General features: G+C 38.9%; 2 protein-coding genes across 2 annotated transcripts; one reads left to right on the top strand and one right to left on the bottom strand.

The window, feature by feature from the left end:
- The first annotated feature begins 28,251 nt into the window (after positions 1 to 28,251).
- On the top strand, positions 28,252 to 46,537 carry LOC104218984 (uncharacterized). Its single transcript, XM_009769612.2, has 7 exons — positions 28,252 to 28,678; positions 31,866 to 31,951; positions 32,808 to 32,954; positions 33,063 to 33,171; positions 45,092 to 45,215; positions 45,718 to 45,991; positions 46,202 to 46,537. The coding sequence occupies exons 1-7, from the start codon at positions 28,549 to 28,551 to the stop codon at positions 46,307 to 46,309; spliced, it is 978 nt and encodes a 325-aa protein (XP_009767914.1). The 5' UTR covers positions 28,252 to 28,548; the 3' UTR covers positions 46,310 to 46,537.
- A 7,010-nt stretch (positions 46,538 to 53,547) lies between these two features.
- Positions 53,548 to 60,097, bottom strand: LOC138869335 (uncharacterized). The gene is made up of 10 exons (XM_070146946.1): positions 59,136 to 60,097; positions 58,456 to 58,816; positions 57,727 to 57,936; positions 57,487 to 57,645; positions 56,980 to 57,276; positions 56,362 to 56,843; positions 55,859 to 56,139; positions 55,354 to 55,405; positions 53,667 to 53,769; positions 53,548 to 53,562 (listed from the first exon to the last, which is right to left on the bottom strand). The coding sequence occupies exons 1-10, from the start codon at positions 60,095 to 60,097 to the stop codon at positions 53,548 to 53,550; spliced, it is 2,922 nt and encodes a 973-aa protein (XP_070003047.1).
- Positions 60,098 to 72,089: the final 11,992 nt, after the last annotated feature.

Genomic DNA, 72,089 nt, shown 5'->3' with positions numbered 1-72,089 from the left:
GATCTCACCGGAGATAACAACACATCGACTAAGCCTCGACCCCATGTTCAAACCGGTGAAGCAAAAGAGAAGGCCCTACTTCGAGGTGAAGCACACATTCATAAAGGATGAGGTAACTAAACTTCTTAAAATAGGGTCCATTCGGGAGGTAAAATACCCCCAAATGGTTAGCCAATGTAGTCGTAGTCCCTAAAAAAGGGAACAAACTTAGAATGTGCGTAGATTACAAGGATTTAAACAAGGCATGCCCTAAAGACTCTTTTCCACTATCTAATATCGATCGCATGATTGATACCACGGCTGGCCACAAGATCCTTACCTTTATCGATACCTATTTCGGGAACAATCAAATTCAGATGAACCCGGAAGACCAGGAGAAGACCTCGTTTATCACCAAGTATGGAACATACTGTTACAATGTAATGCCGTTTGGGCTAAAAACACAGGAGCTACTTACCAACGCCTAGTAAATAAGTTGTTTGAAGGACAAATAGGTAAGTCAATGGAAGTTTATATTGATGACATGCTGGTTAAGTCCCTATGCGCAAAGGACCATTTGACTCATTTGCAGGAAATATTCGAAATCTTGATGAAGTACAACATGAAACTTAACCCCGAAAAATTTGCCTTCGAGGTCGACTCGGGCAAATTCCTCGGCTTCCTAGTATCAAATCGGGGAATCGAAATTAACCCCGATAAGATTAAAGCCATCGAGGATATCACCATCATAGACAATGTGAAAGCCATACAAAGGCTAACCGGACGTATAACTTCCTTGGGCCGATTCATTTCGAGGTCATCAGACCGGAGCCACAGGTTCTTTTCCTTACTCAAAAAGAAAAATGATTTCGCATGGACCCCGAAATGTCAGCAAGCATTGGAGGAATTAAAGTGATAATTATCAAGCCCATCTCTGCTCTACACTCCGAAGGCAAAAAAGAAGTTGTACTTATACTTGGCAGTGTCTAAAATAACAGTAAGTGGTGTACTAGTTTGAGAAGAGCAAAAGGTACGCAGTTTCCTATTTATTACGTAAGTCGGACCTTAGAAGATGCTGAAACTAGGTATCCACACTTAGAGAAATTAGCACTTGCATTAATAAGCGCATCTAGAAAATTAAAGCCATGGTTCGAGTGTGTTACGCCCCACAATATTACGTCGATACTATGTCCCGCAGCATTACATTACGATGATGTTACGTCTTGCGGTATTACATTACGATAATGTTACGCCTTGCAGTATTACATTATGATGATGTTATGCTTTGCAGTATTAAATCACAACGATGTTGTACCTTATAGTATTGTACGTTGAATTTGTCGTAAGGTAATTGACATCAGTCCAAGGAAAATATTATTTGGAGATCATAAGGATTATGTCATTTCAAACAAGTAGTGAGTAAATTCATGAAGGTGAGAGGGGAGTCAAGTCAAAGAAAATAAATTTTCGTCGAAGTTTGATATTTTGGGATAAAATACGGCCCGAGTTAAAATACCCGGTATTTATGGACTAGTACTACACAAGGTACTCCATGACCATGATTGTAGGGTACATAAAGTTTATTAAAAGTGAGTAGTATTTTAAGTAATTTGAGATAATTGGTTAATTATTGGGTAATTAATTAAAAAGTGAGATAAGATTTAACCCTCATCCAACGTGGCAAGCACCCCTATCAATTTAGTGACTAAGTACTAAATAATGCAAAGTGTCACACTTTGAAAGAAATGTGACACCAAGCATTAATTAGGTAAGGACACCGAATGAGTAAGGATAACTTTCCTAATTAAAAACTATCTTCAAAGTCACTTGAGAAAGCAAGATAATAACGTTTCTACTGAGGATTCCAATCAAGATTCCTTACCTTCCTTCTATTGTTATTTAAGCAAAAGTAACATTTGATTCTAAGGTTATTTCTTATCTCTTAAGGAAAGAGTTTCAACAACGATTATTTTTCCAAATTGCAACGTTATTGTTTCGGGTATTTCATACAGATTGTTCCCTATTTCGATCTCGTTGTTACGTATTTTGTCGCAATTGGCGTATGTTAGAAGGATTGTCTAGAGGATCGGCTCAGGTATGTTAAGGCTATCCCTTCTTTCTTTTTGGCATGATCTATACAATACGAACGAAACGAGCAAATGCACAAATTTAATAAATAACTCTATTCATAGAAGTATTAGAGATGTCTATGTTCTTGAATTCCCATATGTGTTATTACTCTATCGTCTGTTCAGGGGTCTCCAAAAATATGTAAGTTGATAAAATTTGTTTCATGATATAAATCAGAGGTATAATGGTCTTATAACGTTCGGAAAGATTTTATTGACGTACTTATCATGCATTGCATTGCATTCATTTACATTGACCTATGACCAGACAACGTTATATACGTGTATATATGTATATGGGATGTGGGAAAATATTACGGCATTATATACGCATCACCACCTTGTTAGCTAGTATACATTGATGATTTTGCCCACAATGGCCGAGATGATATGATGAGATGCCCTCAGAGGCCTGATGATGTTATGAAACATGTATCTATACACGACATGACATTCATACGCATATGCATAACACTATAATTATTTTATGATTTACAGAGTTATCCAGGCTTACAGCTTGAGTCATTTACTCTATATTTCTTCTATGTCTGTTATGTACTTATTTATGTGTGCCTTACATACTCGGTAAATTATTCGTACTGACGTCCCTTTTGGCTGGGGACGCTGCATTTCATGCTTTCAGGTCCCGATAGACAGGTCGAGAGACCTCCAAGTAGGCTATCGGCTCAGTGGAAGATGTTGGTGCGCTCCATTTGCTTCGGGGTTGCTTGTTTGGTTAGTACGATTTAGACGTGTATTGTTTGGTATGGCGGAACTCTGTCCCAACCTTTATAAAAATGATGTATTCTTATTCTTAGAGGCTTGTAGACATATGTCATGTACGTAAAAAAATGTATGGCCTTATCGTCCTATGTTCAGTATACGAGTGGTTACTTTGGTCTTATTGGCTCGTATGTCTTATGTATAAGTTGGTATTACATGTTGTATTCTACTCATCTCATAGTAGCCTTCCAGCTCAGTTATCTATGATAATATGACATGAAAAGATACGTTATATTGGTACTCGGTTGAGTAAGGTACCAGGTGCCCATCGCGACCCATTATTTTGGGTCATGACAGTAGTGCTATCAGAGCAGTTTTGTCCTAGGGAGTCTACAAGTCATGTCTATTAGAGTCTTGTTTACGGGTGTGTCGTGCACCACACTTATAAACAGGAGGCTACAAGGCATTTAGGATTGTCACTCTTTCTTCTTACTCTAGATTGTGTCATAAAGCTCAATTGTAAGAACTCAATTTCCTAACTCTATCTTATTCATAATACGAGGATGCCTACATCCAGAAAGACGGTTGGTAAGAGATACAGCTGTGGAAGAGTTGAGTTAGAGGAACTCGATTCTTGCATCATGCTTATGATGGATAAATTTGAGGTATTCAGCAGATCATGTGTGTACTAAGGCGTGTAGTTTCTTGATGAGGATCCCTAAGGCAAAACTGTCTATCCACTCTTACGGTAAAAAGGAATAAGAGAATCAGAAGGTAGACACAAGTTTCAGCAAGTAAAAGAAGCAAGGTGAAGTAACGTACGAGGTACCCTATTAATTAACAGTATTTACAATTCAAACATAGAAATATAAGCATTTTGAGATACCTTCAATTGTAACAGAGGTTTGTACAATTAGTCATACCCATGTCAATTATCCTCCATAGGAGCTAACAGAAATAGTTTAGAGAAGGACAAATATCAGGAATCGACTGGGGTTAGAGTAACCTAAAATGATGGTTGGATTGCTTGTGTTAGTTGACATTTCCGAAGGATATTGTAAGTGTGCTAACAAAATCTCCTTGTGAGACACCCAGATGGTACACTCTAAAGTAGTACAACTAGATATGAGTGCTATAAAGATAGGCACTGGAAGCCTTGAAGGGATAAATATTATCTTAGTATGGCTCTCGTCCCTAGTAGAGAGAAAATGCTAGGCAACCTGAAGAGCCAGTGGATGGAGCAAAAGAGAGATAAAAGCAAAAGAATATCTTGTTGAAGTTTTCAGAATAAAGTGATAGACAGAGATGTTAGCAGAAAATAAGAAAAGAGCTAATGGAGGTATTAAGAGTAAGATGTGATACATGGATGACAACGGTAGGTCAAGAGATGACAATATTACTACGTCTATAGTCAAGTGAAGGAAAAGAGGATAGGTGACAGGCCTTGAGGCAACACAAGAGTTACGTCATAAAGTCATATTCTCATTTCGAGAAATAAGTTCGTGATTCCAACGCGACTACCAGAAGGAAAAGCTAGACCTCTAGGGTAATAGAAATCAATATGGGCTGATAAACTAAACATGGATTAGGGACTGAGTGATTTGATAATGGCCGACATCAAAAACACCAATAGGAGGTCGTCATAGCTCCAACTCTTAGTACTCCCCTAAAGGGAGGGGGGATATGGAATGGTATGGTATTAAGTCGGAATTAAGTGAATCTAGTAACTATGGAATGATAATGGAAGAATGCGATAAGTATGAGAAAGGGATGAGATTGCACTTATTTAAATGTTATAGATATGCTATGATTCCAGAACATTATGTAAGAACGACGCCAAGGAAAGGAAGTAAGGGTTCCTGCCCAGGATGTTTTTGATAAATAAGAAGCTAGTGCAAGAGGTAAGTTAAGACAAAGGAAATAACCCAAGAAAGATTACGCGAAATATGGATATGAGAATGGGCCAACGAGTAGTTAGTAGTTGATTCAGAAAAAGCCTAGTCATGACTAGACAAGAGGTCACAGACAAATCAACAAATCATGCAAGATAAATATAGTGAACCCCAACATGGAGAATTCAGCCTTGCAATAATGTCATTATAAATACTTGAGATATATTCAAATAGGAGTCGGGGTAGTTAAAGGTACCGTATGAATGTTATGGGAATAAAACAGAGTGCCACTGGGAAGACAGTCAAAATAGCAGTTCAGAAGCAACCTTACAAGCACAAGGGCATGGAGGTAAGCTGTCACGTCCCAAACTACCCCCTAGATGTGTCTGGCATCCAGCTAACACCACCCGCCAAACGAACCATAATTTCATACCTTAGCTATTACTTTGCAGCATTTGATTAGCTAAATAAGTATCTAAATAATCTGATAACCATTGCAAATAATTAATATCTTAAAATATTCAATAAATATATTGAATATTTAAAAAATAGAAAGCTCCCATCGGACCATAAAGAGTCGAGGGCCCTACGAACCAAGGATGATCGGTTCACATTGGATGAAGATGGAATATTATACAGAAGGAAGTTCGATGGACCATTGGCGGTATGTTTAGGGTCAGGGGACACCGATTATGTTTTACGAGAGATTCACGAAGGAACTTGTGGAAACCACTCCGGCACTAAGTCTTTGATTCATAAAATTGTTAAAGCAGGGTATTACTGGGATAGCATGGAAAAAGACACTAAGGAGTTTGTTAGAAAATATGATAAATGTCAAAGGTTTGCACCGACGATTCATCAACCCGGAGAGCATCATCATTCAGTCCTGCCTCCATGTCCATTCATGAAATGGGGAATGGACATCATCGGCCCTCTACCAACGGCCCTAGGTAAAGCTAAATTCATTTTTTTATGACTGACTACTTTTCAAAATGGGTGGAAGCACAGGCCTTCGAGAAGGTCAGAGAAAATGAAGTTATAGATTTCATCTGGGATCAGATCGTGTGTCGATTCAGGATACCTGCCGAAATCATATGCGACAACGGAAAACAGTTCATCGGTAGCAAGGTAACGGAGTTCCTCTAAGAACACAAAGTAAAAGGGATCTTATCAATTCCATATCACCCGAGTAGGAATGGACAAGCCGAATCGACAAACAAGACTATCATTCAAAACTTAAAGAAAAGGTTGAACGACGCCAGGGGAAATAGAGAGAAGTTATACCGAAGTTCTTTGGGCCTATCGAATGACATCAAAGTCCAGCACAAGGGAAACTCCGTTCTCCTTAGTATATGGCTCCGAGGCTTAATTCCCGTTAAGGTCGGGGAACCCAACGCCAGATTTTGACATGCAACGAAGGAATCAAATTATGAGTCTATGAATACTAGCCTTGAATTATTAGATGAAAAACGAGAAGCTGCACTTGTTCGGATGGCTGCACAGAAGCAAAGAATCGAGAGATATTACAATAGAAGAACCAACCTTTGCCACTTCAGAATCGGGGACTTAGTTCTAAGGAAAGTCACTTTCAATACTCGGGACCCAAACAAAGGGAAACTAGGCCTAAATTAGGAAGGACCATATTGAGTTATCGGCGTCATCGGAAATGGATCTTACAAACTCGACATAATGGAGGGTGGACAATTGCCAAACAATTGGAATGTATCACTACATAAACGATATTTTTGCTGAGGAATGACTTTATCCCTTTTTCCATTTGTATTTGATACTAACTCATTGCAGGTGTTCGATCGAAGACATCGAGAGAACCCTTCTACACGAAGACATTGGATTTTAAAGCATGCATTGCACTCTTTTCCCCTTAGATCGGGTTTTATCCCAAGTGGGTTTTTTAGGCGAGGTTTTTAACGAGTCAACAACTATGTGCTACCTAAGGAAAATTCAACAGTATTCAAGGCTTCTTTTCAATCAACCTCGAATACTGGGGGGCATCACCCTCGGAGGTTATATTTTCTAGAAAAATACTTCAAGCCAAAAAGGGTCTCGATAGGAAAACCTTGTAATGGGCCAAACGGTCGGATGAACCGTGTCCATATAGAATAGTCGAGTCCCGATGTTAAAACATGTACGCATGTATGAATTATTCAAAGAAGCATTCTTTCTATATCAAACACTTTGTGTCTCAAAGATATTTGCTGCTATACAAGCTCCATACTTGTGATTCTGTGAGAAATGGCTCAAGGGCCAAAACGCAAATACACCTCGAATACTCGGGGACTGTCATCGACAGTCGGATTCATAAGACCTCAAAGAGGCATCCCTCGACATAAAGTCCAAGGCCATCATACTCGGGAACTGACATTTCGGACAAGTTCAAAATATTATCGGGAAATAAGTCCAAGAGGCATACCCGAAGGCTACGACCATCCTAAAGGATATGGCTGAAATAAAGGCTACAGCTGAAATAACGCGGCTCGGAGACGTCCTAATTCTGCAATAAACAACAGGCCTCAAAATACTTCGAAAAAACCGATTAAAAGGTTATCCCCGGCAAAATCACTAAAGAGGGTTTCAATAAAATCAGCCATCGAAAAACCTTAAGAGGTATCAAATTATTCTAACACAAACGTGCTAAGGCACAAAAAGGCAAAGGGGTTCCAATCGACATTGGAACCCCCAAAAAACCCAATGGATAAAAAATACATGCTAAGGCATAAAGAAATTTTTACTAAGTCTTTTAAGACAAAAGGGGGAAATAATAGCCATCTTTCAATGGCCGTATCGGCCCACCCTAAAAGAACCTAAGGGCCAAAACATTTAGAGTTCGAGACCTTGTTCTCACTCAACTCGGACCTAAGGGTCCCACCATCCTGAGCTCGCATAAAATCGACTTATATATAGCTCGAGGATTCATCAAAAAACCTTAAGAGGTATTATATTGTAAGTTCAAAGCTTGCCCATTGATTGCTAAAAAATCTAAGGTTTTATTTTACTCTGAGTCTGAGCCAGTGCTCACTCGATTATTGAAGTTATAACATCAAAAAATTTCACAAGACAAAAACAAAGCAGACTTTACAACAAATTGGAAATGGAGCAGAAAGAAAAGGAATTTTTTATACATAGAAGGTATTTACAATTCCCACAAGGGGCCTTATACAAAAAACAAATCCTAAGGGCCTAGTCTACTTTGGGAGCCGCATCCTTAGGAGCCACATCTTCGAGAACCTTCTCCTCGGGGACTTTATCCTCATCTCCTCCGCTTTTGGAACCACTAGCAGAGTCTTCATCATCGAAGAGTAAAGTTGTAGCCTCGTACTCCAAAGCTTTTGCATTTTCAATATCGGCTGAGAGGTCGAAGCCACGAGCGTGCACTTCCTCGAGAATCTCTCTCCGGGATTGTCGCCTAGCGTGATCGATAGTGCACAAAAATTTGACTTCAGCAGCAATAGAGATCTCTTGTGCCCGAATGTTGGCAGCATCGGCGTCAGCTCGATAAGAGGCCACAAATGCCTCCGCCTCAGATTTTGCCTTTGCAAGTTCGGCGGCTGACTTAGCTTCGATGTCCTCAATCTTTCGGCTCTGGGCCAAGCTTTCCCCCTTCACATTTTAAAGTTGGCATTCGATAGAAGTTAGTTGGGCCCGAAGTGTGTCTTTCTCCGAGGCAAGAAGATCCATATGCTGCTTCCACCCAAGGTTCTCGGCCTCTTTCTCTTTGACCTCATCTCGAAGCTGCTCCACCAGCTCACCCTTTGGCTAGGCCTGCAAAGTCGAAATGTTAATCGCTAAGTCAAATGAACAAGTAACAAACTCCCAAAAAGTTACATTACCTGCTCAATGAGCTCAGTCTATTCTCGATGAGCCTTCATCAGTTCGGCTCGAAGGTCCTTGATCTCCTCCTCTTTTTGATCGTAGAGGAGTTTGAGGTTGGCCCTCTCTTCCACGAGCTTCTTTGAGTTCGGCCTTGCATCGAGCAAGCTCGGATCAAGATTTGGAAAACGCTTCTCAATGGAGCGTCATGGCCTTCACACAAAGGATAAATGCCAGACTTGGAAAAATGAGAATAAAACACAAGCATAATTATGGAGGCAGAAACTTACTTCTTTAAGAAGCCGCTAGGCCTCGTCAAAAATAAACGAAGTATCCGGGGCGGGACCATCTTCGACCCCCGCAAAGCACCCCTGGAAAATATCATTCCCTTCGTGGGTTGTCCCCACATCGGGAGTATTCATATCCCGGGCATCTCGGAATCACCCTTCAGAGAAAATAGGGCCAGACGACGATCCATCTATGTTAATTATCCCAAGTGAGTCACTTGGGACATTCTCTTCTCTTTGAGGGGCCTCAAAATTAGGCCCTTCGGGCTTACCCACCAGACGTTCTTCATGGCGAGGTGCGCTTTTATCACCCGATGGCTCGGGGACTCTGCTCGAGCTCCCCTCTGAGATTTCTTCGGTTCGAGATTGACCGTATCAGCCACCGCCGGTTTAACAGCCTTTGAAGCTTCAGTGCTTCCCCTCTTCCGAGCTATCATCAACCAGTCGGAGTCCTCTCCTTCTTCCTCATCATCCTAAAGTTGTTGGACCACATCAGCAGACAAGGCTGTAGGTTCGGCCCTAGGCTTTCGAGCCCTATTTTTCCTGGTCTTTGGGGTACTTAATGGCGAAGCCCTTTTCCTTTTCTTCTCTTTGGTTGGCTTCGGGATCTCTCCTCTTCACCGGGCGGAGGCGGCCTCATAACAACATTGTCTCTGTGGCCTATATAACCAAAAATAAGTATTTTACAGAGAAACATCAATATATGAACAAAGGAACTCATCATAGTTTTTAGCTTTCCACCGACCCCTAATCGCGCCAACATCGTTCAGCATGTAAAGAGGTGGAGGCCTTTGTCGAACCCAACCTGCGATGTCCGGAATTGCACCAGGAAGCCAAGGGAAGCTGCACCATAAAAAATAAATAAGATCGAAGAAGAGTAAAGAAAGCAAAATACTGAGTATCATCGATGGAGTTGTACTTACGTTTCATGGTCCATTCCTCGGGGAGTGGCATTCTTTCGACATGAATTAGGTCAGAGGTCTTGATTCGGACGAACCGGCCATCTACCCTTGGTCTTTATCCTAATCAATATTCGAGAACAATGCCTTTGTGGACCAATGCTGGAGCTTTATCAACCAATTTCGATAGAGGTGAGTGTTGTATAACCTGATCAGATGGTCGAGTAAAAGATATCCCTTGACCTTGCTCGAAAAATACCTGAGCAAAATGACAATGCGCTAGAAAGAAGGGTAGATCTGGCCAATGGTCACCCGATATTGATGACAGAAATCGAGTATGATCGGGTCTACGGGACCCTATGTGAAAGGATAGGTATACACACTTAAGTACCCTTCCACATGGATAGTGATGTCTTCCTCAAGGGAAGGAATCACCACCTCTTTATCCTCCCAATTGCAGTCATTTTTCACCTGCTCGAGATCGTTTTCCGATATAGAGTAGATGTATCGGGACATGGGATCACATCGGCCTGTAACCGATGTAGGCCTATCGACTTTGAAATCGAAAGATAGCTCGCATGGCCTAGGAGTGCACTCCTTGATACGAGTTTCCACCGGCGTTCTACAACCGTTCGATTGTGATGATGAGGAGGCTTTTTCTTTCTGAGGGACAGTTTTAGATGTTTTAGCCATCACTGATGTAGAGTTCAAGAAAGGAGAAGAAGTTGATGTTGTGACAATTACAAATTGAAGAGAAGGATGGACTCAAAGAAAATGGAGAAGCTTGTAAAGATTTGAGAAAGTGTTTGTAAAGATTGAGAAATTGGCCGATTTATAGTGGTCGCTTCAACGATTTGAGGAAGCTAATGGCCAACCATCAGCCGCCCTCAATTAATGGCCTTGGTAACTATACAGATACGACCCTTCAATTACTTCTGTCGCTGGCGTCATGGGATTGACATCATGATCGAGGAATCGGAGGATCGAGGATTAAATCATTTCTTATCATGATAGCTACGATTTTATAACAGAAAGAGCGAGATTCCCGCAGCGGCCCTAAGATCACGGCGTAAATTCCGGAACGGATTTGTACTAGGTGGTTAGACAGCTTTCCAATAAGATTCCCTACTAGAAATGAAAATGTACCTTATTTAAGACTCTCCTATTATATAAAGTGGAGCCCATTCATTTGTAACGGAATCAATCATTGACAAAAGAATATACATACATTACTTTCTTGCTTACTGTTCATCTGAATTGCCTTATAATTTATTATTCTCGCTGACCCACCTCGAGGCTGCCTTAGCTCGAGGTCGAGACTTGCTTGCACACTGATTTGACTTACTTTACTGTTTAATTTATACATTTGATTCCTTGTTTATCAATATGTATTTGATTAAATCACATATTTTTAAAATCAAAACACAAGTTTAATTGTTAGTCGGATTTTAGGGTAAACAAACATTGCAGTAAATTTGGACATTTGTTGCTAGAATTCGTTGTATCAATTATTGTGATTATTATCCCCTATTCTTGTAATGGAATGATCCATAGAGAACTACGAAGGATAGTAGGATATGAAAGAGTGATTTTTTTAATACTTTTCTGTAATTGATTTTAAAACGAGTAAAATATTATTCCTCTTTTTTCCTCTCTCTGTAATGGAACATTTTGAGATAGAAAAAGACTAATTACCAAACTTTTCTGCCCCTAGTTTAAGAATTCAGAAAGAAACAAAGGATTATTTCTCAAATGGGTGAAAATCATTTTGATCCCCCAACTTTACCTGAAAAATTAAACACCTCCTCCAGCATTAAACAATAAACATTACTCTTCATAGAGAAAGACTGATAAGCTAGGGGTAAAATAGGTAATTTAAAAATACAATTGAGTTTAGAGGAACATAATATTTATTGTTTAGTGTTAGAGGAGGAGTTTGATTTGTAAGGTAAACTTGAAGAACGAAAATAATTTTTACCCTTTCTCAAATCGAACAATACTCTAAGTTGAAGTGCCATTCCTTTCCCCTTTTAAGGGAAAACTCATAGTATTATCTTCATATTCTAATCCAGATAGCTCTAAGTGCTCAGTCAAGGGTGTGAGAGAGAGGGAAACGCAGGAAAAAGAGAAAAAATATTGTACCTAACAACTGGTCAAGAAAATACTACTCCTCTTAAGTTGACTAAACAAACTTGACATGCATACTTGTAGAAATTTTCAAATTTACCCATTTTTAAAAGGGGAAAGTTCTTACACAATTTTTGTTTCATGTTTTCAACCCCATATATATAAAGTTTACACTAGACAAAATAGTCATTTAATTAGTTTCCTAATATTTAGGAATATTTATTTAGTTAATGTCTTACTATTTAGGAATAGTCATTTAATTATTTTCCTAATTGGGGTAGTTAATGCCACCCCAATTTTGAATTTTAAACGTGTGTAGTTAACATTATGACTCAAGGTAGTAGTCGCCTTTTTATTTTGACATTTTACTTAAACATATTGAGGGACTTAGATTTTTACGCTCTAATAAAGTGGTTATATAATTAAATTTTAGAATTTATTGAAATCATATGTTGGTCAACATTTTTACCCGCTAGAGATAGATTTTACATTGAAAAAACTTTATAGTAATTCTCTAGGTGAAATGTCAGATCAATACTTTTAGCCTTTGAACATAGAATTTGAGGACTTCTATATTGTCATTATTTTTCCATTTATTGAATTGCTAAATAAAATCAAAATCATCATTTTTAGGAACTCATATTTTTTCTTAAACTTATTTTATAACTCAGGTGTAGTTAGTTATCATAGTATTTATGTAATTTTAAAAAAATATATATTTAGTAAAACGGGGTACACGCGCAACACGTATCATAAGGCTAGTTATAAAAAATATACTCACACCAAATATTTATGCGAATAACATAACATATTATAGTAAAGTGACAAATTGAGGTAAATGTCTATATTTTTGTCACGACCCGAACTTAGGGGCGAGACCGGCACCCAGTGCCCGACCTACCCTTACGTACCAACTTGCAACGAAGGGACTCTGAACATATGATGTCATACTTTGTCCATGGGCCACATTGCAAGACGACTGCGAATGCTGATTAAATGTCAACATAAAATTGGGCCGACAACGCCGCAAATTATTACAGCTGACAAACCAACCAAAAATACATACAAGGCCTGAAAGTCCGACATACTACACTAACTGACATGATAGGTCTACAAGCCTCTACTAATGGATATACTGTGATCGGAACGACTATCCGACCTACTCATGACATATATACGTATATATACAAGATATACATAAGGCTCTAGACCCGGAAACTCCGAAAGGCATGGAGCTTACCGATCAAGCTGAGCTCGGGCAACACTTATTGAAGAGGCATACTCGTCTGTCTGTCTGACCTGCACGCATGAAATGCAGCGCCCCCAAAAAAGGGACGTCAGTACGAAATAATGTACTGAGTATGTAAGACAATATAATGAAAGCTAAAACTGATCTGATAATATAATAACTACAAGTAGCTGGAAGTCAAAGAATATCTAAAGATATGCTTACTTGCTGATACTGACTCAATTCTCTCAATATAGTAAGTAAAATAGTTGTCCGGCCCTATAAGGCTCGGTATACATATATATCTGCTCTGCTGTAGTAGGCTCGCTCATAAGCGCTCGACCATACTAGGCTCTGTATCTCGACCAACTGGGCTCGCTCATAAGCGCTCGGCCATAGTAGGATCGGTATATATATAACTACTCTACCGTAGTAGGCTCGCTCATAAGCGCTCGGCCATACTAGGCTCTGTATCTCGACCAACTAGGCTCGCTCATAAGCGCTCGGCCACAGTAAGCTCAGTATATATATAACTGCTTTGCCGTAGTAGGCTCGCTCATAAGCGCTCGACCATACTAGGCTCTGTATCTCGACAACTGGGCTCGCTCATAAGCACTCGGCCACAGTAGGCTCGGTATATAACTTACCATCTGATCAGAGGTTGCCCAATAGGGCCTGCCCATCGATTATAGCTCGATGGTAATGAAAATACTTTTTTAATACTGTATATATATATATATATATATATATATATATATATATATATCAACTTCTTTGCTCTCTTGACTGGAAGAAGAAAATACTCAACTGAATATGAAATCCCGATAAGGAGGATATTATAACTTACAACACTAGAAAAATATACACAATTTGCGAGACTAGCAAAATATACGTAAATTCCGGGATATGAATGTAATGATGAGATCATGCCAAATGAAAGAAGAGCTTAGCCTTAACATACTTGAGCCGGTTCTCTTGACAATTCCTCTAACACACATCTTTTGCGAAGAACATGTAACGCCGGATAAAAGTAGCGAATAATCCTTATGATATTCTTGAGAAAGATTGCAATGTACTCCCTTAGAACTGCAAATACTGTTGCTATTTTATTATGATCAGACCATCAATCATCACTCACCAACAATCACTGCAAGAGCAAGATCCCTCTCTGAAAGAATGAAATCGACTTCTATCCTTAACCACAATATCCAATTCGTAGACTTTAGATATCGACTTCATAAAACTGTGACAATCTTTGCACACTCTTAAATTATTTACAATTCATATGGTGCTTCCCTTATATAACCTTGTCATTCCAAAAGCAACAACAAGTTTATCGTTATTCTTAGATAGGCTATCCTCCTTTTCGTTCTTGCAAACCCCTTTCTATAACTTCCCCAAAAATGAACTATGATATGAATTGAAGGCAAAGTTACAGATGACTAACAAATGTAGTCCATGTGTTATCAAATTTTGGTTGCCTAAAATGAAGAATCATCACTTGAGTAAAGGGTGGCTTCCACGTGGTGACTTCAAAATGTTTATTACGTTATGGTTCTCAAAGTATATACATTTTCATCTATCAATTGCCATCTACTGTAAATCAAGTCACTGTTGATATATAAAGTGATGTTTATCTTATAAAAATTTGGTCATCTCATCTCTAAAGATACAAATGTTATTCAAGATGATACTAATATCATAGTATATATGATGTGTACATTTATCAATCAAATACTTTGTAGTATTTCCAAAATAAACTTTCATACGAAATGTTGCTTTACTAAGGCTTATCAAAACTTATCAATCCCCCACTAATCCAATAATTAACCAATTACCAAATAATTAAGAATTATCTCAAATTACTTTAAAATACTACTCACTTTTAACACATTTTACATACCTTACTATCATGGTCATGTGGTATCTTGCATGGTACTAGTCCATAAATACCGGGTATTAATGCTCGGTTTGTATTTTATCCCAACATGCCAAACTTGGACGAAAATTCATTTTCTTTGACTTGCTTTCCCTCTCACCTTTACGAATTTACTTATTACTTGTTTGAAATAGCATAATCCTTATAATCTCCAAATAATCTTTTCCTTGGACTGATGTCAATTAACTTATGACAAATTCAACGTACAATACTACATGGTGCAATATCGTCGTAACTTAATACCGCGAAGCGTAACTTCACTGCGATATATTACTGCAGGGCATAACATCGACGTAATACTGTGGAGCGTAATATTATTCTCCCCTTTGGAACATTCGTCCTCGAATGTTGACTGATGCACTTATCATTTTCATAACTTATATCTTTCGAATACTTTAGAAATTCTCTTGCCATCTAGGTGACTGTCATGTGAATGAGTCCAAAGTCTAGGGCATTCCCCCCTTAGGCCTCCTTCTTACACCATAACTTGTAGTCGGATTCATTCCAATCTCGTAACTATTACTACCTTTCATCATGCAGCTTATATGACCCTGGCTTTGTAAGTGCACTTATGTGATTCATCTTTCTTTTTTCCTTTTATCTTTTAGTCAATCAATAGGCCTTACTTTGTATATACAAGGCTTAATAGGATGCCTCTTTGGGCTTCTATAGGTATGCTGAAGCCCTTTGATCGATACTTTGTTGAATTCACGAATATTGTTATGTCTCATCGCATAGGTCCGTTTAGCCATTCGTATAAATTTACTGTCATAACTCTTACTTTAATTTATCGTTGTTGAGGTCTATTACCAAATCTCAGCTTACTCTCGTTGCTTATTCCAGCTTGGGCGACCTATACATATCTATTTTTAAACTTTTCTTCAACTTGCTTGTACCATAGATTCCCTTATGTTATTCTGGAACGTCAAGCGAGACATCACATCGTCTCAAAATTTTCTCTACTCTCTTAACTAGACCTCTCAGTACTTAGAAACCATAAGCTGGAAGACATGTCGCCGACGATGCCGCTATCATTCTCGGTTATAGGATCCCCATGCTTATAGCCTTCTATCTAAAGTATGGACTATTCACGATCTTCTGCCTTTGAGTATCTCGTACGTTGTTCACTTTTACCTCACTTACCTTAAAATCTTGCATCGTATCTTCTATCTCTTTCGTGACCTCCCTTCCACCTAGATTTAATTCACGTCCATAACTTGAATCTCTATTATAATACTCGCACCTCTGGTATATACCCAATCCGATGGGAGCTTCGTACTGACTTCTTATGAGGCTGGTACTTCTTCTAACTGACTTCCTTGTAGAGCCATTATAGACTATGGTGGTTGTGTTATTTCTCTTGAAATCTGATATTAAGAGTGATTCTGTCATGTTCTCAAGCACAACTTCTATAATTTTGCTAGGTCCAATAATCAGACTCCTGATTTACTTAGGTGATGTAATTCTTTAGTTTCCTCTTCCTTCTGATCAGCCTTTACGTAGGCTTAAGCTATCTTTCTTATCTCCTCAGCTAGTCTTTCGTTGTAGTACTTAGGGAGAACCCTTGACACTCGTAAAGATGTGAGGTTATTACGGACCTTTTCGATGTCCTTACTTGCCAATAATCATTCGTAATTGCTTACTTCCATGCCCTTGTGCTTGTATGGTTGCTTCTGAACTGATATTTTGACTGCCTTCCCAGTGACACTTTCTTTTATCCCCGTAATATTCATACAGTACCTTTAACTACCCCGACTCATGTTTGAATAGATCTCAAGTATTATAATGATATTCTTTGAGGTTGAATTCTCCATGTTGGGTTCTACTATATTTATCTTTCACGATCTGATGACTCGTCTGTAACTTCCTGTTTAGCCATAACTGGGATCTTCCTAACCAATTACTAACTACTCGTTGACCCATTCTCATATTAGTATTCCTCATAATCTTTCTTGGGTTATTTCCTTTGTCGTAACTTATGTCTCGCACTAGCTCTTTATTTATTAATAATAGCTCGGGCAGGAACCTTTACTTCCTCTCCTTGATGCCGTGCTTGCACAATATTCTTGAATCGTAGCATATCTGTAAGATTTGGATAAGTGTCATCTCATTCCTCTTTCATTTATCACATTCTTCCTTTATCGTTCCATAGTCACTAGAACCACTTAATTCTGACTTAATGCCACATCACTCTATATTCCCCCCTTTAGGGGTGTACTAATAGCTGAAGCCACAAGGATCTACCTATAGATGTTTTACCTCTTCATTTTTGGCGTCGTTTCTCAAACATCAATGATACTTACTCGCCTTGCGGCAATCCTTCTATACCAAGGATGACAAATTCCCTTACTCTTGAGAGTGACACTTAATGTAACTGGTACATACAATCCCTTAAGCTTAACTTTGCTAGCATTGCTTGCTTTAGGGAAGCGTCTTCCTGAATGACCATTTTCTGAATTTCTCATGAATCTTCTTTTGTTGTTTATTCTATCATTGCCGGATGCAAATCTGAAATTCTCATGTTGCTGACTATTATCAAATCATTCAGTACCTTATTCATGTTTAGTTTATCTTATTCACCAGTCCATACTGATTTCTATTACACTAGGTCTAACTTTTCCTTCTGTTAATCATGTTAGAGTCGCGAACTTATTTCTCGAAATGAGGATGTGATTGTATGGCCTATACTCTTTTGTTGTCTTAAGGCCCATCACCTTTCGTCTCTTTCTTCATTTGACTATAGGTTTTGTAATATTGTCATCTTTTGATCTATCATTGTCATCCATGTACCACATCTTACTCATAATGCTCCATTAACTCTTTTCTTATTTTCCACCAACATTTATGCCTAGCACTTTATTCTGAAAACTAGAACAAGACATTATTTTGCTTTTAGCTTCCCTTTGCTCCCTCCCGTGGCTCTTCAAGTTGCTTAACGTTCTCGCTTTACTAGGGACGCGAGCCACACTAAGGTAATCTGTATCCCGTCAAGGATTATAGTACATGTCTTTGTAGTACTCATATCTGGCTGTATTATTTTAAAGTGTACCATCTGAGTGTCTCACAAAGAGATCTATTAGCACATTTGCAATATCCTTGGGAAATGTCAACTGTCACAAATAATTCATCCATCATATTTTTTTATACTACTTCTATTAACCCCCATAGGGCATATATGGAATGGGTGCGACCGATTGTATATACCTCTGTTACTATTGAATATAACTCAAAAAGCTTATGTGCTTCTTCTTGAATTATAAACACTATTAACCTTTGTTAATTGGGCGCCTCGTACCATTCTTTATCTTGCTTCTTTTGCTTGTTGAAACTTGTATTTATCTTCTTAATCTCTCATTTTCTTTCACCATAAAGGCTGTTAGGCATTCTTGCCTTAAGGTTTCTTAGCAAGAGGCGTACACCTTTCAATACATACATGATCTGCTGAAGATCTCACATTTACTTATCATAAGCATGATACAAAGTCGAATTCCTCTAATTCAACACTTCCACAGTTATATCTCTTATCGATCATCTTTCTGAACGTAGGCATTGTCTTATTATGAATAAAAATAGAAGTTCAGGACTTGAATTCTTATAAGTGAGCTCTACCACACGATCTAGAATAAGAAGAAAGAGTGACAATCTTAAATGCCCTGTCGCCTCCTGCTTATAAGTGTGGTGCACGACACACCCATAAACAAGACTCTACTAGACACGGCTTGTAGACTCCCTAGGACAGAACTGCTCTGATACCACTTTTATCACGACCCGAACTTGGGGGCGAGACCGGCACCCAATGCCTGACCTACCATTGCGTACCAACTTGCAACGAAGGGACTCTGAACATATGATGTCATACTTTGGCCATGAGCCACATTGCAAGACGACTGCGAATGCTGATTAAATGTCAACATAAAACTGGGCCGACAAGGCCGTCATAATTATTACAGCTGACAAACCAACCAAAAATACATACAAGGCCTGAAAGCCCGACATATTGTACTAACTGACATGATATGTCTACAAGCCTCTACTAATGGATATACTGTGATCGGAACAGCTATCCGACCTACTCATGACATATATACGTATATATACAAGATATACATAAGGCTCTAGACCCGGAAACTCCGAAAGGCATGGAGCTTACCGATCAAGCTGAGCTCGGGCAATACTTATTAAAAAGGCCTACTCGTCTGTCTGTCTGACCTGCACGCATGAAATGCAGCGCCCCCAGAAAAGGGACGTTAGTACGAAATAATGTACTGAGTATGTAAGGCAATATAATGAAAGCTGAAACTGATCTTATAATATAATAACTACAAGTAGCTGGAAGTCAAAGATAATCTGAAGATATGCTTACCTGCTGATACTGACTCAATTCTCTCAATATAGTAAGTAAAATAGTTGTCCGGCCCTATAAGGCTCGGTATACATATATATATCTGCTCTACTGTAGTAGGCTCGCTCATAAGCGCTCGGCCATACTAGGCTCTGTATCTCGACCAACTGGGCTCGCTCATAAGCGCTCGGCCATAGTAGGCTCGATATATATATAACTACTCTGCCGTAGTAGGCTCGCTCATAAGCGCTCGGCCATACTAGGCTCTGTATCTCGACCAACTGGGTTCGCTCATAAGCGCTCGGCCACAGTAAGCTCGGTATATAACTTACCATCTGATCAGAGGTTGCCCAATAGGGCCTGCCCATCGATTATAGCTCGATGGTAATGAAAATACTTTTTTAATATATATATATATATATCAACTTCTCTGCTCTCTTGACTGGAAGAAGAAAATACTCAACTGAATATGAAATCCCGATAAGGAGGATATTATAACTTACAACACTAGAAAAATATACACAATTTGCGAGACTAGCAAAATATACGTAAAAGAAGAGCTTAGCCTTAACATACCTGAGCCGGTTCTCTTGACAATTCCTCTAACACACATCTTTTACAAAGAACATGTAACGCCGGATAAAAGTAGCGAATAATCCTTATGATATTCTTGAGAAAGATTGCACTGTACTCCCTTAGAACTGCAAATACTGTTGCTATTTTATTATGATCAGACCATCAATCATCACTCACCAACAATCACTGCAAGAGCAAGATCCCTCTCTGAAAGAATGAAATCGACTTCTATCCTTAACCACAATATCCAATTCGTAGACTTTAGATATCGACTTCATAAAACTGTGACAATCTTTGCACACTCTTGAATTATTTACAATTCATATGGTGCTTCCCTTATATAACCTTGTCATTCCAAAAGCAACAACAAGTTTCTCGTTATTCTTAGACAGGTTATCCTCCTTTTCCATTCTTGCAAACCCCTTTCTATAACTTCCCCAAAAATGAACTATGATATGAATTGAAGGCAAAGTTACAGATGACTAACAAATGTAGTCCATGTGTTATCAAATTTTGGTTGCCTAAAATGAAGAATCATCACTTGAGTAAAGGGTGGCTTCCACGTGGTGACTTCAAAATGTTTATTACGTTATGGTTCTCAAAGTATATACATTTTCATCTATCAATTGCCATCTACTGTAAATCAAGTCACTGTTGATATATAAAGTGATGTTTATCTTATAAAAATTTGGTCTTCTCATCTCTAAAGATACAAATGCTATTCAAGATGATACTAATATCGTAGTATATATGATGTGTACATTTATCAATCAAATACTTTGTAGTATTTCCAAAATAAACTTTCATACGAAATGTTGCTTTACTAAGGCATATCAAAACTTATCAATCCCCCACTAATCCAATAATTAACCAATTACCAAATAATTAAGAATTATCTCAAATTACTTTAAAATACTACTCACTTTTAACACATTTTACATACCTTACTATCATGGTCATGTGGTACCTTGCATGGTACTAGTCCATAAATATCGGGTATTAATGCTCGTTTGTATTTTATCCCAACATGCCAAATTTGGACGAAAATTCATTTTCTTTGACTTGCTTTCCCTCTCACCTTTACGAATTTACTTATTACTTGTTTGAAATAGCATAATCCTTATAATCTCCAAATAATCTTTTCCTTGGACTGATGTCAATTAACTTATGACAAATTCAACGTACAATACTACATGGTGCAATATCGTCGTAACTTAATACCGCGAAGCGTAACTTCACTGCGATATATTACTGCAGGGCATAACATCGACGTAATACTGTTGAGCGTAATATTATTCTCCCCTTTGGAACATTCGTCCTCGAATGTTGACTGATGCACTTATCATTTTCATAACTTATATCTTTCGAATACTTTAGAAATTCTCTTGCCATCTAGGTGACTGTCATGTGAATGAGTCCAAAGTCTAGGGCATTCCCCCCTTAGGCCTCCTTCTTACACCATAACTTGTAGTCGGATTCATTCCAATCTCGTAACTATTACTACCTTTCATCATGCAGCTTATATGACCTTGGCTTTGTAAGTGCACTTATGTGATTCATCTTTCTTTTTTCCTTTTATCTTTTAGTCAATCTATAGGCCTTACTTTGTATATACAAGGCTTAATAGGATGCCTCTTTGGGCTTCTATAGGTATGCTGAAGCCCTTTGATCGATACTTTGTTGAATTCACGAATATTGTTATATCTCATCGCATAGGTCCGTTTAGCCATTCGTATAAATTTACTGTCATAACTCTTACTTTAATTTATCGTTGTTGAGGTCTATTACCAAATCCCAGCTTACTCTCGTTGCTTATTCCAGCTTGGGCGACCTATACATATCCATTTTTAAACTTTTCTTCAACTTGCTTGTACCATAGATTCCTTTATGTTATTCTGGAACGTCAAGCGAGACATCACATCGTCTCAAAATTTTCTCTACTCTCTTAACTAGACCTCTCAGTACTTAGAAACCATAGGCTGGAAGACATGCCGCCGACGATGCCGCTATCATTCTCGGTTATAGGATCCCCGTGCTTATAGCCTTCTATCTAAAGTATGGACTATTCACGATCTTCTGCCTTTGAGTATCTCGTACGTTGTTCACTTTTACCTCACTTACCTTAAAATCTTGCATCGTATCTTCTATTTCTTTCGTGACCTCCCTTCCACCTAGATTTAATTCACGTCCATAACTTGAATCTTTATTATAATACTCGCACCTCTGGTATATACCTAATCCGATGGGAGCTTCGTACTGACTTCTTATGAGGCTGGTACTTCTTCTAACTGACTTCCTTGTAGAGCCATTATAGACTATGGTGGTTGTGTTATTTCTCTTGAAATCTGATATTAAGAGTGATTCTGTCATGTTCTCAAGCACAACTTCTATAATTTTGCTAGGTCCAATAATCAGACTCTTGATTTACTTAGGTGATGTAATTCTTTAGTTTCCTCTTCCTTCTGATCAGCCTTTATGTAGGCTTAAGCTATCTTTCTTATCTCCTCAGCTAGTCTTTCGTTGTAGTACTTAGGGAGAACCCTTGACACTCGTAAAGATGTGAGGTTATTACGGACCTTTTCGATGTCCTTACTTGCCAATAATCATCCGTAATTGCTTACTTCCATGCCCTTGTGCTTGTATGGTTGCTTCTGAACTGATATTTTGACTGCCTTCCCAGTGGCACTTTCTTTTATCCCCGTAATATTCATACAGTACCTTTAACTACCCCGACTCATGTTTGAATAGATCTCAAGTATTATAATGATATTCTTTGAGGTTGAATTCTCCATGTTGGGTTCTACTATATTTATCTTTCACGATCTGATGACTCGTCTGTAACCTCCTGTTTATCCATAACTGGGATCTTCCTAACCAATTACTAACTACTCGTTGACCCATTCTCATATTAATATTCCTCATAATCTTTCTTGGTTTATTTCCTTTGTCTTAACTTATGTCTCGCACTAGCTCTTTATTTATTAATAATAGCTCGGGCAGGAACCTTTACTTCCTCTCCTTGACGCCGTGCTTGCACAATATTCTTGAATCGTAGCATATCTGTAAGATTTGGATAAGTGTCATCTCATTCCTCTTTCATTTATCACATTCTTCCTTTATCATTCCATAGTCACTAGAACCACTTAATTCTGACTTAATGCCACATCACTCTATATTCCCCCCTTTAGGGGTGTACTAATAGCTGAAGCCACAAGGATCTACCTATAGATGTTTTACCTCTTCATCTTTGGCGTCGTTTCTCAAACATCAATGATACTTACTTGCCTTGCGGCAATCCTTCTATACCAAGGATGACAAATTCCCTTACTCGCGAGAGTGACACTTAGTGTAAGGGGTACATACAATCCCTTAAGCTTAACTTTGCTAGCATTGCTTGCTTTAGGGAAGCGTCTTCCTGAATGACCATTTTCTGAATTTCTCATGAATCTTCTTTTGTTGTTTATTCTATCATTGCCGGACGCAAATCTGAAATTCTCATGATGATGACTATTATCAAATCATTCAGTACCTTATTCATGTTTAGTTTATCTTATTCACCAGTCCATACTGATTTCTATTACACTAGGGTCTAACTTTTCCTTCTGTTAATCATGTTAGAGTCGCGAACTTATTTCTCGAAATGAGGATGTGATTGTATGGCCTATACTCTTTTGTTGTCTTAAGGCCCATCACCTTTCGTCTCTTTCTTCATTTGACTATAGGTTTTGTAATATTGTCATCTTTTGATCTATCATTGTCATCCATGTACCACATCTTACTCATAATGCTCCATTAAATCTTTTCTTATTTCCCACCAACATTTATGCCTAGCACTTTATTCTGAAAACTAGAACAAGACATTATTTTGCTTTTAGCTTCCCTTTGCTCCCTCCCGTGGCTCTTCAAGTTGCTTAACGTTCTCGCTTTACTAGGGACGCGAGCCACACTAAGGTAATCTGTATCCCGTCAAGGATTATAGTACATGTCTTTGTAGTACTCATATCTGGCTGTATTATTTTAAAGTGTACCATCTGGGTGTCTCACAAGGAGATCTATTAGCACATTTGCAATATCCTTGGGAAATGTCAACTGTCACAAATAATTCATCCATCATATTTTTTTATACTACTTCTATTAACCCCCATAGGGCATATCTGGAATGGGTGCGACCGATTGTATATACCTCTGTTACTATTGAATATAACTCAAAAAGCTTATGTGCTTCTTCTTGAATTATAAACACTATTAACCTTTGTTAATTGGGCGCCTCGTACCATTCTTTATCTTGCTTCTTTTGCTTGTTGAAACTTGTATTTATCTTCTTAATCTCTCATTTTCTTTCACCATAAAGGCTGTTAGGCATTCTTGCCTTAAGGTTTCTTAGCAAGAGGCGTACACCTTTCAATACACACATGATCTGCTGAAGATCTCACATTTACTTATCATAAGTATGATACAAAGTCGAGTTCCTCTAATTCAACACTTCCACAGTTATATCTCTTATCGATCATCTTTCTGAACGTAGGCATTGTCTTATTACGAATAAAAATAGAAGTTCAGGACTTGAATTCTTATAAGTGAGCTCTACCACACGATCTAGAATAAGAAGAAAGAGTGACAATCTTAAATGCCCTGTCGCCTCCTGCTTATAAGTGTGGTGCACGACACACCCATAAACAAGACTCTACTAGACACGGCTTGTAGACTCCCTAGGACAGAACTGCTCTGATACCACTTTTATCACGACCCGAACTTGGGGGCGAGACCGGCACCCAATGCCTGACCTACCATTGCGTACCAACTTGCAACGAAGGGACTCTGAACATATGATGTCATACTTTGGCCATGGGCCACATTGCAAGACGATTGCGAATGCTGATTAAATGTCAACATAAAACTGGGCCGACAAGGCCGTCATAATTATTACAGCTGACAAACCAACCAAAAATACATACAAGGCCTGAAAGCCCGACATATTGTACTAACTGACATGATATGTCTACAAGCCTCTACTAATGGATATACTGTGATCGGAACGGCTATCCGACCTACTCATGACATATATACGTATATATACAAGATATACATAAGGCTCTAGACCCGGAAACTCCGAAAGGCATGGAGCTTACCGATCAAGCTGAGCTCGGGCAATACTTATTGAAAAGGCCTACTCGTCTGTCTGTCTGACCTGCACGCATGAAATGCAGCGCCCCCAGAAAAGGGACGTCAGTACGAAATAATGTACTGAGTATGTAAGGCAATATGATGAAAGCTGAAACTGATCTGATAATATAATAACTACAAGTAGCTGGAAGTCAAAGATAATCTGAAGATATGCTTACCTGCTGATACTGACTCAATTCTCTCAATATAGTAAGTAAAATAGTTGTCCGGCCCTATAAGGCTCGGTATACATATATATCTGCTCTGCTGTAGTAGCCTCGCTCATAAGCGCTCGGCCATACTAGGCTCTGTATCTCGACCAACTGGGCTCGCTCAGAAGCTCTCGGCCATAGTAGGCTCGGTATATATATAACTACTCTGCCGTAGTAGGCTCGCTCATAAGCGCTCGGCCATACTAGGCTCTGTATCTCGACCAACTAGGCTCGCTCATAAGCGCTCGGCCACAGTAAGCTCGGTATATATATAACTGCTTTGCCGTAGTAGGCTCGCTCATAAGCGCTCGGCCATACTAGGCTCTGTATCTCGACAACTGGGCTCACTCATAAGCACTCGGCCACAGTAGGCTCGGTATATAACTTACCATCTGATCAGAGGTTGCCCAATAGGGACTGCCCATCGATTATAGCTCGATGGTAATGAAATACTTTTTAATACTGTATATATATATATATTAACTTCTCTTCTCTCTTGACTGGAAGAAGAAAATACTCAACTGAATATGAAATCCCGATAAGGAGGATATTATAACTTACAACACTAGAAAAATATACACAATTTGCGAGACTAGCAAAATATACATAAATTTCGGGATATGAATGTAATGACGAGATCATGCCAAATGAAAGAAGAGCTTAGCCTTAACATACCTGAGCCGGTTCTCTTGATAATTCCTCTAACACACATCTTTTGCGAAGAACACGTAACGCCGGATAAAAGTAGCGAAGAATCCTTATGATATTCTTGAGAAAGATTGCACTGTACTCCCTTAGAACTACAAATACCGTTGCTATTTTATTATGATCAGACCATCAATCATCACTCACCAATAATCACTGCAAGAGCAAGATCCCTCTCTGAAAGAATGAAATCGACTTCTATCCTTAACCACAATATCCAATTCGTAGACTTTAGATATCGACTTCATAAAACTGTGACAATCTTTGCACACTCTTAAATTATTTATAATTCGTATGGTGCTTCCCTTATATAACCTTGTCATTCCAAAAGCAACAACAAGTTTCTCGTTATTCTTAGATAAGCTATCCTCCTTTTTCGTTCTTGCAAACCCCTTTCTATAACTTCCCCAAAAATGAACTATGATATGAATTGAAGGCAAAGTTACAGATGACTAACAGATGTAGTCCATGTGTTATCAAATTTTGGTTGCTTAAAATGAAGAGTCATCACTTAAGTAAAGGGTGGCTTCCACGTGGTGACTTCAAAATATTTATTACGTTATGGTTCTCAAAGTATATACGTTTTCATCTATCAATTGCCATCTATGTAAATCAAGTCGCTGTTGATATATAAAGTGATGTTTATCTTATAAAAATTTGGTCTTCTCATCTCTAAAGATACAAATGTTATTCAAGATGATACTAATATCGTAGTATATATGATGTGTACATTTATCAATCAAATACTTTGTAGTATTTCCAAAATAAATTTTCATACAAAATGTTGCTTTACTAAGGCTTATCAAAACTTATCAATCCCCCACTAATCCAATAATTAACCAATTACCAAATAATTAAGAATTATCTCAAATTACTTTAAAATACTACTCCCTTTTAACACACTTTACATACCTTACTATCATGGTCATGTGGTACCTTGCATGGTACTAGTCCATAAATATCGGGTATTAATGCTCGTTTGTATTTTATCCCAACATGCCAAATTTGGACGAAAATTCATTTTCTTTGACTTGCTTTCCCTCTCACCTTTACGAATTTACTTATTACTTGTTTGAAATAGCATAATCCTTATAATCTCCAAATAATCTTTTCCTTGGACTGATGTCAATTAACTTATGACAATTCAACGTACAACACTACAGGGTGCAACATCGTTGTAACTTAATACCGCGAAGCGTAACTTCACTGCTATATATTACTGCAGAGCATAACATCGATGTAATACTGCGGAGCATAATAATTTTAATTAATAGTAGTTAAATAATAAAACTATATATAAAAACATATACACGTAACAATTCATGTATAACATCAAATACATATATGTTTTCTTGGGACCAATTATTTCTGGGTGATGTTAATTTTAAGATAACAATATAAGAGGATGAAATTGCACCTCCTCTATATGCTCTTAATCACCAACTGAATCTAAATATTTTCCATATATTTTCTTATGTTTAAACCAACAAAAAAGTACTAGAATAAGGTTATTGGTGACTGAATATGATTCTCCCATTTTATTATAAACATTTCAATTTCTTTTACTAAACATTCCTACATGTGGTAGCTTAATTTTTGCATGGTTTTCTCTTCTCTTTCCCTCATCGTCCGTCCATCTTATTTACCAACAACAAGAAACAAAAATAAATAAATATAATGAGACACTAATCACTCTATATTTGATAAAGAAAGAATGTACTCATCTCATAATTATATTAAACTAATAAATATACGACATTTATCTTGACATAAACTTTAATAATGTTTAATTAAAATATTTATTGGCAAGCTAATTGAAAATTATTTTTTCCAAACGAAGACTCTTTTTTTAGGAAGATGATTCTTGGCCATTTTTTGAAGCTGATTTGAAACTTAAATATTCATTTTCATGCTTAAAACTTTAAATTTTATTATATTATCGCTTAATCATGATACATTATATCATTTAGTTTAAACGCCAAATATTGACAAGTATTTTTAAGCATATCCCTCCAACTCTGATTTTCTTCTTGGGGGTCTACAAATATCTATGAGATTTTTTTTTAATTTTTTTTTTTGGTTTTTCAACCAACAAGTAGGAGAATAAACCAAAAGAAAAGTTATGAAAAATAGGCTAATTAATTAATCACGAGAAAAAGTAAAAACGTGGCTATTTTGGGAAGGGGTGATAATAATAGATGTCTTGATGTCTTCTTTAATTATGTTACACTTCTTTTCTCTTCGTTGGTTGTCATCCAAAACTCAGACAACACAGAAGAGAATAATAAAACAACCTCTTCCCTAAAACAAACAAAGTATATCACTCGAGGGAAGAGAGGAGAGACCCATTTCATAAAGTGTATGTATGTATTTTTGTACATGTAAAATATTTATCTTTTCTTAAAGAGAACAAAATAGGGGTCTTAGGGTTTTTGATCTTTCTTGATGATGGTCAATTGAAATTTTTGATCTTTGTAAATTTGTAAACTTTTTTCTTTCTTGAAAATTGGGGAGAAAAAATGGAAATGGTTGATCAGTCCGAATCTTCTCCTTTGGTCCCACCTTCTTTGATTACTGACCCTAGCGATATCGATCTTGAAGCTGGTTCTTCTGAACAAATTCAGTGTAGGATTTGCCTTGAAACTGATGGTCAGTTTTTTTTCCCTTTGATCCTTTAATATTTTTTTTTCTTGGTTTTGCAGTTTGTTTATTATTGTTTGGAATATCAGTTGGTTGAAGTGTAATATTTAGGATTCTTGTGTTGTTTGTTACTGTAAAGTAAGCTGCTTTAGGTGATTCTTGAGGCTCTGCTGTGGGAAGGAAAGTTATTTTTGGTGAATTTGTCTGGAAAATATGGGGTTTTTTCCCTTTTACTGTAACCCCAAATTTTCCTTAAAAGAACATAACCGTTAATATTTTTTTCTTCTGGTTTTGCAGTTTGTCTATTATTATTGGAATATTAGTTGGTTGGAGTGTATTATTTGGAATTCTTGGTTGTTTGTAACTGTCAAGTTAGCTGCTTTAGGTGATTCTTCAGGCTCTGCTGTGGAAAAAAGAGTTTCTTTTTTCTTCTTCTTTTTTTGTGTGGTGAATTTGTCATGAATATGTGGTGGTTTCCCCTTTGTGTACAAGTCAAATTACATTAGGATTCTTGTGCTGTTTGTAATTGTAAAGGAAGCTTCTTTAGGTGTCTTTTGAGGTCCTGTGATGGAAAGGAAAATTTTGGTGAATTTATCTTGAAATACCGGGTTTTCTCCTTTTACCATAAACCCAAACTTCCTTTACAAAAAATCCCTTAAATGGTACAACCCAAGTGTGCAAGTCACATTAGATTTTACTACGCATTGGTGAGAGGCATTGTTTTTATTGGGCTGAAAAATTTGTAGATGTGGTGGGTATTGTCTGATGACACGGGAAATGAAAATGAAATGAAAATGCTATGTGATAGTGCATCTATTCTATTTGGATTTGTTACTTATCCAAATAGTGCATCTATTCTAGTTGGCTAAGAAAGAGGCAAAGCTAGCAGTTACAACGGCCAAGACTGCAGCTTTTAGTCGTTTGTACAAGGAACTCGAGGGCTGAGGTGGGCATAAGAGTTTGTTCAGGTTAGCCAAGGCGCGAGAAAGGAAAGTGCGTGACTTGGACCAAGTGAAGTGCATTAAGGACGAAGAAGGTAGAGTTTTGTTGGACGAGAGGCTTATCCGTCGGAAATGGCAAACCTATGGTCTCTTGAACGAGGAGGGGGACAAGAGCATTGTATTGGGTGATTTGGAACTCTCCGGGAGTTATTGTGACTTTAGGTATTGTAGGCGGATTAGAGTTGATGAAGTTAAGGGGGCTATGCGTAAGATGAGCAGGGGCAAAGCAACCGGGCAGGATGAAATTCCGGTGGAGTTTTGGAAAAGTGCGGCCAAGGCAGGCTTGGAGTGGCTCACTAGGTTATTTAATGTCATTTTTAGAACGAAAAAGATGCCCGAAGAGTGGAGGTGGAGCACGATGGTTCTTGTATACAAGAACAAGGGTGATATCCAAAATTGCAATAATTATCGGGGTATCAAGCTGCTTGCCGTACTATGAAAGTCTGGGAGTAGAGTGGTAGAGCTAAGGGTGAGGAGGAGTGTGTCTATTTTCGACAACCAGTTTGTGTTTATGCCGGAGCGTTCAACTATATAAGCCATCCACCTTGTTATGAGATTGATGGAGCAGTATAGGGAGAGAAAGAAGGACTTGCATATGATGTTCATCGGCTTAGAAAAGGCGTACGATAAAGTTTCGATGGAGGTTTTGTGGAGATGTTTGGAGGCTAGAGGTGTACCTGTTGCCTACGTTAGGTTAATTAAGGATATGTATGATAGACCCCACTCAGACCATTTTCCGGTTATGATGGGGTTGCATCGGGGGTCGATACTCAGCCCTTTTTTTGTTTGCTCTAGTGATGGACGTACTGACGCGCCACATCCAAGGGGAGGTGCCGTGGTGCATGATATTTGCTGATGATATTGTATTGATTGACGGGGCGCGAGACGGTGTGAACGCGCAATTAGAGGTATGGAGGCAGACCCTGGAATCTAAAGGTTTCAAGTTGAGCAGGACCAAGACAGAATACTTGGAGTGTAAGTTCAGTGGCGAGACTCAAGGAGAGGAAGGGGAGGTGAGGCTGGACTCATAGATCATCCCTCGGAGAGGGAGTTTTAAGTACCTTGGGTCTATTATTCAGGGGGATGGGGAGATTGATGAAGATGTCACACATTGTATTGGGGCGGGATGGATGAAATAGAGACTCACTTTCGGTGTTTTGTGTGATAAAATGGTGCCATCGAAACTTAAGGGTAAGTTCTACAGAGTGGTGGTCAGACCAACGATGTTGTATGAGGCTGAGTGTTGGCCAGTCAAGACCGCTCATGTCTAGAAGATGAAGGTAGCAGAGATTACAATATTGAGATGGATGTGCGGACACACCAGGTTAGATAGGATCAGAAATGAGGTTATTCACGACAAGGTGGGTATTGAGGATAAGATGCGGGAAGCGCGACTTAGGTGGTTTGGTCATGTGAGGAGCAGCACAGACGCCCCGATGAGGAGGTGTGAGAGGTTGACATTGGAGGGCCTACGGAGAGGTAGAGGTAGGCCAAAGAAGAGGCGGGAGAAATGATTAGGCAAGACATGTCGCAACTTCAGCTGACCGAGGACATGACCCTTGATAGGAAGGTATGGAGGTCGAGGATTAGGGTAGTAGAGTAGGTAGTCTAAAGTGTTCATAACAGTAGTATTGACACGCAGTCTCGCTTTCTGTTGGTAGTAGGTTTTTATGACTAACCGTTGTTTTCTTTCATTGTTGATCACCTTACTATCTTGTTTTTTTATTCTGCTTTTATATGGCTTTTTGGTTTTGTTCCTTCTTGTCTATATTTTCATTATTGTCCCTTCTTGTCTATATTTTCATTAATGTGGTGCTTATGCTTTCCTGAGCCGAGGGTCTATTGAAAACAACTTCTCTATCCTCACAAGATAGGGGTAAGGTCTGCGTACACACTACCCTCCCCAGATCCCACGGTGTGGGATAATACCGTGGGATAATACTGGGTATGTTGTTATTGTTATTGTTGTTGTACTTATCAACATTTTTATCTGTTCGGATTTATCAAAGAAATGAAAATAATAAGAAGCATTTAATGAAGAGGTGGCTTGAATTTTTGGTCGTTTGGTGAATGCTTGTTATCCAGGTCGTCTTTTGTTTATTTCATTCGATAGCATATCACATTATTGGGTTATATGCTGAACTTATGCTATTTCAGAATTGGGATACCCACTAGGTTTTATTTTTCCTTTTCAGGTAGGGATTTTATTGCACCTTGCAAGTGCAAGGGTACATCAAAATTTGTTCATCGGGACTGCCTTGATCATTGGCGGGCGGTGAAAGTATGTGTTTTAGCTTTTGAATCTGTATTACTTAAGCAGTTTTAACCTTATTATTGTCGAAGTCGCATTGTTGCTTTTGTTTTGGAAATGCAATTCATCAAGTCATGCCTTACTTGGAACTAATTTGTACCTGTATTGATGCATTAAAGCTTATGATCAGGTTTTGATCAGCATCATGTGTACATATATTGTGGTGGTATAGCTTTTGGACGAGCCACTTTACTTACAATAGTCAATTATTTGTATGTGCTTTTCATTTCAACATGCACCGTCTGTAGGTGTGATACCATGATGAGTGAAGGTATTAAAAAGGGGATGAAGTACACCTAATATTATTTGGAAGGAAGTTATCTCGAAAGACCTACAATCATTTCGAGTCCATGCAGACTTAGCGAATGATGAGGCACATTAGAAGAAAAAGATTTATTTAGGCGATACCAATTGGATGGTTATACATTTTAGTCATTTTAGTTGAAAGGTACTATGCTTCTTAAGAGTCTTTAGTCCTAGTAGAGATTTTTACGCCAGTAAAAAATATAGAGATTTTTGGTACTTTTTATTTTGTGTAATGCTTGTCGGAGATGAATTTTAAATGAAAAAATATGGTCAGTGATGATTCATATAACCAATCCCAGATTGTTTTGGATTGGGATATAGTTGTTGTCTTTTCATTTCAACAGTAAGATTCAAAATTATCAAGTTGAGGCTTTGCTTTCATAGAAGCAATGACTGCATAAGTTGCCTGATAAGTTCCAAGCAATTTACAGTAATCAATAATCACCAGAATTGAATTTATTTTTGTTAGTTAAATCATTTTATCTTTTACAGGAAGGATTAAATTATTTATCTTTTACAGGAAGGATTTGCATTTTCCCATTGCACAACTTGCAAAGCTCCCTATTACTTGAGAGTTCATGTTCCTGCTGATAGAAAGTGGCGAACTTTAAAGTTCCGATTCTTTGTGACTAGAGACATTTTGTTCATCTTTCTCGCGGTTCAGCTTGTAGGTGGTTGGCCCTATTTACAGTGTTGTTCTTTGATTTTCTTAGATATTTCTTTACCTAATTTTTGCAGAATATATCCAATTGAGCGCTCACCCTCTTTGTTGCAGGTTATAGCCTCACTGGGATATTTGGTTTACTTGATTGACACCCACCATAAGTCTTGGTTGCGTATGACTTGGGGGTTTGATAGCGAGCTAAGCTTCTACTATCTATGTGGTAAGACATCTCGAGCTTTCCACTAGTTATATATTCGTTAAATCTTGATGTTATCTATCAAAAAAAGAAAGAAATCTGATAAGTCATGGTATTTTCTGTTGTCTTGTCCTATAAGTTTTTTTTTTGTGCCAATCTTCTTTAATCTCTCTTTCTCTCTCTCATCTAAATCTCTTTCCGGACAAAATGAAAATAGTTATACATAGTTGATATGAATGTTTTGAGGAATCTTGCTTGGGGTTTGGATTATAGGTTCGGCCGAACTAGTAGCTTTGGTCCAAACCCTGTATCTGTCTTAAAAAATCCATTGAATATGTAACAAATATTATTAATCCATTGAATAAGGAACTTTAAAGACTAGAATCCCGAGCCCGTAAGCTTAACATCTTGGCACCGCCTTTGTTCTTGCTCCTCTTTATATCTTCTCTCAAGGAACGGAAATTATATCGTTCAAGGAGCTAAAGATACCATGCTTGTTTTGCTTCAATTGGTAGGCAAAATTCTTCTATGCATCAACATCCTTTAATCACCTGCTGCTCCAATAAGAATTTTTTTGTATACTGATCACCAAATAGAAAAAAGTGATATAGAGACCCTGAGTGATCATCTGATTACCTAGTGTTGAGAAATGGTTGACCCTAGGGGTGGCAAAATGGTTCAAAGAAAACAGTTAACCACCCATATTATCCATTAAAAAATGGGTTGGATAATGAACTATTTAAAAACGGGTCAAATATGGATAAGAACCATATTATCCATTTAGAAAATGGATAACCAATGGGTCTAACTTTTACATTTGTAAAGCCTCAAATTGGGGGTTCCTCAAGTTAGGGAGACTAAGAATTCTCCCAAAAGTGATCATATGTAAGAAGTCATGGATAATATGGTTATCCATATTATCTGTCGGTTAACCCGTTTTTTATCCGTATTAAATATGGGTCGGGTCGGATAATTTACCCGTTTCTTCATTACCCGTTTTCAATCCGAACCATATCCGACCCGCCCCGCCCGTTTGCCACTCCTAGTTGACCCCATATAAGCTCATACTAAAGAATCTCATTTCATGGCAGTCAACCATATCTAGAAGAATGAAAGCCTAACCTCCAATGTACTTGAATAAACTTTTTTTTGATAAGGTATGTACTTGAATAAACTTATAGTACTTGCAGTCTAAAATTGATGAGCAACTCCTTAAAACAAAGAATAGTTCAATTGTAAACAAAGCAACAATATGCTCTAATTTGTAGAAACAGTGGATTCTATTTCCTTAATAATATACCAGTATCTTTATTCTTACAAGAGCTTCAAATCCTCCAGCAGGCCTGTAAATTTATTCTCTATAGGTAACTCTGGCTTGCTTTCACTTGACATTCACTCGAAATAAGATAGAACAAAAAAAAGGCGCTGAAAGCCTAATCATATTCTTGCAAATTATTTCTTTGTTTCACTTTATATGTCTTCCTTTATAATTTCTTTTAAAAAAGAATGACACCTTTCTATTTAGTTAATTTTTCATTACAACATTTTTTTTTACCTTGAGGAGATTCCATCATAAGAATTACATGGCATGGTTAAGACCACAAGGTTGAGAGGGTACTTTTGATATGCTATATACACATTTAGTTTAGGGCCACAAGATTAAAAAGTTCGCTTTACATTTTTGAATTTTGTGCCTAGTCAAACTAAGACATAATAAAATGAAACTGAGGGAATAGTATATCTTCCTCGAAAACAGTCACTAATACTTAAAAATATTCTTCCCAAATGACCAAGAAAATACATTCTTCTTTTTGTATAAAATTTTAAGGGCCAATTTAAATAAATCTATTTTGATTCAATTGTTTAAATACTATTAACTGATGTAAGATTAAGGTCTACTTTGGGCATACAAATTCTTTATAAAAGAAGTGAAGAGGGAAAGCGACATCATAGTGGTTGTGTTTGAAAACTCCATAAATATAATTAGGGATTCATATGGTCAATGATAATAAATATTTCCTCCATCCCAATTTGTGGCGATGTTTGACTCGACGCGGACTCGCGAAGCTTAATAAAGAAAGGAAAACTTTGAAACTTGTGGTGTTAAAACAAGCCATATATATTTGTATGACTATGAATAATCTCACTAATGGTATAATAGGACACTTAAAGTTAAATTGTTTCTAAATAAGGAAGTACGACGTTCTTTTTGGAACTGACTATTAAGGATAGAGTGCCACATAAATTGAGATGGAGAGAATAATATTTTATTAGAAATTTCTAATCCTAAACGCATCAAATCATCCCCCCACCAAAAAAAGAAAAAAAAGAAGAAGAGGCTATTATGTGCCCATAATTGTTTACCCTAGTTATGGATGAGCTAATCAACACATTATAATATGAATTCCCATGATGTATGCTATTTGCAGATGGCATTGTACTAATTGATAAAACCAATGAGGGTGTTAATCAAAAGCGTTGACTATGGAGCTCTTTAGAGTAAAGGTTTTTAGGGTAAGTAGAAGTAAGATGAAATATATACATTGCAAGTTCAGTTAACATAAGAAGTTGAAGTTGAGGTGAGATTAGACGGGATTGTGCTGCCTAAATCCAAACAATTCAAAATATCTAGGCTCGTTGTTGTAGGACTATGGAATGATCACCTAGAATCAAAATGGGATGGTTGAAGCAGGGAAATAAGACCGGGTGTTATACGATAGCAGGATGCTTCTCAAGCTGAAAGGTAAGTTCTATAGAACAATTTAAGACCAACAATGCCATGTGACACTGAATGTTGGGCTGCTAAAAGTCCAACACATCCACAAGATGAGTGTCTCAGAGATGCGAATGCTAAGATGGATGTGCGGTCAAACAAGAATCGACAAGATTAAAAATGATCCATTTGTTAAAAGGGTGCAAGTGACACACATCGAGGATAAAATGAGAGAAGGTCGCTTGAGATGATTTGGTTAATGTTTTGTGCATATCTCCAGATGCACCTATCCATAGGTGGGTGAGTGAATATGTTTAAAAGGACGAGGCAGACCTAAACTCACATGGGAGGAAGTTGTCTCGAAAGATTTATGGTCTCTTAGAAATAATGCAGACTTAGTGAAGGCACAATGGAAGAGAAAGACTTGTGTAGGCGATGCCAATTAGTTGAGAATATAGGCATGTTAACATATTTACTTTAGGTCCTATACTTTAGGAGTCTTTTGTCCCTGTTAGAGATTTTTATGCCAGTGAGAGATATAGAGAACTTCTAATACTCATTTTTTTACTAGTACCCAAGGGTGTGGCCTGGTGATCAGTGAAGTGGGTGAGAACCATGGGTTTCAGGTTTAAATTCCAGCTGAAGCAAAAACACTAGGTGATTTCTTTCCATTTTTTCAAGTCTTGGCGGAGAGTTACCTAGTACCTGTTGCTGATGGAGGTGACATGTATCCCGTGAAATTAGTCGAGGTGCTCGCAAGCTGTCCCGGACAACAACAACAACAACAACAACAACGACGACCCAGTATAATCCCACAAGTGGGGTCTGGGGAGGGTAATATGTACGCAGACCTTACCCCTACCCCGAAGGGTAGAGAGGCTGTTTCTAGGAGACCCTCGGCTCAAGAAAGCAACAAGAGACGATATATTAGTACCATAAAAACGCATAATAAAATAACAGCAATATAAGAGATATGAAATACAGAATACGAAATACGAAATAGATGGCTGGTATAGTAAAAACTAGCAGGTAAAGCCCTGCATCAATAGACGACCAATGACATTCTTAGTCTAACTCCTAACTGACTAGTCTCACTCTATTGTGCTGTAGAAATATTCACAACATTCCCTGTCAAGGGCCATGTCCTCAGTAATCCTAAGTCGCGCCATGTCCTGTCTGATCACCTCTCCCCAATACTTCTTAGGTCGCCCTCTACCTCTCCGCGTGCCCACTACAGCCAGTCGCTCACACCTCCTCACCGGTGCATCAGTGCTCCTCCTCTGAATGTGCCCGAACCATCTGAGTCTTACTTCCCGCATCTTGTCCTCCATGGGGGCCACACCCACCTTCTCTCGAATATCTTCATTCCTAATCTTATCCATCCTTGTATGCCCGCACATCCACCTCAACATCCTCATCTCTGCTACTTTCATCTTCTGGATGTGTGAGTTCTTTACCGGCCAACATTCAGTTCCATATAACATGGCAAATCACTGCTCTATAAAACTTACCTTTTAGTAACGGTGGCACTTTCTTGTCACACAAGACTCCCGACGCTAACCTCCACATCATCCACCCCACCCCTATACGGTGTGTGACATCCTCGTCAATCTCCCCGATCCCCTGAATAACCGATCCAAGGTACTTGAAACTACCCCTCTTGGGAATGACTTGAGAGTCAAGCCTCACTTCAACTCCCGCTTCCGTCGGCTCAACTCCAAATTTGCACTCGAGGTATTCCGTCTTCGTCCTGCTCAACTTGAAACCTTTAGACTCAAGAGCATGTCTCCAAATCTCTAGCCTCTCGTTGACGCCGCCTCGTGTCTCGTCAATTAGAATAATGTCATCAGCAAATAGCATGCACCATGGCACCTCCCCTTGAATATGATGAGTCAGTGCATCCATCACCAGGGCAAATAGGAATGGGCTGAGCGCAGACCCTTGGTGCAACCCCGTAATAACTGGAAAGTGTTCAGAGTCGCCTCCTACTGTCCTAACCCGAGTCTTAGCTCCAGCATACATGTCTTTAATCACCCTAATATAGTCAACCGGGACCCCTTTATCCTCTAAGCAGCTCCATAAGACCTCCCTAGGAACCCTATCGTACGCTTTCTCCAGATCAATAAACACCATGTGGAGATCCTTCTTCCTATCCCTGTACTGTTCCACCATCCTCCTAATAAGGTGGATAGCTTCTGTGGTAGATCGCCCCGGCATGAACCCGAACTGGTTGTCTGAAATAGACACCGTCCTTCGCACTCTCATTTCTACCACTCTCTCCCAAACTTTCATGGTATGACTTAGTAATTTGATGCCCCTATAGTTGTTACAGCTCTGGACATCACCTTTGTTCTTATACAACGGGACCATTGTACTCCACCTCCACTCTTCAGGCATCCTATTAGTCTTGAATATAACACTAAACAATGCAGTAAGCCATTCCAAGCCTGCTCTACCCACACACCTCCACAGTTCAACCGGAATTTCGTCTGGCCCGGTAGCTCTGCCCCTTCTCATCTTACGCATTGCCTCCATGACTTCATCGATCTCAATGTCCCTACAATTACTTACTTCATGGTGACTGTCGGCATTCCTCGATTCCCCAAGTATAATATCCTGATCCCCTTCTTCACTTAGAAGTTTATGAAAGTAGGTCTGCCACCTCCTCTTAATCTGGTCATCTCCCATCAAAACTTTGCCGTCATCATCTTTTATGCACCTCACTTGGTCCAGATCCCGAGTTGTCCTCTCTCTCGCCTTAGCGAGTCGGAATAACTTCTTCTCTCCACCTTTGTTCCTTAGTTCCTCATACAGACGAGCAAAAGCTGTCGTCTTAGCCTTTGTCAATTATTAAAAAAACTCTCTTTTTTTTGGCTATTTTGTATGATGTTAGCCCGAGATAAACTTAAAGGTGGAATGTTATTAGTGAGAATTCATATAGCCGACCCAACTTATTTGGGATTGAGGCGTAGTAGTGGTTCTTATTATTGAGAATGCTAAACAAAGGATGATGTCAATTGGATTTAAAAATACATTTAAAGAAGTTTCGAAATGGCAAACTACTCTCTCATGATGGACATTGCTGGAGAGATCTCATAGATTGTGTTTTCTGCTTCAATTGATTAATTTGAAAAGAGGAATAAATATCTAGATCAAGTTGGCGAGTAGGTTTCACAGATTAGTACCTTTGCTGAAAATGATAACAAGCTAGAGTAAGCCTGTGGAGGGTGTACTAAGAGGAACTTGAAAGATTCCACGAGTCTTTTTTATTTTTAGGAGAATCCTCCACCTAACTATTCTTAAGGCCACTGGACACCTTTTTTTATTGTTAATTTTTTAAATAATCAAGAAATTCCGAGCAATGGCATAAGGTTTGAAACTCAATGGATAATGGGCCCACCCATCTTGCCTTCACTTAAGTATCAATTTTATATGATTTGAGTTTCTACTATTTTCTAAAATTGATGAATACTTTACGCTAAATGTTTTCTCCTCCGTGAATTTTGGTTTATCAAATCAGTTGGGCTTATTTCACGTTGAATACTGCTTAAATGCATTTAGTTTGTTTCTTTGCACCAGTGTTCAAAACCATTTCTTGACGTGTAGCACAGTTAGTTTACGTTTGGTTTGTTTCCTGAAAGTATCCATGCTAATCTAAGGAAGTGTGAATTGATTTAGACTGTTTCGTTCCATGTATGAATTTTGTAAGTATAAATATTGTCATATTTCTTAGATTTCAAATATCTGGGATTAGATAAATTAATAACAGTAATCAGGATAAGTACATGTTAAAGTACCTCATATTATAATGATTGTGCACATACTTGTCATGTGTGTTGAGCAATGGCATATGTAATCCTTGGATATTGAATTTGTTTTGTAAATTGAGTAAATAGTATACACTAAAGTGTCCTATTCGGATTGATTTATGAGACTTCTTCACTCCGCTACGGGGGATATTACTAGATTATGACATATAATAGGTTGCCCAAAGGGGGTTTATTATGTGTTTAAATTTGATGTTTTTGATGAGGGCCGTTATATGATAATATTTTTATTTAGTAAATTTGTTCTGTCCGCCTAAAGGTGATAAGTTCCTAATATTGAAAAATTTTCTTGCCCTGGCCAAAGGGATGGTTTCTAATATTGAAATATTTTTTTGCCTAGCTTAAAGGAGGGCGACCTGTTGATGCTGTTGGACTCATTGTTGTGACAAAATCATTATTCTTATACCTTGCTATTCCCATTCATGTTATGTTATGTACAATTACTATTACTTTGAACAACAACAATGCTGAAGTTGTGGTCCTATCAAGGTCCAACTTTAGGATATAGGAAGGAGGATTTTGAATTTGCTGAAGGCATGGTTGATATAGATCAGGTTTTGCATGAATATAAGCCACCACCTCTCAATAACTCTAGCACAACTGCTAAAAGAGATAATTATGCAATATGAGAGAGATCTAATAGGCTATGCATCCTCGCCTTTGGAAGGTCAATTGCTGAACATCTCAAGAGTGGCTTGCGTTATACTGTTAATGTTAAGAAATTTCTTGCCCAAGTGAAACAAAGATATCTTGTATCCAACAACGCTGAGATCGGAGAAAATGAGTAAACTTGCAGGATGAAGTATAATAACAATGAAGGGGTTAGGGATTATATACTTAAGATGGTTCACTTGCAGTTTAAACTAAAAGCTCTAAACATAGCTTTAAACATAGTTCTTTTGGATGCTTATTGTTCACTCTGCTCTTAACTCCTTGCTTGCTGGATTTAGCTAGATGAAAACTGCCTATAATACTCAGAAAGGAGTTTTGGTCAATTAATGAACTCATCTCAAAATGTGTTGTTGAAGAAAAGAAAATTAGAAAAGATAAGGGTGAGACTGCCTTACTTGTTTCCAATGAATCGAAAACAAGCTCTAGTAAAGGACTTAGGAAATTTCAAAGGTTTGATCATCAAAGTTTTAAGAAAGGTCAAAATATTTTACATGCCGTTTGGTGTTCTGGACTTCTTTATGTATGATGACTAGACCATTGAAACTTATTAAGTTAGTAGAGCTTGCTTTGGAATCATGGGAAACAAGGAAGTCAATCTCGCCCATCTCTTTTTTAATTTTTCCTCTTTGACAACACATTTCGAGATGAGGTCATTAATTTTTCGAGTCTCATATTGAGTGTTATAGGTTGTTTAATCTGGCTAAACTCAACAAGCAAGGAGTTAAGAGCAATGGGAACAATATAAGCATTCGGAAGAACTATGTCTAGAGCTATCAGTTTAGACTGAATGTAAACCAGCTTATGTATAACCTTCAACCCCTCCAGTGTTATCATACTTCGGTCCAACATGTTTTTCTCATTAGATCTCCGGTCTCGGCCTTATTGGATACAAGGTATCTTCGTTCCACTTAGGCAAGAAACTTCTTAGCATTGACAGTATCAAGCAAGCTGTTCTCTCACTTAGCATAATTATCTCTTTTAGTAGTTGTGCTAGAGGTGGTGGCTCATTTTTCACACGAAGCTTGATCTATATCGTCCATGCCTAAAGTATATTCAAGATCGTCTTTCCATCTTTTAAAGTTAGGCCCCGGCATGAACTTCAACATTGTTGTTCAAAGTCCAAAGTGATGGTGTAACTGTACATAACACCACATGAATAGGATTTATCATAACAACAAAGCATAAGAATGATGATATTATCACAACAATAAGTCCAACCGCATCAATAGGTTGCCCCCCTCTGGGAATGGCAAGGAAATATTCCGATATTGCAGAAATTCGATGTATTTTCTTATGGAACCTAATTTTATTACAACATCATGATTATTCACTTCCGTAGAATTTTAATATGAACTAAACTTTTTACAATATAAATAGGAATGGCAGGCGGCGCGGGGCGGGTTCTGTCTGAACCCGCGAAATTTAGACCCGCCCCGCCCCGCATAGGAGTTAAACCCGCATTCACCCGCCCTGCACTCCACCCACGTTCACCCGCCCCACCCCGCACCCGCATTTGTTTTTTAAAAAATTCTTTCTTTTTTAGAAAGCTAGACTTAAATCTGATTTTTTTAATAAAATAATTAATTATATCCAAATTGTTCTTAAATTCCCATCTTTTGCCTCTAAATCTAGTGTTTTTTCCTATAGAACAATTAAACTCCACCCTCAAATCCCATAAATCACGGCAAAAACACATTAAATAAATAAAGACAGACACAAAGTATTTCCCCGTTGATAATTGTGGAAGCAGCAGGAAAAAGTGTCTACATCGAACTTGAACGGTTGAGCCTAACTTTAATTATCACATACGACAATAACACCGACAATTCACTCACCACTTATGAAATAGACTTGAGAAAGTCTGCTTCTATACAGCACTCAGAAGTTTAAGTTAATTTATATCATATGATGTAAATAATAATTACAGAATCAGTTCACTTTTGAGGTAATTATAAGCAATTTTTGTATGATAAATAGTAATAATTGATAACTTGATAAAAAATGATAATTAACATGATATCATAAGTTAAAATAAACTAACAATGTAAAAATTATTTATATTCGTTTTCTTCTTAAGTACTATTTATTTTTGGCTAAACTTAGGAGAATAAAGGAAATGTTGAATGTTGCAAACCTGAGAGCAGAAGGCCAAAGAGCAGAAGGAAATGTTGAATGTTGCAACAGGGAACGTCAAATTAAATCCCACCGCGACCCGCCCCGCCCCATTGCCATCCCTAAATATAAATGGAACACCAGCCAGAGGCGGTTATAGCTCTTGGCTCAATTTTCTCTGTCACACGCATAATATTTGTATGTGCGAACGAATATCTGCAAAAAAATTGAAAACCACAACACATACTAGCACCTAAATATATACATATATGAAATAAACTGCACCACTCCGATTCTACCACTCTTAAGTTCTGGGTCCTTACCAACTGCTTATTCTGACATGTACCCACTGCCTGTTTGCCATAGGTAGTGAATATTTCCTGAAGCCTTTATCCACAGAGTGTTGTGACCACGGTCAGCTACCTAACTGTGATTTGTGATGCTGTTTGGTATGATCTAATTTACCCCAAATATGTGGACGACAGAAGTTTGATATCAATTTGCAATGTATCAGCAAATATAAAATACCAGATGACGTGTGTTCTCATTATCAAGTTGTCATTATAGAATCCCATGCTGCACTCCATACAAACGCTGTCCAGTCATGTTGTTCAAAGTGATGGTGTAACTGTACATAACACCACATGAATAGGATTTATGCACCTTTTCGAGTTTTGCTAGGCCAAACTGCTTTGGAAGGGAACAATCTCCTCCCTTTTGAGGAGTCTCGTGTAAAAGGTTTTAACAGAAAAATTACCTCCTGGGTGTGATGAAAAATTGTTATTCAGAATTTATACTTTGCAGCATTCTTAGAGCATAATAGAAACATGTCGCACTTAGATTACTAGCAAAGATTAATAAAGCACGTGCATGAATAGCTTTATAATTGGATATTAGGAACTACAAAATTATCTGCTGAAGCACCTGCTCTGCTGATGCATGGGATGGTGCTTAAGCTTGGAAGTCAATGATAGTAGTTATCGTTGGGAGGATGAAAGATGGTGACTTATTGGGATTACGTATTTCAACGGGCTTTCTGTGTTTCTAGAAGTCATTAAGTGTATGTTTGGTAGCTAATATACTTTAAGGGGTAATCCTTGTTTCTAGAGGACGTTAAAGTGATGCAGGGTGGCTGGTTAACATTCAACGGAATTATAAATGATGGGACCATGATGGAGTGCTATGTTTTCCTTTTCATCTTTTCTTTTGCAACTAGGTTATGGTTTTATTAGCAAATGTGCTTACGTAGTGTTTTTGTTTTCTTTACAAGAATATTATAAATAAACTAAGTGAACCACTGATTTTGGTCCCCAAAACCAGCTCCACCCATTAATAGGTTCTATCAAAATAAGAAAGTAACCAAAAATAGTGGGAAGTTGAGAAATGGTGGAAAAAGAAGATAAAAACACATAGATCTGAGTATGGAAGGTGGAAAAGTGGACGAGGTAGGTCTACAGTCAGTCACATGTAAGGGAAGTAAAAAAACTCATATAATCTCTCTGAAGTAATTATACTTTCGCAACAGATTTGTTGTCCAGATTTGAGGGAACTGGACAGTCTTGTGAAATCTGAATCAGGCAGGATGAGTTAGTGGGACCTAGGGTTCAGGAAGGAATGAAGGTTTTAACCCTTGTCTAGTTAGTATGCGAGGTGTGGGAAAAATCAGCACAAAAGGGCCAAGCATGTCATTTTGCAAGTTTTTCCGAAGGGATACAAGGCTAACCGCAATCTAACTAACTCCACTCTGCAAACAAACAATTTTACGCAATCTAGGTAGTTGTCAATCTTGATTTGATTTTGAGTCCCCTCTTATGATGGGGTAGGAGGAGCTTGAGTTGCTATCACAAGTCTAGTTTTGTTAGGAATAGGGATAAATTAGGTTATTTGGTTTTGGAGGATGGAGGCGGTAGGTTGAGGAATAGAAATAGGTTAAATATGTAAAGAAAGGGACTAAAACAGCCTCTCTACCTTCACTGGGTAGGGGTATGGTCTGCGTACACACCACCCTCCCCAGACCCCACATGTGAGAATATACTGGGTATGTTGTTTTTGCTAGGTAGTCGTCAGTCTTATAACACAACCAAATAGTGGATGAGTTTTACACACTCTTATTGCAGTCAGCTATCAGAGTATTTTGTTGTGCAAAATATTTGTATGGCTATCCCAAAGTATTTATGTTGTAGGAGTTCAAACTCTGCATGTGCTTGGACAGCTTAGACTAAGCATTGCTGGGTTTTCACCTTTCTATTCCTTGTGATGAAAGCATAAAGCAACCATCAGCTTCTGCGACAAAAATACTGGAGCCAACTCAAATTTACAGGAGAAAAGAGAAACAGGAGCAAGCGATATGGAGAAAGAGGAGATTAATCATTGCGGCGACACTGGTCTGTTTCTTGCTCATCTCGGTGCAGTAGCATTAATCTATTTCTGCCTTGGGAAGAGACGTCCTATTCTTTATGCTCATTGAGGCCTGGAAGGAACATTGATGGTTCACAAATTTAAAAGCAAATGATAGTTATTGCTGCAATAATTGTGTCTGCCCCCCACCCCCACCCCCCAAAAAAAAAAAGTAAGAAAGAAGAGGATACTAACTTTAAGGTATCGATTTGACAATGTGCAGGGGCACTGTTATTTTTCGCACTGCTAGGCCTATCTGGTTGCTTCATAACCTGTTATGATCGAAGAGTGCGCAATGATTTGGCTCAGCCTTGCCGGGAGTTGTGCCTATGTTGCTGTCATCCTGGGTACACAATCTCGACTCTTATTATTCTTAGTAAGCTTAACACTGCACTCTTCTTCCTTGTTTCTCTCGCCCATCAATCCAAGAATCGAGAATGAAGGTTAATCCATGCAGAATAGTTTTTTCTTTACATGCACCCAAGGGTGTGGCTTAGTGGTCAATGAAGTGGGTGAGAACTATGAGGTCTCAGGTTCAAATCCCAGCGGAGACAAAAAATACTAGGTGATTTCTTCCCATCTATCCAAGCCTTGGTGGATAGAGTTACCTGGTACTTGTTGCTGGTGGGAGGTGGCAGGTATCTCGTGGAATTAGTCGAGATGCGCGCAAGCTGGCCCGGACACCACGGTTATAAAAAAAAAAAATAGTTTTTTCTTTACATCACTTTTGCACTCTTGATAGACTGCAATATATTCAAAAGTAATTAAGCATTGTCCATAAAGCAATTAGTATTGTACTCTTGTTTTTTATGACTGGTGCATCATTGTTATCTTATGATGCGCTTGCAGTATGTGTGCTGACTGTCATTTGCCTGGAACACTTTGTATGTGGACTGATTGCACAACCTGCTTTGAGGGTTGTGCTGGTGCCGCCAGTGAATGTGGAAGTTGCTTAGGAGGTGCCGGTGAAGCTGGGTTGCCACTGATATTTATAATGGCTTTAATCGTGCTAGGACTATTTACTGTCATCGGCATATTTTACAGCGTATTGGTTGCTACAATGGTTGGACAGAGAATATGGCAGAGGCACTACCATATACTCGCAAAAAGAATGCTAACAAAGGTGAGTTAACCCTAGACGTGTTCCTTTTATCTGCTCTACACTCGTTCGTTTTCATGAACCCTTTTTGTTGGGAGGTGGTTCATTGAAATGTTAGATACAATAAATCCTCGCGAATGTGGAACCAGTCATAACTGGCTGCATGATGAGTACTACAACTCTTAAGATGTTTATCAGCAGCTACCTAACAATATGTTTCTTGCTCGTTTGAAGGAATATGTTGTGGAGGATGTCGATGGTGAGGTAAATGGTAGCGATTGGTCTCCACCACCTCTGCCACCGGAGCATGTTCAGCAGCTGAAGTCACTTGGACTTTTGTAAACTTTGAGGATTTTGACATGAATGAAAAACTCCATAATATTGGGGCTCACATCATGTGCTTTAGTATAAGCAAGATCTGCAAAAGTGTCTTCTTCCTGATTAATAGAAAAATGCGATTCAACCCGATATTGTTCAATTATGTTCATAGTTTGAGACTGATCACATGTAATTGTTGACAAAACTGATCGTTAACAATCTAAATGAAGTAACAGCTGCAATGTTGGTTTATATGTTTCTTTCAATCAGCCCCTTGTAGTAAGTTCTCTATTGATACTTATTTCTGTTTTGAAGGTGTTGTTTGGCAGGGGGAACAAGTTATCCCGAAATTATAATGATAATGATGGGATTGTAAAAGATTGAATAAATGAATATGTTTTTATTGGAAGGTGTTTGGTTCATTGGACTATAAATGGGATATATCGGGTATAATAGAAACATGTGTTTGGTATATATTAGATAAGTTGAGATAAACTTTTATTTTCATTTTTAACCTTGGATTGTTTAAAAGACTTTGGGGTAAGAGTCTTGGAGAAGCCTATCTCGAGATTAATTGATTCCGGGATTATTATCCCATCCTCAATGTGAGATAGAATAATACCCAATGGTGGGATTAATTAATTTTGGGATTGTTAATCCTTGATTCAAGAAATGGAACCAAACTCGGGATAAAATAATTTTGCATCTAATTATTACCCTGAAGGATGTATTTGGGCTGGAAATGTTTCTCCCTTTCTATTGTTTTACTAATGGTTCTAATGATATACTCCTAACTACCCCTAATAATATCAGTTGGCTGATTGGCTTATTTGTCAAATCTTGATCCGTAGTAGTTGCAGAGATCTTGTAGATATTACTTTTGCTAAATTCAGGACAAACCATGTGGTCTCTCCACGTGCACTTCGTATAGATGGAAACATGTGGAGTGTCCTTTTTAAATTTCATAAAAGAGAAGTGAATGTTTGCTTGTTGATTGATATAAAAAATTGGTATGGTCTGATCTGTCTAATCTACCAACTATGAAGCCAAACTTGGTTTGGACTTTGGTTATACTGAATTTGTGTAGCATATCCAAATGGGATGTAGTCATGTATAAGTGCTGCTTCTGAAAAAAGATTAATCTACCTGCACTCTCTAGATACTCAAGCTTTATCCATCTTTAAAATTGATCGGTCTAACTAGTTTTCGGATTGGTCATTCAAAAATAGCCAACGTTTGCCAAGTCATTGAAAAATAGCCACTATTTTGCTACAACAGAGACCGGTCCAACATAATAAACTGGAGTTCAGTGCACCTGTGCATGTACTTTCAGCATATTATACTGGACCGGTATACTTTACTGGCTCCAGTATAATATACTGGAGTTCCAGTATGCTTTACTGGAACTTCAGTATATTATACTGGAGTTCCAGCAAAGTATACTGGAACTCCAAACTCCAGTATAATATGTTGGAGTTCCAATATACTTTGCTGTAACTCCAATATAATATACTGGAGTATTTTTCGGATTTTGAACAATGGTTTCGTTCAGATTTATCTTTACATGAAAAGTGGCTAAATTTCGATGACTTTTGAAACTGTGGCTATTTTTGCATGACCACTTGTAATCTGGCTATTTTTGAATTTCTCCCTTATCCATCTTCCAAACTCAACCAGTCGATCAGTTTGCGTTTCAATTACAATCTTGTTGTGAATCATAAGAGTCTCTATGTCCAGCTATATACAAGAGGGAAAATTACGTGACACATCAAAATCCTTATACAATATTTACCATTCGTGGCTATAGTTTCAACAAATTTATCATTCATAGCTATATTTGAATTTTATAGCAAATCTATGAAATGAGAGATTAATTGTTTGAGCTGAAACAAGAGAGCAACAAGCTCTCGCAGTTCAACTGGTTAGAGGGCCCGCTTAGTTAGCGCAATGAATACAGTCAATACCAGAGGCGTAACCAGGATTTTGCGGCAAAAGTTGCACGAGACGCTCTATTTGGTCGTCCTTATTTAACCTATACCCACTTTTTAAAAAAGTTTTTAACTTGTACCCACTTTTAAAACAACTTCAGGCCTCTTTCTCCTCCTGCCTCTCCTCCTTTGTTTTCTTCTTCTTCTTCTTCTTCTTCTTCTTCTTCTTCTTCTTCTTCTTCTTCTTCTTCTTCTTCTTCTTCTTCTTCTTCTTCTTCTTCTTCTTCTTTGGGTGACAATGATTTTATATGGTGATTGTGAATATATTTTAATATAGTTTAGTTTTACAATGGTGAACTGTTATGATGCTTTATTTTTTTTACTATTCCATATGGTTTCTTCTTCTTATTTTTCTTAATTGCAAAATGGGTTCACTAGATTTATTGTTGTTTTGACAAATTGATAATTGAGATTTGTTCTTGATGATATTTGGAGGTTATGTTTCAAATTTGAGCTCATTTGGAGTAGATTTATGTATTAAATAGTATATTCGATTGTTATAATTCGAAGAACAAATTTCTGTTTCTACGCAATTTTCACTTTAAACTTATTGACCTTAAGTGAATGAAAATGTTTGTTGCACTTCAGACTTTTTGGTCTTAAGTGCATCTGAAATGCAATTCTTCATTTCAGACTTATTGGTCGTAAATGTAGCAAAATATTTGTTGCACTTTAGACCTTTTGGCCTTAAGTGCATCTGAAGTGCAATTCTTCACTTCAGACTTATTGGCCTTAAGTGTAGCAAAACGTTGGTCGCACTTCAGACCTTTTGGCCTTAAGTGCATCTGCAGTGCACTTTTTTACTTCAGATTTATTGGCCTTAAGTGCATGAAACTATTGGTTACACTTCAGACCTATTTGGCCTTAAGTGCATCTCAAGTTCAAGTTTTCACTTCAGACTTACTGGCCTTAAGTGAATGAAAACGTTTGTTGCACTGCAGACTTTTTGGCCTTAAGTGCACCTGAAGTGCAATTTTTCACTTCAGACTTATTGGCTTTAAGTGCATCTGAAGTGCAATTTTTTTCACTTAGGACTTATTAGCCTTAAGTGCATGAAACCATTGATTGCATTTCAGACCTATTCGGCCTTAAGTGCATTTGAAGAGCAATTTTTTCACTTCAAGCATTTTTTTAACTTCAAACCCGATAAGTCTGAAGTTGATCGTAAAGTGGGTACGCTTGCAAACTTTTTTGCAAAGTGGGTATAGGTTCAATTGTGACCCCAAAACCGGGTATAGATATAAAATCCCCAAGATGGGTGCACCACTACCATTTAAGTTGATTCTTTAAAATTTTGCCACGACAACAACGTGACAAGTAAACAACAATCAATATTATTACTACAAAAATGTATCATTTCTTTGACAAATGTCTATGAATAATTTTCCTACCTTGGAGAACTATCAATAGCTCTATTAGTAAAACGACATAACTGTCACACCCCTTTTTAACCAAACTTCACTAAACTATCTTAAATAAATAAAAAGATTTAGCAAAGCTCAAAAGGGTTTTTAATTAAAACGTGACAAAATTGTGTTCAAAAGGAAATAACTCAGAGTCGCCACCTGACTTTGATTTCAGTGTGCCAGGTCACCGTTTTTCTTTTAAAATGACTTTTCCTTTTAAAACATTTCAAACTCTAAAACTAAGTCCGCACCAGAAATTAGGGTAAGGGGATTCATTTGACTCGGGGAGAAGGTGTTAAGCACTCCCTGAGTCCCGTAGCTAGTACGGTTGCGTACATGATCAAGTTGGCTTTTAAAATATTCGAATTGGGGCGAAAAACACAGAAAAAGAGCAAAAAACAAACACACAAGAGGCTCGAGGTCGTCCCCATCTAGATTAAACAAAACAAGAAAATAATAATAGCCTATAATATATTCACTCTACCATGTCCGTCACGGCCTTCAATTACATTCGCTTAGGGGCATACCCCTGATAAAAGAACGCAAAAATACATATACAAACTCTACGGGGCATTCCCCTGATGAATTTAACTAAGGGAACGACCTCTCGCCTCAAAACTAACCAAAATCCTAAGGCTTGCCTACCCAAGTGAGGTCGGCCTAGACATACTCCTAGCGATTAATTTAACTAAAAGAGATAAAACAATGTAGAATTCATGCAATATCCGAAGTTCTTTGGCTTCATCAACATAAAAAGAATAATTTTCCTTTGTTAATTAACCATGACCAACACGTGTTATGTCCATTTGATATTTCCCTGCCCATCTGCTTTAATAATTCATGTCATTAGAATTTATCCTACTTCCATTCTTACCCAACAAATACAAATAGGAATGAAGCAAACAGACAATCCATAACTGAACATTTATCACATGAATTTCAAGTAGCAAGTAAACTAAGCACAATTAAGCATAATAGAGAAATTAATTAAAATAAGTGCTGAAATAATGTCAAATTTAAGAGGAGAAAGAGAAATGAACCTCGACCAAACTTCCGAACGAAAAATAGCAAATCCCTACCGGGACACTCGAACGGCGATCAACAATGGTAAACTCGAAACAACCACGGCTCAATCAAATTCCATGTTCAAAACCAAAATCTGAAGAAAATGAATGAAGAAGCAGAATTTTCTTTTTTTTTGTTTGTTTTGTTTCTGATTTAAAAATGAAAATAAAACTTGAATTAAGAACTAATCTCAAGTTATTTTCATTCTTTCTTGTTTCCAGATTATGTCCGATGGCTGCTGGAGCTTTTGCTCTCTCGTTTCCGGCGAGTTTGCCGGCGATGGGAGTGAGACAGAAACGAGAGAGAGAAAGAGGCCGGGGTCTGCTTGGAGAAGGGTTGGCGTTCTGGGTTCGGAGTGGATGTCGACAGCTGTGAGGTGAGGGACGGTGGCTGAGGTTGGAGACGAAGCAAAAGGGGTTGTTTGGTGGTCGGAGAAGCAGCAGCCGCTGCTGGTTTTGTTAAGGGAAAAGGGTAGTCGTCGCTGGATTCTTGGAGATGGTGAAGTTGGCGTAGGGGATTGCGGGGGAAGGGAGATGCGGCTGGTTCCTCCTTTTTTAGTTCAAGACTAGGAATGGAAAACCTTGGGTTGGGTTTCTATAATTGGGTATTTTATATGAAGGTGGGAAGGGATGATGACCATTGGATCACAAAGAAATAGATGGCTAGGATTAAATCTTGCACATAAATGGGCTAATGGGTTGGGAAGAATGGGCTAAGAATAATTGGGTTTAAGTTAAAAGAAAATGGACTCACACCTTTGGGCCTATAAATTTTCTTGTTGGACAAAGACAAACTCAAAAATCCTACCAAAATATTAATTAAACTTAGTTAAGTAAAAAAAAATTAAAAATGAAACTACTTTTTTTTGTATTTTTAAATGTTATAACAATAAAGTAAAAAGTAAAGAAAATAGACTAAAGTCATGATAAAATTAAGATACCATGAATAAAAATATACTAATTGATCTTAAACTAAAGATAAAAATATAGAAAAACGATAAATACAATAAATAAAACTATTTTATGTTTTTTTATGTCTTAGGACTAAAAGTAAAAAGATTAAAATTATATTAAAATAAAGTCAAGTAAATATTTTAAAAATATTAAAATACTAAAACTAACTTTAAAATTTGCGCGGGTCAAAAATTACGTGTTTACAGCTGCCCCTCTTTGCTTGGAAACACGAAGAGTTTTCGGAGCAAAGAACAATAAGCAACGTAATTGATTTATGACCCGATGCTTATTCAAAAGAAAATAAAGTTGGCTAAAAAGATTGTGACCGAGCCCTGGTATCTGAGCTGCCTACATATCCTTGGCTATAAAGGAATCAGGCCACGTGTAGTTCAGAAGTGAGAAGGATGATGGAGTACCGAGGTGGAGAGTCGAGTGAAGTGCCGTCGAGGGTCTGGTCCGCGGTTCCTACCATTACATTACAAATAAAAGAAAAAAATTACAGCAAAGTGAAAGAAAAATACAAGATCCTATCTACTTCTTGTATTGAATCTTCTTTGAATCTCCATTTGATCTTCAACATGAGACTGAAAAGTGGACCCTGTTCTTCAGGTGGGCTCCTGATGCTTCTTAAATTTGCGAATTGAAGTAAGTCCGAAATGAATTCCCTTGTTCTCCAGGTGGGCGCCTGATTACCAACAACTTGAATTGTATTCCCTCGTTATCCAGGTGGGTGCATGATTACCAACAACTTAAATTGTATTCCCTCGTTATCTAAGTGGGTGCCTGATATTGCAACAAAACAGACAAAACAAAAGAAATTTTTCTGCCCCAGTTTGGGATTTGGGCATATTTGTGAATGTTAATCGGATCATGTTACCTATAGAGCTATAAGAATTCAAAAACTAAATCCCATTATCCAGGAGGGCCCTGAAAACTTCGAATTAAATCTCATCTAAAACTTAAAACTAAATCTCATTATCCATGAGGGTCCTGAGAATTTAAAACTAAGTCCCATTATCTAGGAGGGTCCTGAAAAATGTAAAAACTAAATCCCATTATCCAGGAGGGTCCTGAAAATTTAAAATTAAATCTCATTATCCAGGAGGGTCCTGAAAATTTAAAAACTAAATCCCATTATCCAGGAGGGTCCTGAAAATTTAAAAGCTAAATCCCATTATTCAGGAGGGTCCTGAAAATTTTAAATTAAATCCCATTATCCAGGAGGGTCCTGAAAATTTAAAAACTAAATCCCATTATCTAGGAGGGTCCTGAAAATTTAAAAGCTAGATCCCATTATCCAGGAGGGTCCTGAAAATTTTAAATTAAATCCTATTATCCAGGAGGGTCCTGAGAATTTTAAAAACTAAATCCCATTATCCAGGAAGGTTCTGAAAATTTAAAAACTAAATCCCATTATCCAGGAGGGTCCTGAAAATTTTAGAACTAAATCCCATTATCCAGGAGGGTCCTGAGAATTTAAAACTAAATCCCATTATCCAGAAGTGTCCTGAAAATTTTAAGAACTAAATCCCATTATCCAGGAGGGTCCTGAGAATTTTAAAAACTAAATCCCATTATCTAGGAGGATCCTGAGAATTTAAAAACTAAATCCCATTATCTAGGAGGGTCTTGAAAATTTAAAAACTAAATCCCATTATCCAGGAGGGTCCTGAGAATTTAAAACTAAATCCCATTTTCCAGGAGGGTCCTGAAAATTTAAAAACTAAATCCCATTATCCAGGAGGGTCCTGAGAATTTAAAACTAAATCCCATTATCCAGGAGGGTCCTGAGAATTTAAAACTAAATCCCATTATCCAGGAGGGTCCTGAGAATTTAAAACTAAATCCCATTATCCAGGAGGGTCCTGAAAATTTAAAAACTAAATCCCATTATCCAGGAGGGTCCTGAAACTTTTAAAACGAAATCCCATTATCCAGGAGGGTCCTGAAAATTTTAAAACGAACTTACCTGAGTCATGCTCTCATCTTTGAGGATTCTGAATAGAATTTCTTGCTCCCTGAACCATGCTTTTCCATGGGAGGTCCCTGTGGATTTAAAAATTTTCTTGCCCCTGTTTCAGACAAATAGAATCTTGTTAGTTTGAAAATGTGCTGGTTAGTTTGTGGCATCCTTGCTGAGTGTCTGCTTCCGCCACTGCCATGCTTCATTCTGATTAGCTAATTCGGGCTAGCAAGAAGTTGTTTGACCTTTTGATTAGAACTGGACCACAAAACCTCTGCATGACCTGAATCTCTCACACTCACTTGTTGCATTGTGTTTTCATTTTGAAAGTTCTTGAATCCTTGTATTTACTCAAAATTCAAGATTCACTTGATTGCCTGAACCTCAGTTATCACCATACTGCTTATTCTAAATCATGTCAATTGTGATGTGCCTGGCCGGACTCCGCTTTGTGCAATTTAGAAGTTGGTAGTAGACTTTGAAATCCTTTCCTGCTTGTTCAACTAGGGCTGACTCCAAAGAGACCCATAAAGATAGACTCAAAGAGCAAAGTGAAATGATTTTTGACAAAAGGAACAAAGGAAAATTTTGAGCACAGATGACTATATGAAGAAGAATGAGAAAAGAAGACTTATCTGAGGGAAGCAGCCAGCTCCAATGATCATGACATGTATTTAGGACCGATCAGCCTAATCCGTCCAACCAATCATATTTTCAGTTCATGTCCTGTCTTCATACTTCAAAACCGGGCTTTCACTGATCCAAATTCTCTGTAAAGTCATGAGCCTCATTCGACTTGTAGTGCCCCAAAGGGTTTTCACCAACAAGCCTCTCTCATTTGTTCATCTCTCAACTCACCATCGCCTTATGGTGCCCGCAAGGGTTTTCACCAATAAGACTCTCATTTTAAATTTTCTCTCAGCTCACCACCGCCTTACGGTGCCCGTGAGGGTTTTCACCAATAAGACTCTCTCATTTCTTCAATTTTCCTTTGTGCTCATGATCAAAGTGTTACCCATGATGTAAATCATACCTCTGTCTCGCTTGACCTGGCATCCTCAAAGAGATCAGAAGGTCTTTCTTTGGACCGTAATGTAGACTTTTGGACATGGTTAGAAAGAAAGGGTGGCATGAAGGCTCAAACTAATTTAAGATGAAAAGGGGTTAAAATTACAACTTTTGGAATCAAATCTTTTCAAAAACCTAAAATTCTGCCCCAGTTTCTTTGAGTCTGGGGAATTTTAATTTTTATTTTGATGGGACCGAACCGTGAGGCTGCCTACGTATCCTTAAAAGGAATTAGGTCAAACGTAGTTCAAAAGGACGTTGTTTGTTTTGGTTGCTTTTCTTTTCTTTTCTCTTCTTTTTTTTTTCTTTTTTTTTCTTTATTTCTTTTTCTTTTTTCTTTTCTCTTTTTTTTTCTTTCTTTCTTTCTTTTTCTTTTTTTTTTCTTTTTTTCTTTTTCTTTCTTTTTCATTCTTCTTATTTTTCATTCATTCATTCATTTTTTTTGTTCTCTAGTTCTGTTACTGATTCCAAAAGAGGGGTATGAAAGAAAATAAATAAAGCTCAAAAGGGTAACAAAGGATGAAAGTGTTTGGGTTAGCGGAACAAAATGTCCTCGTCATTTCAACTTTGAACATGCCAAGTATAAAATACAACTGAAGGTAAGCAATGAAATCATACATAGTACCTCTTAACTGCATCAGAATTGATAGCCATATCTACACATTTGTCTTCTATGTCTGTTAAATACAAAGCGCCATTGAGCAACACTCTTGTCACTATGAACGACCCCTGCCAGTTTGGGGCGAACTTGCCTTTAGCTTCAGCCTGATGAGGAAGGATGCGTTTCAACACCATCTGGCCCGCTTCGAATTTCCGAGGACGCACCTTTTTGTTGTATGCTCTTGCCATTCTCTTTTGATACAATTGACCATGACATACTGCAGCTAACCTTTTCTCATCAATCAAACTCAACCGCTCTAGCCGGGTTTTGACCCACTCATCATCATCAATTTCAGCTTCTGCAACGATCCGAAGGGATGGAATCTCAACTTCCGCAGGTATAACTGTCTCAGTTCCATATACCAGCAGATAAGGAGTTGCACCTACTGAAGTGCGAACAGTAATGCGATAACCCAGTAAGGCAAAAGGCAACCTTTCATGCCACTGTCTAGAACCTTAAACCATCTTACAAAGTATCTTCTTTATGTTCTTGTTAGCAGCCTCAACAGCTCCATTTGCCTTGGGGCGATATAGAGTGGAGTTCCAATGCATGATCTTGAATTGTTGGCATACCTCTTTCATCAAATGACTGTTGAGATTAGCAGCATTGTCTGTGACGATCACCTTGGGAATTCCGAACCGACAAATGATATTTGAATGAACAAAATCCACCACCACCTTCTTGGTCACGGATTTGAAAGTTACAGCTTCGACCCACTTGGTAAAGTAATCAATGGCCACCAGAATAAACCTATGCCCGTTTGACGTTGCCGGCTCAATTGGTCCAATGACATCCATGCCCCAAGCAACAAAGGGCCAAGGTGTAGACATTGTGTGTAACTCAGATGGGGGAGAATGAATCAAATCACCATGTACCTGGCATTGATGACACTTGCGAACAAAACTGATACAATCCCGTTCCATGGTGAGCCAATAATAACCCGCTCGAAGTATCTTCTTTGCCAAGACATACCCGTTCATGTGCGGCCCACAAACTCCAGAATGCACTTCGGACATGATAGTTGAAGCTTCTTTAGCGTCTATGCACCTCAGCAGTCCTAAATCCGGAGTCCTCTTGTACAAGATTCCTCCACTCAAGAAAAATCCACTAGCCAGACGTCGAATGGTTCTCTTTTGGTCACCTGTAACATGTACTGGATATACCCCCGACCTGATGTATTCCTTGAAATCGTGGAACCAAGGTTCGCTATCTATTTCCTCTTCCACCACATTACAATAAGCATGTTGATAACGAACTTGGATATGCACGGGGTCGACATAAGCCTTGTCCGGATGATGTAACATTGACACCAGAGTAGCCAAGACATCATCAATCTCATTATGAATCCTGGGAATATGTCTAACTTCAACCGACCTGAATCGTTGACTAAGATCATGCAGACACTGTCGGTACAGTATGAGCTTCAAATCTCGAGTCTCCCATTCTCCTTGAATCTGATGAACCAACAAATCTGAATCTCCCAGAACCAGTATTTCCTGGACTCCCATGTCTACAACTAACCTCAAACCTAGAATGCATGCTTCGTACTCGGCCATATTGTTGGTGCAATGATCAAAGCTGGGCTGTTACAGGGTAGTGTTGCCCTGTTTCAGATATAAGTACAGCCCCTACTCCGACACTCTTCATGTTAGCAGCTCCATCAAAGAAGAGTTTCAAACCTGGCTTTTCATCTCGATCAACCTCGTCAACACACATGATCTCTTCATCAGGAAAATAAGTCTTCAGTGGCTTATATTCATCATCCACCAGATTCTCGGCCAAGTGGCCGGCCAAGGCTTGGGCCTTCATCGCGGTCCGAGTCACATAGATGATGTCAAACTCAGTAAGTAAAATCTGCCACTTCGCCAGTCTTCCCGTAGGAATAGGCTTCTAAAAGATATACTTTAGAGGATCCATGCGGGAAATGAGGTAAGTAGTGTAGGACGACAGATAATGCTTCAACTTTTGTGCAACCCAAGTCAGGGCGCAACATGTCCTCTCAAGCAGAGTGTACTTAACCTCATAGGGAGTGAACTTCTTACTAAGATAATAGATTGCTTTCTCCTTCTTTTTCGTGATGTCATGTTGACCCAATACACAACCAAAAGAATTATCCAAGACTGTCAAATAGAGAATTAAAGGTCTTCCAAGCTCTGGTGGGACCAGCACAGGTGGATTCGACAGGTACCTCTTAATCTTATCAAATGCTTCTTGACATTCGTCAGTCCACTTGACCGCAACATTCTTCTTCAGCAGCTTAAAGATGGGCTCACAGGTTGTCGTGAGCTGAGCAATAAACCTGCTGATGTAATTTAACCTTCCAAGCAAACTCATCACCTCTGTTTTGTTCTTTGGTGGCGGTAACTCTTGAATGGATTTGATCTTCGATGGATCTAACTCAATGCCGCATCTGCTAACCACGAATCCTAGCAGCTTCCCCGACGGGACACCAAATGCACATTTCGCTGGATTGAGCTTGAGGTTATACCCGTGGAGTCTTTGGAAAAACTTCCTCAAATCCTTAACATGGTCAGACTGCTTCTTTGACTTTATGATCACATCATCTACATAAACCTCAATCTCCCTGTGTATCATGTCATGAAATATGGTAGTCATCGCCCTCATGTAAGTTGCCCCAGCATTCTTCAAACCAAATGGCATTACCCGATAACAATATGTTCCCCATGGCGTGATGAACGCTGTCTTTTCTGCATCTTTCTCATCCATCAAGATCTGGTGATATCCCGCATAACAGTCCACAAAAGACCCAATCTCATGCTTGACACAATTATCGATCAGAATGTGAATGTTCGGCAATGGAAAATCATCCTTTGGGCTTGCTTTGTTAAGATCACGGTAATCAACACAGATCCTGGTCTTACCATCCTTCTTTGGTACTGGCACAACATTGGCTAACCAAGTGGGATATCGAGTGACCCGAATGACCTTTGCAGTAAGTTGTTTTGTGATTTCTTCTTTGATCTTCACACTCATATCAGTCTTGAACTTTCACAACTTTTGCTTGACAGGAGGGAATGCTGGATCAGTTGGCAATTTATGAACTACCAGATCAGTGCTCAGGCCCGGCATATCATCATATGACCATGCAAAGACATCTTTGTACTCAAACAATGTTTTGATTATTGCCTCCTTAACTTGCGGATCTAAATGCACACTTATCTTTTTTTCCCTAACATCATCCTGGTCCCCTAAATTGATTGCTTCAGTCCCACTCAAATTAGGCTTTGGTTTTTCTTCAAATTGTTTTAGCTCTTTACTGATTTCCTCAAATGCTGCTTCTTCATCATATTTTATTTCATCATCATATTCTACTTCTTGGATTGTTATTTCAGAATTATATTGGTTTTTAAGACTCGGCTGAAAACTCTTCATGCATGTCATGTCACTGCAACCAGCATAAAAAGAACTGTACAAGAGAAGAAAAAAACAAAATAAAACACTATTAAGAATAACGGAAAATGAAAAATTGCATTTCATTGAAAATAAAAGGATAACAGGGTTTGAACATCAAAACAAGCAAAAACTAAAAATCTGGATTACAACCCTGGAATAACCCAGCTAATAGAAAGGAAAACAAAGCAAACTACCAAAACTCCTTCCTGGTGGGGAGATGAGTAGCTTCCCAATTGCTAAGCTTCACGTTTGGGCCAACGAGCTGCACATCTGCTTTACTAAAGCCTTCACCAACTTCTACCATATTGACCTCTTCGAACAGACTTTGGAACCTCTTGATCAGCTCTTCATCAACATCGACCACAGGTTTTGGGATTGAGGAGGTTGGAGGCTTTTCGGCCCCTGGCTTGACAAAAGACATAGAGATGTGTGGGATGGGATTGGGGAGCGACCATACCTTCTGTTTCAGATTTTTAACCCTTTTTACGTCCTTCTCTGTGAGCATGAATCCCAAACCAAATGTACCAAGATTCCCACTGGGGCGCACTAGATGCACAATACCCTGCAGAGATGAGCCCAGACCCTTGCCCGACACAAAACCATTCTTCAATATTTCATTCACAACCATGACGGATGTAAAGGATAGCTTAGGACCCGGAATGCATTTTCCTTCAGAAAATTTCTCAACAGACACTGTTTCAAAAGTCTGATAGACCCAAGGTCCCTTATTATCTTCAGCTTCGATGAACGGAACAATTTTATCATTACAGGCTGACAAGTCCTCATCACCGTGCACAACTATTTCCTGTGTGTCCCATTCAAACTTCACCATTTGGTGCAGAGAAGGGACCGCCTTAGCAACATGTATCCAGGGCCTGCCCAACAACAGATTGTAGGAGACAGCCACATCTAACACTTGGAATTCCATGGTAAACTCAACAGGCCCTATTGACAATTCGAGCATTATATCTCCAACAGAATCTTTACCTCCCCTATCAAAGCCTCGAACACACACACTGTTCAAGTGGATTCTTTTGGTGCCAATATTCAATTTTTGCAGAGTAGACAAAGGAAAAATATTCGCACTAGAGCCATTATCAACCAAAACCCTTGAGACAACAGAATCTTCACACTTCACCGTGAGATAAAGAGCTCGGTTGTGTTCTGTACCCTCCATAGGAAGTTCATCGTCTGAGAAAGTGATCCTATTTGCTTCGAAGATCTTGCCAGCTATCTTTTCCAAGTGGTTCACTGTGATCTTATCAGGAACATGTGCCTCATTAAAAATCTTCATCAAGACCCTGCGATGTTCATCTGAATGTATCAACAAAGACAAAAGAGAAATCTGAGCTGGTGTTTTCTTTAACTACTCCACAATGGAATAATCCTGCACTCTCATCTTTTTCAAGAACTCCTCAGTGTCTTCCTCAGTGACCGATTTCTTTACTAGCATTGGGCTATCCTTGAATGGCTTGGCTTTCCTTAATTCTTCTGGGGTGAAACATCTCCCAGAACGAGTCAATCCTCCAGTTTCATTGACTTCTTCCTCTATTTCTTTTCCTTTGTATGTCACTATCACTTATTTATAATTCCACGGAACAACCTTGGCATCCACCACTGGAAGCTAGGTTACTGGTTTAATGATGATAGGGTTAGTAGGAGCCCCCTTCACAACTATGACAGGCTTACTTGAAATCCCTGGTACTACCACTTTTGAACTTTCCGGCCTTGCCCCGATATCTTTCGTCAGCCCTTTCACGACCAACACTAGTGGTTTCGAATTGAGTGAGCTCAGCTTTCCTGTCATCCCTTCAACTGTCAAGGGCGTTGCTTTGGTAGAGTCTGAAGCTTTAACCAAATTGCTTTCACTGACCCGAATCATCATGACGGACTTAGAAGACATTTTGGGCTCCCCATCCTTGTGAACTATTTCAATCATGTGCGTCTCTGCATGGGCTGGTAAAGAGTTTTGGTTGATGTTTGGCGCATATGGGCTTTGGACTACAATTTGGTTTGTATCAATGAGCTCCTGGATTGCCCGTTTCAAATACCAACACTTCTCTATGTCATGCCCTGGAGCATCAGAACAATAGGCGCATCTTCGGGAATAATCGAGGTTTTTTGGAGTGGGATTTGGTATCTTTGACTCAATCAGCCTCAAGACGTCCAACTGCCTTAACCTTTGAAACAGACTAGCATAGGACTCTCCAAGCGGGGTACAAGTTTGTTTCCGCTGCTGCCTCTCTCTCCTATACTCTGGTCTTGATCAAAAATTTGAACCAGTGGGGTTTTGATAGGGTTGTGGGGGTGGATAGGTATTTTGTGGAGCTGGGTAGATATTCTACGGAGCTGGAGCACGCCATTGTGGGTAAGGAGAGGTTTGAGCATATGACTGTGCGTGGTGAACAAGGTATTGGGATGGCCTAGCTGAGTATTGGGGGTTTTGCGGGGAAAAATAATGTTGAGGTGGATTATATGGAGCTTGGGCGTAGGCTTGGGGTCGGGGTCGAGGAAGGATGTACTGATGAGGTGAACCCCTCTGTCCATGCCATGATCCGGAGACAAACATAGCAACATCTTCCTTCTTCTTCTTGCCTAGCAAACTTCCGATACCACTCTGGATTGCCTGGGTGGTTGCTTTTATAGCAGAATAGCTCATGATCTTACTTGACTTGAGCCCCTCTTCCACCATTTCTCCCATCTTCACCACATAATTGAAAGACTTATCAATGGCTGAGATCAAGTGGCCATAGTAAGTGGGCTTTAGGGCTTGAAAAAAGTATTTAACCATCTCGTCCTCTTCCATCGGAGGATTGACTCGTGCAGCTTGCTCCCTCCATCAGAACCCATATTCTCTAAAGCTTTCACTGGGTTTCTTTTCCTCTCAGGTCAGAGATAGGCGGTCTGGAACAATGTCTATATTGTACTGAAAGTGCCGGGCAAAAGTCTGAGCCATATCGTCCCAGATGTACCACCTGCTAGCGTCCTGGCGGGTGTACCATTCTAAAGTTGCCCCACTCAGACTTTGGCTGAAGTATGCCATTAGTAATTCATCTTTTCCCCCTGTGCCTCTCATTTTACTACAATAACCTCTCAGATGAGGTACAGGATCACCTTGTCTGTCATACAAGTCAAACTTGGGCATCTTGAACCCGGCAGGCAATTGGACATCGGGGAACAAACACAAATCCTTATAGGCTACACTCACTTGGTTTCCCAACCCTTGCATATTTCTCAATGATTGCTCCAGACTCTGTACCTTCCTAAACATCTCTTCTTGCTCTGCGTTCTTGGGTAGTTTGTCAGTTTCAACATGAGGCTCAAATTGGGGATTGTAAGAGTAAGGATCTGGGACTTTGAAGGTGGGCTCCGGTGCATAGTAGTGGGAATCTATAGCAAGGAATGCGGGCTCACTAGAGGATCGATGGAGGGTAGCTTGTGGAGGGGGTACAAAAATAGGAGCAGATGTCGGATCAGGGTATGAGGTTGTTTTGGCTGGCGGAGCACGAACAGTTTGGGCTAAAGTGCCGGGGTAGTTGTGGTAAGGGGTAAAGCCAGGTGCGTGTTGTGGGGAAAGATCAATGGTATTGGGCATCTGGGATTGAGAGAGTGGTGGAATGGAAGCATGGTTTTCTGTGTAGTTGGTAGGGAACGAGGGTGGATGATGTCCCTTAATCCAGGCTTGATACATTTCTGCCATCATATGCTTCAACCTTCGGACCTCCTCTTGCAGTTCCGATTCCAACTCAACGATCTCCCTTGGTGGGTCTACAACTCCAGTGTCTGTTTCCTTGCTAACCATAACTATTTGACGCTTTGATCGGGTGTTGTATGGATGACTTGCCAGGATGCCAACAAACTAACCACCTTCCTGAAACTTAATAGAGATAATAGAGGACAACAACACAAAACCACCATGTTAGTGTTAGAGCATTTATGAAATAATAATATCACATTACGTGCAATGCACCTAGCAACAATCAACGGTTCTAAAATGGCTTTGAGGGTCGCAGGGTCATATGGCATCATCCCAATTTGCTCATTTCAATCCTTTCTTCTCTTTCTTTTCCAACACCTCTTATCACTCTTTTCTTTTTCTTTCTCTTTTTATTTTGAACCAAAAATGATTTGATCGGACCCGATGTAGGTTGTCTACGTATCATGTCCCTCATGAATCAGACCAAGCGTAGTTCTGGAGAAGTGGTGGAAAATAAATTGAAAACAAAATCATTTTGGGATTTTTCATTTAAAACTTTTCGATATTAAAATACAGAGGGAAATACGATAGTGAAAGACATGACAAACTCAACTACACTACGACAGACTCTAACATTACCTAAAGGACTCGGTACTTCTAGACAAGACACGAAAGTAAAAGACAACATAAGACAATCTCAAAACACCTGAATAGAATGACTCCTCAAGCTGCTCCTGAATGCGACTGTCCTGACCGGGATGGTCCTGGGCTGTCTGCCATGCTCAAACTCTGTAACATGCCTCGTAAAGAAACACCGATGCTGGGAATAAAGGCCCTGGCATGTGCCCCTGCATCCTGAAGGCCGACCCTAAACAAATACTGGCTATGCTGCTCCACATTTGCTGCCAATCCCGCTAACTGAGACTTTATCAACTCAAGCTTATCCCAGGGATCTTGGTCCAATGCCTCCCCAAAATCATCTGTCTGAACTGCCCGACCCCTGAGTTGGGCTGGCAATGGGATGCTGACCCCTAGCGGGACGGACTGTAACCAAATCAAGTACTCCTGAGTACACTCGGGCCTGCCAACGTCCTCTACTAATGTATTTTTCTTCATCCTCTTTGCATTGTTCAAGTATTGCACATACTTGATTTCATCAACCGCCTTTTTGCTAAAATTTATGATGTGCCTTCGAAGGTTCAAAGTTGGAGGCTCCTCTTGTCTTCTACCCAATTGCCACATTACCCTAATGGGAGTGTACGACCTAACACACTTGAGTCCTATCAGCATCAGGAAAGGCTGCATGAGGCACCCTACCAAGATATCATCCAAAGGTAGCCAAAGGTAAGCCCACAAAACATTCCCATTTGTCCTCAAACCAAGGAACTCAATCCAAGCCGTGACGCCTACTGGGTACGTAAACTTAGGAGATTTCATCCTGCGTTCGATGCATACCACCTGATCCCTCAAGGCACGGTCGATGGGACAAAGTAAGGAAGCGGTGTGCAAATGCTCTATCATCCACAACTGTAGCAAAAGGTTACTTCCATCAAAATATCTGACACCTCCCCTAACCTCACTCAGGGCTCGGTACAACTCTGCTAAGATCATCGGCACAACGGTAACGGTTTTGCGTTGCTTCTCATGAAATAGTGCCATTACCACTGACTGTAGACGGGTACTAATGTGCCTCTCATATAATGGAAAAATCAATAATTAAAACAAAGCAAGGCTGAAAGCTTCGAGGCGACGTCTTTGCCACTTTGCCTTGGTTGTGCAGAACTCATCCCAAAAGACATCAAAACTATCCTGTGGTCCAAATCTAGCAAACAAATAATCCAAGGATATCCAGGACTGCTCGAGACATTTTAAATGCTTATTATCTTTCAGGCCCAGGTCGCTGAGGAATCTTGTCCTAGAGTGGTCTCGGGGAAGTATCATGTCCTTGCCTATATAGTTTAAACGAGTGAGACCAGACATTTCCGCCAAGGTAGGAGTCATCTCACACTCTCCAAATCTGAAAATCAAATTTTGCGGATCCCAATAAGTCAGCATCACCTCCACTAAGTCTGGGGGGGGGTGTGATATCAAGAAGGGAAGTTAGGGTGCCCAATTTCTGCATTAACTCATGCTGCTCTAACGATGAAAACATTTTCCACCACTTGATCAACTTCCTAGGAATCTTTACTACCATCAGCACTTTGGATCGAATCAGCGGGTCCATACCTGAATGAAGCAAACATGGTTAGCGACTCGGGACACTACGTGACCCCACTACATTTCCTAGTCGACAAATGCAGGACACAACTTGGCTATATTTGCAAAATGGCCTAAGTGGCTGAAAGTGGCTATTAGCGCAAACTTGACAGAGTTGACCCCTAATGCATGAGAAATCTATTTAAAGCTTACATGACTCTAATATCCCGACAATCATGATCTTAAAAATTATTTTGCAGAAATGGACCCTTTTTGCAAAAATGGCCGATGTGGCCAAATGTGGCTAGGGACGCAAACACGACATGGATGGACCTTAAAGTGATATGACACCGAGTTATAAATCAAGATCCTAAGACATGGGTAATTGAGCCACTCTTGCAAAAATAACCCTATTTTGCAAGAATGACTGATGTGGCCAAAAGTGGCTAGACATGCAAATTTGACAGGAATGAACCTTAGAATTAAGAGGACACTTTATTGTAGACTCAAGATACTAGGACAAGAGATAGCAAACTACTTTGAGAAAGCACTTCTATTTTTGCAAAAACGGCCAAAGTGGCCAAATATGGCTACGACCCCGGAAGCCAAGAACCTAGGACCTAATCGGAAGATCGGACCCTATGTGGGTTGCCTATGTATCCCGCCCCAGAAGACGAGAATCAGGTTCCCGTAGTTCGGGAAGATTGGTCATGGGAGAAAGCCTTTTTAAAAAAAATGCAACTAATTTGGAAAAACCATATTTTTTGTCTTTTTGAGAAATGATGGAAAATGTAAACTCTTTTCGATTTTTTTTTTGAATTTTTGGAAAATGATGGAAAATGTAAAATCTTTTGAATTTTCTTTTTTTCCCCTTCTTTTTGGAAAATAATGGGAAAATGTAAAATCTTTTTTGGATTTTTCATTTTCATTTTTTTTTAAAAAAGTAGTGAAAGAAAAATATAACTGGGCCCTACTTGCTTCGTCTTTCACCCTTTTTCCCAAACATCGGTCCGCCAAATGACCTTTTTACCCTCAAAGATGCAACATGTATCACATAGGGATGATTGAATGTCTTTTTGGGCCACAGGCCTATTTTGACAAAATTTGGATAGGCTTCCTACAAAGGGACACGGTACCTTGGACCGAGCCCTGTTAGGTCTAAATGACATGATGCAAATAAAAATGACCTATAGGCTGACCTAAGTTTGGGGTTCACTAACAAGGCAATTCGGGGGAGCGTATGGTCGATGGTGGCTGCTCAAGCTTTCCTCCCACTCCATATGTCCGACGGCCCCCCCTCCTAAATTAAGGGTGACTCAACAAAGAGTTCGTGCACGCGACGCGTACTCCGAGACTTGTTGCAGAAAGAAGACCCATGGTTATGCACATGATGACAATTTATAAAGCAGTAACACATAAAGGAAAAACTATAAACAAATAAGCAACTAGCAAATAAAAACGATATAAATAAAATAAAAGTCAAACAAAACACATAAAAACCTCAACTGAATATCCTAAAAACCAACAAGATCAAGTACTAGCTCGAATCTGCAGCTCCCCAGCAGAGTCGCCAGAGATGTCACACCCCTTTTTAACCAAACTTCACTAAACCCTCTTAAATAAATAAAAATATTTAGTAAAGCTCAAAAGGGCTTTTAATTAAAAAGTGACAAAATTGTGTTCATAAGGAAATAATTCAGAGTCGCCACCTGACTTTGATTTCGGTGTGCCAGGTCACCGTTTTTCTTTTAAAACGACTTTTCCTTTTAAAATATTTCAGACTCTAAAACTAAGTCCGCACCAGAGATTAGGGTAAGGGGATTCATTTGACTCGGGGAGAAGGTGTTAAGCACTCCCCGAGTCCCGTAGCTAGTACGGTTGCGTACATGATCAAGTTGGCTTTTAAAATATTCGAATTGGGGCGAAAAACACAAAAAAGAGCAAAAATCAAACACACAAGAGGCTCGAGGTCGTCCCCATCTAGATTAAACAAAACAAGAAAATAATAATAGCCTATAATATGTTCACTCTACCATGTCCGTCACGACCTTCAACTACATTCACTTTGGGGCATACCCCTGATAAAAGAACACAAAAATACATATACAAACTCTACGGGGCATTCCCCTGATGAATTTAACTAAGGGAACGACCTCTCGCCTCGAAACTAACCAAAATCCTAAGGCTTTCCTACCCAAGTGAGGTCGGCCTAGACATATTCCTAGCGATTAATTTAACTAAAAGAGATAAAACAACGTAGAATTCATGCAATATCCGAAGTTCTTTGGCTTCATCAACATAAAAAGAATAATTTTCCTTTGTTAATTAACCACGACCAACATGTGTTATATCCATTTGATATTTCCCTGCCCATCTGCTTTAATAATTCATTTCATTAGAATTTATCCTACTTCCATTCTTACCCCACAAATACAAATTGGAATGAAGCAAACAGACAATCCATAACTGAACATTTATCACATGAATTTCAAGTAGCAAGTAAACTAAGCACAATTAAGCATAATAGAGAAATTAATTAAAATAAGTGCTGAAATAATGTCAAATTTAAGAGGAGAAAGAGAAATGAACCTCGACCAAACTTCCAAACGAAAAACAGCAAATCCTGACCGGGACACTCGAACGACGATCAACAACGGTAAACTCGAAACAACCACGGCTCAATCAAATTCCATGTTCAAAACCAAAATCTGAAGAAAATGAATGAAGAAGCAGGATTTTCTTTTTCTTTTGTTTTGTTTCTGATTTAAAAATGAAAATAAAACTTGAATTAAGAACTAATCTCAAGTTATTTTCATTCTTTCTCGTTTCCAGATTCTGTACGATGGCTGCTGGAGATTTTGCTCTCTCGTTTCCGGCGAGTTTGCCGGCGATGGGAGTAAGACAAAAACGAGAGAGAGAAAGAGGCCGGGGTCAGCTTGGAGAAGGGTTGGCGTTCTGGGTTCGGAGTGGCTGTCGGCAGCTGTGAGGTGAGGGACGGTGGCTGAGGTTGGAGACGAAGCAAAAGGGGTCATTTGGTGGTCGGAGAAGCAGCAGCCGCTGCCGGTTTTGTTAAGGGAAAAGGGTGGTCATCGCTGGATGCTTGGAGATGGTGAAGTTGGCGTAGGGGATTGCGGGGGAAGGGAGATGCGGCTGGTTCCTCTTTTTTTAGTTCAAGACTAGGAATGGAAAACCTTGGGTTAGGGTTTCTATATTTGGGTATTTTATATGAAGGTGAGAAGGGATGATGACCATTGGATCAGAAAGAAATAGATGGCTCGGATTAAATCTTGCACATAAATGGACTAATGGGTTGGGAAGAGTGGGCTAAGAATAATTGGGTTTAAGTTAAAAGAAAATGGACTCACACATTTGGGCCTATAAATTTTCTTGTTGGACAAAGACAAACTCAAAAATCCTACCAAAATATTAATTAAACTTAGTTAAGTAAAAAAAAAATTTAAAAATGAAACTATTTTTTTTGTATTTTTAAATGTTATAACAATAAAGTAAAAAGTAAAGAAAATAGTCTAAAGTCATGATAAAATTAAGATACCATGAATAAAAATATACTAATTGATCTTAAACTAAAGATAAAAATATAGAAAAGCGATAAACACAATAAATAAAACTATTTTATGTTTTTTTTATGTCTTAGGACTAAAAGTAAAAATATTAAAATTATAATAAAATAAAGTCAAGTAAATATTTTAAAAATATTAAAATACTAAAACTAACTTTAAAATTTGCGCGGGTCAAAAATTACGTGCTTACAATAACTATTCAAAAGGAGAATGGTAAATGAAAAAAGAGGGAACTTGAAATTGAAAAGATTCAAACTAACTTAAAATTTTATTTTTTAGAATATTTGAAACTCAACGATCTTCAATGTGAAAGATAGGGAAATTGGATTCGAAATTGGGACCTAAGAGCTAAAGGTGCACAAAGTCACCACTGCACCAAATGCTCGCTTCAACATGGGTTCCCATATGCATATTTAAGTAATTTATCTGTGATACACAGTTTGGAGAGGGGTGCACGGGTTCACATGCCCCATACCCCTCCACGTGGATCCGCCCCTGATCGATACAAGTTGTATCCTTTGTATACACCCCTGTATACAGTCGATATAAGTTGTATCCTTTGTATATGTATGGGTCAAAATCTGACCACAAGATGATTATCATTAAAACGAACGATATGGGTCGACCAAGCCATAGTCGTTCCCACGAGGCGTAATAGCAAAGAGTATTTCGGCCACTACCGACATCGATCCATCAGAAAGCTTACAAAGCAGAACCTATGTCGTAATACTTGGGCGAGTAAGGAAGAGTACATCCATGAGAGGGTACGCCGGTTAAAGACAGTTGGATAAAGGGGAAAATTGGTAATATATATGTAAGGAAAGAAAGCAAGGAGAGGGGGCAGACAGAGATTTCACAATCCTCAGATTTTGGTTCTCAACAGGAGGGGACCTCCAACAACAAGCCAAAAGCTCAGATTTTGGTTACAACCTTTTGTAATCATCATTGATGAATCAATAAAGATAGATTTCATAAGTTATCAACAACTTTTCCTCTTTTCTTTCTTTGCTCTTACAAGTACGGAACAATATATCAAAGATGTAAGCTTATCATTTACATTTGATATCTGTTAATCACCTTAAGAAATGTTATATAAGCTCAGTCTCTTTCTATCCTCATATTCAATATGTTCAGATCTAGAGTTAATTATGTTTGACTAAGATTTACCCTACCCTCTCTTCATTAATTAGTTTAAATAAAAGGTTTAATACTTTTTTGGTCAAACAATTTGGCGCCGTTTGTGGGGATTTCTCAGCCAAATATTTTAGTTTCCTTTAGATCTAGAACCAACCAAGTATCACTACCAGGCTGTCATGGCCTCACCATTTCAACATAAACACTAACTCGAAAGAATGGTAGGTAAGCCTTTGAGATAACCGTACCAATCTAGGTCAGATCTCTACATAAAATAGAAATTGTGACCGATGTCTATGCAAAACCCATGCCTCACCTATAATTATGGGTTTGACACGCCATATGCATGTTTAAAGTAGAATCGCCGTCACTATGCATTTGGCATGACCACAATCTCACTTGACGTATTCTTCTTATATACCGACCCATACTCCCACCTCTTGGGAAGGGACGATAGCCTATTATGTGATCTTTTGAAACAACGGGCATATTTTGCCCTATCTTCGTATCCACACACATTGGACAATTTACGAACAAAGTATGACATGTTTCCCTTGTTTTTTGTGCATATCGGAAGGGGTCGGACCGGGACTCGATTTTGACATCCCAATGAGCAATGTAAGTCCAACCCACGAGAAGCCTAGGTGCGGTTAACGACAGAGCCGAACACGGCTGCCAAACCTGAAATCATCATTCGAGTACGGGGCGAAGCGAGCGACCCTACGACGCCAGTCCTCCTTTCACCAACTTGCTAGGCCAAGGTAACAAGCGATTTCGTTTGGGTTTCACTTACCATGATCTCATGTTGGTTCAGAACAGGAACACGAGCGCTCTTACATGTATGCGAACAAGGAATGGGCACCACCAAAACACCCCATGAAAAGGTTTCTCACCATACCACCTCTCAAGCAGTGACCGAGCAAAACCCTATAAGCCGTATCGAATTACAAATAACTGAAACGGTTCAGCACAAGTCGACTATTAAGAAAATCTCTAGAATAAGGGGCTTACCCATGAAACACACAGTAACCTCCAATGAAAGCAAGGTTAAGCGAACTGGGACTTGCCCACAAAATGCCCAGTATTCTCTAGTAAAAGCAAAACCAAGAACACTGGGAATCACCCATAAAATGCCCAGCATTGCTCGAAATAACACCCCTACTCCATCGGCCATCGCCAAAAGAGAAGTTCGACCTCGCTCGAATTACAACGGGTTACAATTTCGACCTTGCTCGAAATAACACTCCTACGACCATCGGCCATCACCAAAAGAGAAGTTCGACCTCGCTTGAATTACAACGGGTTACAATTTCGATCTTGCTCGAAATAACACCCCTACGGCCATCGGCCTTCGCCAAAAGAGAAATTCGACCTCGCTCGAATTACAACGAGTAACAATTCTGACCTTGCTCAAAATAACACCCCTACAACTATCGTCCATCACCAAAAGAGAAGTTCGACCTCGCTCAAATTACAATGGGTTACAATTTCGACCTTGCTCGAAATAACACCCCTACGGCCATCGCCAAAAGATAAGTTCAACCTCGCTCGAATTACAACGGGTTACAATTTTGACCTTGCTCGAAATAACACCCCTACAACCATCGGCCATTGCCAAAAGAGCAGTTTGACTTCGCTCGAATTACAACGGGTTACATTTTCGACCTTTCTTGAAATAACACCCCTACGGCCATCGCAATCGCCAAAAGAAAAGTTCAACCTCGCTCGAATTACAATGGGTTACAATTTCGACCTTGCTCGAAATAACACCCCTATGGCCATCGGCCATCGGCAAAAGAGAAGTTCAACCTCGCTCGAATTACAATGGGTTACAATTCTGACCTTGCTCGAAATAACACCTCTACGGCCATCGGCCTTCGCCAAAAGAGAAATTCAACCTCGCTCGAATTACAATGGGTTACAATTCCGACCTTGCTCGAAATAACACCCCTATGGCTACTCGCCATCGTCAAATAGGTTACAATTTGACCTCGCTCGAGTTAACACCTTTGCAGCCACCGGCCACCAGTAAATAAAAGAAAATTTCGACCTCGTTCGAATGTATGTCAAAAATTGACTTCGCCTAAAATGGCAATTCTAAGCTCGACCCCGTTCGAACATAAGTCAGAAATTGACTTCGCCCAAGACGGCGACTCCAAATTTGACCTCATTCGAATGTATAAGAAATTTTCGCCCAAGATAACAACTTCGAGTTCGACTTCGCTCGAGTACGTATGGAAAAGTTGACTTCGCCTAAATTGGTAAGTCTAAATTCGATCCTGCTCGAATGTATAAGTCGAAACCGACCTCGTGTAAGATGGTGAGTCTCAATTCGACCTCATTTGAGTTAAAGATGATTCCACTCAAGTTAGTAAATCGAAAGACAATCTCGCCCGAACTTGCAGATCCTGAAGTGACTTCATTCGGACTCGCATGATGAGATCTTACTCAATCCGGGCAAGGTCAGTTTCCCAATTAAAAAGATTAGGTACTCATCATAGAGAAATCCGAAGGTCTACGGCAAAAAGAGAAATATAATAGACGTGAGGGAAAGAAAAAGAAAATCAAAAGATACACAACCAAAGGCGAATCAACTGTTTCATTAAAATATACGTGCGTAACAGTCGCACCTTACAAATGGCCAAAACAGGCCCTCAAAAAAAAAGATGAAAATAAAC

The sequence above is a fragment of the Nicotiana sylvestris genome, chromosome 5 (assembly GCF_000393655.2).
Source record: "Nicotiana sylvestris chromosome 5, ASM39365v2, whole genome shotgun sequence".
NCBI classification, from domain to species: domain Eukaryota; kingdom Viridiplantae; phylum Streptophyta; class Magnoliopsida; order Solanales; family Solanaceae; genus Nicotiana; species Nicotiana sylvestris.
Note: the sequence above shows the minus strand (reverse complement) of the source record. Positions and strands in the feature narration are given on the sequence as shown.

Bases quoted from the DNA above. Each gene is read 5' to 3' on its own strand.
- LOC138869335 (XM_070146946.1), bottom strand. From the start codon at position 60,097: ATGAAGATTTTTAATGAGGCACATGTTCCTGATAAGATCACAGTGAAC. The intron at 58,817-59,135 runs GTTCCAAAGTCT...TCTCTTGTACAG, and splicing joins GATGAAGAGCTGATCAAGAG to TTCTTTTTATGCTGGTTGCA. The intron at 57,277-57,486 runs GTATTGGGTCAA...ATCTTTTAGAAG, and splicing joins TGGATAATTCTTTTGGTTGT to CCTATTCCTACGGGAAGACT.
- LOC104218984 (XM_009769612.2), top strand. From the start codon at position 28,549: ATGGAAATGGTTGATCAGTCCGAATCTTCTCCTTTGGTCCCACCTTCT. The intron at 31,952-32,807 runs GTATGTGTTTTA...TATCTTTTACAG, and splicing joins ATCATTGGCGGGCGGTGAAA to GAAGGATTTGCATTTTCCCA. The intron at 45,216-45,717 runs GTACACAATCTC...ATGCGCTTGCAG, and splicing joins CTATGTTGCTGTCATCCTGG to TATGTGTGCTGACTGTCATT.